A 53,278-nucleotide genomic window follows, 5' to 3' on the forward strand; every position below is an offset into this window, starting at 1 on the left:
GGGGACTGAAAATCATCATGAAGTTTGGGTGAGGTTCTAAACAGCCTTTCCTCTGCTCTCTTCCTACCTTCTCTCAAGTTCTTGCCCATGAATAAATACCAGGGTTTCGGGAGCAGGGCCTCCAAATATTTTGTTTTCCAGGACCTGTTGAATATCAAGGTGTTGGTAAGAAGCCATTGCCATGTGATGGCATGGACGGTGCAACACCTATTTTCCATCCTTCATTTCTCACTCATTTTCTGTGTGGCCTTGAGCAAACCACTCACCTCCTACATTAATTTCTTAATTCTCCATTTCAGGTTAATTTCTACTTGTAAAGAACAGAGATTATAATAATGAATGCTGTTTGTAAAACATGCAGAAATGCACACAGAGATGATCAGTGACTGCTGGACACCCACCTCTGCTGAACATGTGCCACGCTTTGGAGTGTTTCATTCATTCATTCTATTGCTGCTGCTTTTCTTTTGTGTGGGTTCATGATAATGCCACTGAGATGTTTTCTAGCTAGTTCTTGTAGTTCTCTGAAGAAAAACAACTGCCCATGGGCTTCAGAAGGAAAATGCACAGAGCCCTGCACTTTTAATGCAAGAGCCTCAGCCAAATGGGTACCTTAGAAAGAGGGCTATGTAAGAGCTAGATCAATCTATGAATGTGAAAAAGGAAAGGGAAAAAAAATAAAAATATTCCCCCACAGGTCTCTAATTTTTCTGGGATGGGGCCCAGGTTTCTATGAGCAAGGTCATATTTTTTGCTAATAAGGTTAAAAACAGTGTGAGTTTTTGCTAGCATTGCTGTGTCATTTGGGGAAGTGTTTTTTTTTCTCACGTTTCAGCTGACCTCCTGGAAGGAGTGCTTTCCATTGCTTTCCATCAGACAGTGTCACTTTAACTCTTCTTTAACATTTTAACATTCAATTAGATAATGCTTTTACCCAGACCAATCCACTAGAAGTGTCCACTAAGTGCTGCATAATTCAGGATCATTTGGTGCCTGTAATGATACAATTACTCTTCAAGGCTCATTTACTTTAAGGTCTTCAGGCTGTAAAGCGTGTGAGTGTGGTTAGTTGATTTTCAGGAATGCCTGCACTCTGGCAGGGCTGAAGAAGGAACCAAAAAGAAATGACTGCAAATTCAATGACATAGCAGCAACTTCATAGGCATTTCAACACAGAGATACCCACAGGCAAAGAAACTGTAATTGTTCAGGGGAAATGGGGCCTTGCCAACTCCAATGATTTTATCAGGAGCTTTGTCATTTCTAGAATGTCCTTAAAAGCCCAGCTGCTGGAGTCATCCCATTGTCAGAGAGTCTCGGTTTCATTTTAAATGAAAAGGAACATTTCCAGCCTCTTCCTTCCTTCCTTCCTTCCCTCCTTCCTTTCTTTGTTCCTTCCTTGTAGACACTTGTGCTTGGCAGTCCCTGGCCCGTGCACTTGCCTTGCAAAGAAGCAGGCAGCCTTCAGTGATTCCAGCATGGAGATCCAGCGGCTCCACCCTTGCCCTTTTTCTTTCTCTTCTCCCCATATTCTCCTGTGACTTTTAGTTCTCCAGCTTGCAGGGGCATTGCCAGCCCTAAGGATGTGTCCTAATAGGAATGCATGTAGCTTTTCTGGCCATGCCAACTACTTTTATGTTGTCTTTGGTTAATACCTGCTGGGGCATTCTGCTCTGTCCAGCACAACAAGGTCTTACAGTGTAGGTGACGGCAACATCAGGCCCGACTCTGTCCCATGTCCCTTCCAAATCTCTGTGCGGTGGCTTAGTCTGATGGGCATTGCCTCTCCCCTGTGTTTCCATCCAAGTTCACATCCACAGGGGCATTGCAGCTGCTGCCTGTGTCCCCCAACCTTGGCTGGCACCCAGGTGTCAGAGGATCATAGAATCATGGATTTGATGCAAAAAAAGCTACTGCAGTCCAGCACCTTTCCTGTGCTACCCTTGTGCCAGCAGGTCGGTGGGCATGGAGGGCTTTGCATAAAAGCCTTCTCTTCGGAAGCTGTGCCCTTCATGTGAAGACTAACTATGAACCCATTTGCTCTATCTCAGCGAATTCTCTCTCTGTCTCACTGCCTTAATGATTCTGCCAAATGTTTGGATTTGCAACACAGCAAAAAATATCTTACTGAAAACTAAGTCAAGTTTTCTGCAGAAAGCCCAGTGTTTTTCTGTCCAGCAACTGCATGCTAACTCCAGGAATAAAACAGCTGCTATCCTTGCATACTGACATCTGTCTTGGAATTTAAAGAGGAAATGAAATGAGGAAAGGAAACAAAAAATATTAAAGCATCATGTAGAAAACCATGTGAGAGGTATAGAGAAGCAGAAGTTCTCATTCAATGAGGCGTTACATGATTACTCAATAGGTCAGCAAATATTACAGGTGAAATTCTAGTTCCTCTGCAGTTAATTTTCAAGATTTGGAGGCTGGATCTTTCTCACAGAACGAACTTTGCACATGTATGTCATTTGGTTTAAAATGCTTAATCTGCCTTCATGCTGGAAAGCTGGGGAGGGACTTTTTATTAGGGAATGTAGAGATAGGACAAGAAGTAATGGCTTTAAACTAAAAGAGGGTAGATTTAGATTAGATATAAGGAATTAATTTACAAAGATGGTAGTGAGGCACTGGAACAGGTTGCCCAGAGAAGCTGTGGATGCCCCATCCCTGGAGGTGTTCAAGGCCAGGCTGGATGGGGCTATGAGCAACCTGGTCTAGTGGAAGGTGTCCCTGCCCATGGCAGGGAGTTGGAATTAGATGATTTTAAGATCCCTTCCAACCCACACCACTCTATAATTTTGTTTGTGGGAGAGGCTGGGGCTGATCCATGGCAAATCAGTGCCAGAAATGCAATCAGCCCTAAGCCAAGGCTGTCCCTAACGTACAAAGAGGTTTTGGTGAACCCCAGCCTGGCTTCTTGGATTCCTTCATTAGCCCTTTCAAAGACCCTTTTCCTGGGCTTTCTCTGAAAACAAGGACATCCTGATCTGTGTTGGTTACAGAGCTTAAGAGGGCATAGAGCTCTGCATTTCTCTCTCATTTCCATTGCTGTTTCTTAATTTCAGCCTTGTCACCTCTGACTGCTCTCCTGAGTGTGCAGTAGGGATTATAATAATCTACTCTCATCTACAAACCATGCTAATGCCTATTGATAAAAACAATTATAAGATGTTATTGCACTGCAGGTAGGGGAAGGATTTTCTGCTTTGGCACTCAAGATCTGCCTGGCCTCCTTTGCACACGTCAGGATGGGTGACTATGTTACAGTATTTCAGGATGGGAGCAAGGCTTCCTGATACTGTCAGTAATCATCTGTAATAATTACTTTAACTAGAGGAGCAGTCTGTAGTGTAGCATCCTTCTGAGAGTCATACTGGGATAAAACAATACATCACTGAATCCTTCCATGGCTATGCCTGAAGTTTCCCAAGTTACAATTCCATTTTTCTCAACTTTTTGCCCACTTGGCTATGATAACGTGTGTTTCCAGTTTTTATCGTGCATGTAGATAAACACAACATCTCCTCCTCTAAGATGCTGAGTCTCTTTCCTCTGTCTTTCAAGAACGTGGCTGGTTAGGAGCAGATTTGCTGAACAGGAGAAAAAATATTTGGAGAAGGAGAAGTGAATTTTCACACTGTTTCCAAGCTGAGATTGGAGCAGGGACAGAACTTTTGTGTAACAAGGTGATCTGTCAAGACCAGTGACAGGTGGGAACTGCATGGCTTAGGAGGCTGGGTAATGGGCTATGAATTTCCTCCACCACCAGGCTCCTGGTGTTTGGCAAGGCACTGGCCAGCAGTGAATGAATGTTATAGCTCTGACTGAGCTGTTCGACGGTTTCTGTGAAAATTAAAGGACTTTCTGCTGTTCTGTCAAGCCCTATTCCTCCTGTGGCTCCTAGCAAGTGTTTAGAGAACTAAGAGCTGTTTTGTCAAGGCTGTTGTTGTCCCATTAGAAATCTCTTTTCATCAGAAATAACTCTGATTAGACCTGCTGACACTGATACACATCTGTGACTTGAGCACACAGGTGTTTTCTCATCTGTTTGCTGCCAGATGAGGAAATGGATGACTGCTCAAATCAAAAGGACTGAAGAGATGGGCTGGATCTTAGAAAGCAGGAACTGTATGGGATAATGAGTCAAGATCTGAAGTGAATGGGAGTGCATTCACTCATGCAGATCAAACCTCGTCAGTGGTAGTTGTGAACATGGAGAATCATCCAAGTTTACAGCCAAGTCCCTGACTGTTCCTTCCCAGGAAATGGATGACCTCATTTGTTGATGGAAACCACCACACACTCTCATTATCGGTGCCTTATCAAAGTGTTGCTGTGCCACATCCTGGAAAAAATTGCACCCAAGATAGGGAACTTTCTAGCTGAAAGACCAGCTGGCTTTAAGCTCAGAAAAGGAGCCATATAGTAAGCATTTGCCATTCAGAAGAGCACTGGAGAGAGCTGGGCAGTATGTGTTTTTGGCAAGTTTGTAGAGTTCAACAGCAACAAGGCGTAAACCTCCCTGGATAAGGCTGAGGTCAGCTGGAGCTGACAAAGATGATGTAAGGCTGGCACAAAATGTGTCGTGGTGCCTGCGGGCAAGGAGTGTAATTATTGGTTTGACCTCAGGATAGGTGTCAGACAAGCTTGTGCTCAAACACCAGCTGGTTTCAAGAGGCTTGGGAAAGAAATGTTCAGAAGAGCCACTGATGAAAATCCGCAGGAGGGTGAGCTGTAGCTTCAGTGGATGGGAGAGCAGTTAACTGGATTTTACTGGTGGGACTGGTCTAGACGGACCTTTGCAGGAATGGTGATGGAAATCATTGGGAAAGAAGGAGGTGCTGAAAGAAGACAAGTTAGCTCTGGAGAGCTAAAGAGTATGCAGAGGTGGTGAGGATGGAGGGAGATGGCTGGCCAACACCTTCCCTGCGTGGGTGTTTGCTGGTGGTGCTGTTGCCCTGTGGTGCCACACTGCGTGAGGCAGGAGGAAACGGAAGGGGCACCCAACCTGCCTTGGAAAAGGCAGACGTGTGAGATGAAAAAAAGCCCCTCATATCTGGGATGGGCTGTGCTAGAGGGTTTTTTTCGGTGGTTGGGGGCTGGGGACTTTTGTGGGTTGGGGTGGGGGTGGCATGGGCGTGCTGTGAGGGTAGCATTGGTGTTTGGTGGTGTGTGTGTGTTTTTTCCCCGTTGTTCCCCTCACCCCCCCACCCCCCCCTTCACTCTGTTTCCGAGGTAAGTATACCCACTAATATCCCACAGGGGAAGAACAGGGTTTAGTGACTAAAGCCCTGTGAAAAGGGAGAGCCAGAAATAGAAAGACTGTAAATATAGAAGCCCCAGGCAGTGTCTTCCACTGCCTGGAAGAAGCTTTCCTTACGACAAAAGCTACCCTCTGACTGGCTCTCTGATGGCCCCAAGCAACCAGGGGTAAGTGAGCCCATCAGAGGTATTTTTTCTTTGGGGCACAGTAAAGATTTATTCATAAAAGCAGAAGCAGTAGGGAAGGTGGAGGTGGAGAAGGGGAAAAACAAAGAGAAGTTGCCTGAAGAAGAGAAGGCTCCGGGGAGATCTCACTGCAGCTTTTCAGTTCTTTAAAGAGTACTTATAGAAAAGATGGGGAGGAACTTTTTGCTAGGACAGATAATGACAGGACAAGGGGGAATGATTTTAATCTAAAAGAGGGAAGATTTAGGTTAGATGTTAGGAGGAAATTCTTCACTCAGAAGATGGTGAGGCACTGGCACAGGCTGCCCAGAGAAACTGTGGATGCCCCATCCCTGGAGGTGTTGAAGGCCAGGTTGGATGAGGCCCTGGGCAGTCTGGTCTAGTGGCTGACATCCCTGCCCGTGGCAGGGGGGTTGCAACTAAATGGCCTTTGAGGTCCTTTCCAACCCAAGCCATTCTGTGATTCTGTGACAGACTATTCCATTCTAAATCCATGAGCGAAAGGAATTATCTGGATGTGGTCCTGTGCAAACTGCTCCAGGTATTCCTGCTTGAGCAGGGTCTTGTACTAGATTACTTCCAGAGGTCCCTTTCAACCTCAGCCACACTGTGATCCTGTGAAATGAACATCTAATGAGTCTGGAAGATGCCCTACCTTTTTTGTATTGTACCTTTCTACAAAAATAATGCTTTAGGAAATGGATTTTCCTCTTAAAATTTATGCAGAATCTTTTTGGGTTGAGCCTTTCTTCCTCCTTGGGAGGGTGTTAGACTGGAGATGGTGTTTGTGTACCTAAGGCTAACTCCACCTTGGGAAAAAATCGCAGTAACAGCACAGCAGAGGTAGCAGACACTGAATTTAATTCTTTCATATTTCACCTGTTGGTCAGCTTACTCAGCTGTGCCCCTGATCTACTGTAAGTAGGACCCCATTTACTAGAAATACTCTTTAATTTTAGTTCTCAGTTAATTCAAGTATCAACTAAATTGCACAAGAAGAAAGTGCAAAGGCCAACACTCATTACTTGAAGAGGTGACTTAGGATTGATCAAGGTATATTTATACAACTGTGCACCATGAATGAGGCTACTGAGCTATTGCTGTTATCAGAACTGTAAGCAGGAAGCCTCAGGAAACCATCGGGTTATTTCAGATCTTAGAAGAGGAGCCAGGTAGGCAAGGGATTTATCACTGAACATGAAGGCTAGTTTGCCACAGGAAGCTGTGCTGGGGAGAGTTGGTCTTGTCCCAGTGCCAAATCCAACTGTCCTCTTAAAATCAGCTTTAGTAAAGATGTGATTGACTGTGAACGAGTGAAACAGTGTGTGTGTGTGTGTTTTGGGGGTGTGGGGAGGATGGGAGAAGGATCTCAAGCATTTTCCATCTGCAGAGTTGCAGAGTGAAGAGCTGATTGGGATAGTTTGTTTTCAAGACAAGCAGTGGGATCATTTCTAACACAGTGCTGGGGACGGTGTTGTTCAGTCAGTCATTGACTTGGCCTTTCCCAGTCTCACCAGTGATGCTGGTGGATCTGTGCTCTCAACACCTGGATGCTTCCGGGTGGGCTAAAAACCCCAAAGAACTACACACACCTCACTGAGAGGCCCCTGAGTGATGCTTACTCTGGCCCCTGATGATAAGCATGCCTTTTGTTAAAGACCACTTGCCCAAAGAAATACAGAGTAGGTGTCACTGGAAGTGTCACATTTTATCCTGCCATATGGATGTGCCATGCTGTCTGCACTGCCAGTGCTGCAAAACTCCTGCGGGGGTGTGAGCCAAGAACAGCACAACCTGTATCAGAAGGGATGGCAGGTAGTACAGAAAGCATTAGGGCAAGTTTTGTATTTTCTACACCATTGACACCAAGGTATTCATATGAGCAGTGAAGCATCTGTTAGAGTCTGCCTGACCTGCCAGATCCTCTTAAATGTCTCAAGAGCTGGCTATGACTGCTGATGGTGGCTGAAATGAAACAGCATGGTTAATGAACAAGAGAAAATCAAGGTGGTCTATCCCACCCCGTTGCCATCTGATCTTCCTTGGTTTTCTTCTCTGTTTTGTAGTAGCTCCGCTTGGGTGTTTAGGGAATGCAGCATACTGCAGCAGAATTACTACAGTCTGAGAATTTTAAGAGAACAGCAACATTGGAGGTTGGACTCGATGACCTTGAGGTCTCTTCCAACCTAGAAAATTCTGTGTGATTCTGTGATTTTATTTCTCTTTCTCTTTCCTATTTAAATCAGAACAAAGTTGTTCCTCCTTCCTCAAACCGCCAGACTGAAGTTCCAGTCTAGCTTGCTCCCACAAAACCACACTGACTTCAGTGTGTGAGCTGAATTTAACCTTTGGCCCTAAAAATCATGGTAAGCAAGATGCTACAGGCCGGTCAGTCTCTCCTCTGTGCCTGGCAAGGTCATGGAGCAGGTCCACCTGGAAACTCTATTGAGGCACATGAAAAACAGAGAGGTGATTAATGACACCCAATGTGGTTTCACTAAGGGGAAATCATGCCAGACAAATTTGGTGGCCTTCTACAGTGGGGTTACAGCACTGTAACATCTGACTGTACATCAAGAATTGGCTTGATGGTTGCACTCAAAGCATTACAGTCGATGTCTCAATGTCCACGTGGAGATCAGAGATGAGTAGAGTTCCCCAGGGACCAGTACTGGGAAAGAGTTTTGAAGTATCATGGTTTATAGCTGATAAAACTGAGATTTTGTTGGCCTGATTTTTCAGAGATGGTGAGCACATCTGGCTCTTGTCTGACTGCACTTGTAGTGTGGGTGTTTGCTGCTCAAGATAAGGACATGAACATGTTGGGCTTGGAGCCTGGACACCACTGCTCCTAAATGCACCTTGGAAACCTTGGCATGGTAGTTTAAAAGAGAGGCATAAAATTAAAGGTGGTAGAGTAGGCAGCTGTTTTCAGTCTTGCTCTCTGCTATGTTTTTACGCTTTCAAAGGACTGCGAAGTGCTGAGAATGAGGGACAAATACTGGATCTTTGGGGGACAAGCATTCAAATTATCCCCACACTGGCAGAGGACCTTCAGCAGTAATTGATCTTTGGGCATCTGGGTGAAGAAAATATGGACTCTATCAAAACCTGTAAGCTCCTTCTTTCATTGCAAGTTTGTCTGTAATGCTGGGTGGGACTGAAGTCTCCCTCCGCCACAGTTTTTTTGCATGACCACAGCCAAATTACTTGATTTCTATTCCTGCTGAATGCAATGACAAAATTCTCACTGTCTTCAACAGGATTGGGATTTCAGGTAGATAGTTAAAAATTAAGATATTTTTGATGCATCCTCATAGGAGCTGACAGCTGTTGTTGGACCCAAGGTCTGTACAAGCTTGTCTGTGACACTGGGCAGCAGCGAGTCGTTTGGGATAAGGGCGTGAGGAACAGAGCACACGTTAAATACTCACTTGAAATTATTTTTTCTATAATGTGCTTGCTACTATATTAGTAAACCTGTCATTTGAGTCATTCTGTTCTCTCTGTCCCTTCCTTTGGTTATCTCTTTGCTCCTGGTGAAAATTATTTGACATGCAGCAAGGCCAACTCAGTGTTTCAAGTCTCCTTGCCTATAAGTGCCTTCTAGCATTGTAAGCAGTGCTATCACGAGCTGGAGTGAAAAGCCCTCCCTGGGCTTTGAATCAGATGCTTTCAAAACAAGCTGCAAGTTCCCGGGAATATTTAAAGAAGCACAAGGGAGTTTTTTTTTTAGCTCTGCATTGACATTCCTGTGTTATCAACCTCCAGAGCTTGTTGCTTGCGTAGGAAGGAGAGCTATGACCAGTCCAGGCATGTGATGTTCCACTCACTTAATCCTGTCTCTTATCAGCACACAGGATGCTGCTGTCTCTTGTGAAGAGCTTTTCCATTGTCATTAGTAGCTTTTTTCTGCTCCCAAAGCTGCTTTGCATTTTATATATATATCCTGCCCCTTGCCCTCACTGAGGTACTCATCCATCCCAAACTACAGTAACTGCATTTTCTTTGAAATCCCCTTTTCCCTGGTTGCTCCCACAAGTCCAGCACAGGCTATTCCACCTTGCTACAGGGGATTTGAACAGTGTCCTTTGCCACCTAATGTATCCCACAGGCAGGCTCACCTCCACACTTACCCGTATAGTGTCCTTTAGAGAACATCTCTTGGTATGCGGGCAACCACTTCACCCTACTCAGAGGTGCTTTTATATTTTCAGTGACTAATGGAGACAAGAAAGCCTTTTGAAGTTCCCAGCAAAGTTTTAGCATCCTCTGAGGAAGTGACAGCAGAAAATATGTGTTCAATAGGATGTTTCTGACCAGGGAGAGTGGTGATGCATGGAGCAGATTCCATCATCTACATACACGTACTTCCTCAACACAATGGTGAGTGAAATCAAAGTACGTACAATAGGCAGGTATACAGTTATGGGTAGATGGGGACCTGTATTTTTACAGGATGTGCAATCCAGTGATGACTCTGAGGGGCAGAGTTTGCCTTGTGCGATGGGTGCATCTCATATGCTATGAAGGGCACTGCTGGGACGTGCAGTGAAGTTTGGAGAACCTGATCCCTGAAGGAGCCCTGTAGAGAGACTGAGGAACACAGCTAGGCAATAAAAAACAACTTCAATATTTAAGAGGTTAGATAAGCTGACAGAAATGTGGAATACGATTGTTTGCACACGGACACATATGCCAGGAAGAAAATTCTTTTCCAAAAATAGATGTTTACTTTATATTTATAGATTTTTGTTATTTCTTTTCCTCACAGACAGAGCAGAACATTTACATAAGGGGCAAGAAGAGATGATGAATAACCATTTCTTGTGCAGACCAAAATCCATCTGGGCGTAGCAGAGTACCAGAATTAGCCAGTATCATTTCACTGCCTGAAGTTCTTAACTAGCAGTAGACAATTTTCTAGAAGTTCAGAGTTGTTTTTTTCAAAGCATCTAAATGATAACAGGCCTGGATTATTCAGTCTGAAAAGTTTCACAGGACGCAAGCAAAGGCTTAGTTTGTGCTTGAGCTATAACCTATTCATTTCAGCTCCTGTTTCCATCCTCCTGATCACCTCCAAGCTCCTTGACCAGCTCCCACCTACATGTATAAGGCTGATTCTGAAGAGATAGGGCCATGCTGCAATTTTACAGAGGAAAGAACCAAGGCCTGCAGAAAGACTAAATCCTCACAGAGTGATTTGGGCACTTGATTTTTGCTGTCTGGTCAACTCCGCAAAGCCTTCCAGTAGACACCTGTGGATCTTTGCTTAAGGCACTGGCCCAAAATCATTCTGAAAACTTTGGGCAGAGCATGGTTCTGGTGATGCTACATTGCCAGGCCACTTCTGTGTGCTGCTCTGAGACCAAGGCACAGTCCTGTAGGAGACTTGCTTCCTTCTAGCACTGAACAGGGGCTTCTGCTAAAACAGGGCAGCTGTCAGGCACAAGGCTGCCTTCCTTCCCCTGGTAGCTCATGATGTCTCGTGCTGCCCTCACCTGTCTGGCAAAACACTAAAAAAATAAGCTCTCTGATTCTCTGCTCAAGTTTTGCTGTCACATTTCTTTGTGGGGAAAATCCTTGTGGTGTCCTGGGTGCCAGTGCGTGGGCTCAGAAGGTGAAGAAAGTGGAGAGGAGGCTAGTTGTAAAGAGAAGCCTTGCTCTCTGCAGTGCAAGTAAAAACTTCATCAGTTGCTGCTAATGGGAAGAGGATTGTGAGAGAAAGGGTGTGACTGTTTAATGGGTTTTGAAAATGTGTTCTTCAGCTTTGTATGCATATATTTTAATCTCACAGAGTGCAAAACTAAACTTTGAACACAAATAACTATCCACTTACACAACATCTTTGCTTACCAAGCTCCCGCAGCTTAAGCACTCCAGTCTTCTGGAGCAGAGGGCTGTCAATCACATCGAAACCATGACTCAGACATGTGAGCATGTCTCCACAATGCACTTTTTACACAGGATGCTCTGCACAAGGCATGTGACAGCAAACGCGGAGCAGCATCCTTGCTCCACGGTCTCAAAGACAAAGCAGGGTGCTGACCAGAGTAAGGAGATGTAGATCAGCAAAGGGGACAGGACAATGCCTTCCCATTTCTTTCCACTTGTCTGTGACTGGGCAGAGGGAAGAAAGGATGAGAGAAGGATTATTTATTTATTTATTTATTTATTTATTTATTTATTTATTTATTTTCTGTGGTTTCCTGGGGTTTATTTCATTTAGGTCTTCTTGAACCATGGGCAGAGTCCAGACAGTGAGCCCTTTCTCTGTTCTCTTGCAGCAGGAGTTGTTGGTCATCTGAGACAAACAATTTTAGCTTTCATGCATCCCTGCCACTGTTGTGATCAACAGTCCCAGCCAAGATGTTCTGGAGCTGAAGAGTTTTGAAGTGACAGCTCTCTCCTTGGCCGTCTGCCTAGATCAGAGACATATTCATGCTACGGGGAAAGTTATCTGGTCACAGCCAGGGCTTCACTTGTTCTGGTGACAAACAGGGGACTGTAGGGTCAAGGGTGTTCATTCTTTCCACTTGCACTTTGAGCATGCATGGTTAGAGATTAGTAGTGTGTCATCCTTTTCTTCATCCTGTTTTTGGCAGCCATGCTGTACACTAACGAGCCTGGACAAGTAGGTGATACTGGTGTGTTTGCCAAAAGTAACATTAGGTTGCAATAACATACTTTGACTCTAAAGGACCAATTCTGCTGAACTTGCTTGTCTTCTTGAGACACCAAGGTGGAAAGGTTTTCGGTTAACAGTAACTGACCTCCCCAGGGTAAGCCTAAGAGTTTTTTTTTTTTCCTGGGAAGCCAATTATAATGACAGACGGTCACCAGATGCAGTAGTTTTTAAGGCTATCAAAGCTGAAAGCCCACCAAGGGAATGAGCTTGTATTATTATTTTTTTTTCCCTTTGCTATCAGGCCTTCTTGAGCAGAGCATCTCCTCAGTTGTCCTCTTCTGTGAGAAGGAACTTTCGGGGTGGGGTATGTGGAAACTATTGAGTCAGTGGGAGACATGCAGTGGTGAATGTACACGTGTGTGTCTGTGAACAAACGCTTACTGAGATGCTAATGGATTCTGAGAAAGCTAGGGCTGGCCATCATGTCTCAATACAGCTCATGAAAGCAGGCTGCCTTACACTGATTCCATTCTCTGAGATGGAGATGTACAGCACTGAAATGTAATTTGTTATGCAATTTATCAAAGTAGTCCTCCTCCAGGGATTTTAGAGCCCTAGCAAGAAAATACAAAGAAAAAATAGGGACTAGCTTTCTTCAGTGAGATAAATAGTAAATTGCTTTCTGAACACCCTTGGGTGACTTTATTGAGAGTCCTATCTGACTTCAGAACACAGTAGTGTGTTTATGGAAAGGTTCATTTTTTAATCTTAACTGTGTGGAGAGGGGTGCTAAAATATTCTTGTTAGTGACCATGAAAAGACTATCTTTAAGTTCTCTGTTTTCAACAGCATCAGCTTTGGGTGCTGCTGTTGATCAGGTCTCTCCTGTCTTTCTCACAGAGACACACACACATCACATGTAAGGTTGTGTAAGTGGTGTACAGTCATATAAGTCAGGGAAGAAACACAGTCTAGCAGATTGGCCACTGGGTCCATATCTCATAGAACAAGGTTGAGCTATGTTGCATGTAGGTACCATTACTTTCTTCCCAATTGCTTTGAACTCAGCTGACATATTTCATGTCGATAGTTTCTACCTCCAGATATATTTTCTTATTTAGAGAAGTTCAGATATTGCTGAAAATAATAATATAACAATTGTGAAAACTCAGTGTTTTTCCCCAGTTTAAATTCTGGCAAACTTATTTTAGAGCAGCAGCTTTAATATTCATACTGCTGGAAATTATGAAATTTGGTGGGGCCTCATCTGTTTGCCAGTCTAGTACATCTAAGTTTTACTATGTTAAACATTTTTTTGGAGGAAAAAAAAAAAACAAACAAACAAACTAATTTGCATATGCTCCTATGGGTTTTACACAGAAGTTCCCATTTCTTAGAGAAGTTTTACATTCTCTAAGTAAGCCTAAAATAGAGATTGAATAAGACTTGGGCAGCTGTCAGGTCTGGATCCAAATACCTGAACTGGTGCCATGAAAGTTTTCTTCCTGTGCTGTTAGTATTCACTCTGTTACTGCTCAGACCATGGCAGAGATTAAACAAAAAGCCCTGAGAATATTAATAGATAGACCTACCTTAAAAGCAGAGCTCAAGTATGGTAAAATAAACAGAAGAGGGAGGGATATGAAATGAAATTTTCATTCAGTGAGTGATCACTATACAGAGTAGGAACTGAATGTGGGAGGGAGAAATAGTCTGTAATCATGTAATTGATAATTGTGTTCTCCTGCCTACACAACAAGTTAAGGAGCATGCTCCTGAGTGTTTCACGTTATAGCCTAGGCAAAGGAGTTGTCTTTCAGTGTGGGCTGCGATGAGTTACATGACATGCACATCCCCCAGATATGTGTACCATACATCCTCTTGAGGATGGAGTGGGAAGGGGAATCAGTTTACACAAACATCTCTCCTAGGATGGTCAAAATAGTAAAAGAAGACAGGTTTTTGTGCAAAAGAAAGTCATCTACAAATCTGATCCCTAGCTCTTCATTATAAACAGGGAGACAGAGCTAGAAATGAAATATAACTCCCTTGTTGAGTAAAGTTGGAATTGTTGCCCAATGGGGCTGTTTGAGGGCCAGGTACCACCAGAAATGGCAAATGGCAAGTGACACAACCAGCATCTTCTGCATTTAAAACTCTGTGTAACTGAGCGAGCTTTTCTCAGCAGTGGAAAGAGAGATACATGCCCTAGTCTTGTTTGTACCCACAACGCCACACCCATGTCCCTAACTTTTTATAGAAAGGCTTTTGATTCTCTGGGTATGTTTGGTTGTTGTTGTTGTGTTGTTGTTTGCTTGCTTTTCTTGTTGTTATTGTTGTTTTTCATCTGTGGGGATTTATTCCACCAGTTGGTCTAATCAGCTCCCAAAAGCGAGTGATCGTGGGAAGCTGTGCACTGAAAATAACTCATGAGAACCAGAAAGGAAAATGCTTGAGACATCCAGGCTACTAATAAAAGCACGTGTTGCAGAGCCCTGTTTAAGCTTGCCTTCATCAAGGACACAAGTAGCTCTCTGTTCACCTAGGCCACATTTCTTCCAAGTTAAGGGGAGGGATGCCTCAGGCTTTTGGTTCCTGGGGTGACTGGCAGCACTTCAGGCAGAAAACCTTCACAGCTGAAGGTCAGTTTGACTTTTAAGCCATCACCAGGCTTCCTACTTCTTAATAAAGTACTTACAGTATTGATTTCCAGTCTTTGCACTATGGAAACAATAAATGAGCTAGTTGTAAAGTTTTCTGTTGCATAGCTAACTTTGCATGTGTGGTGTGGCATTCCTGAAGCTTTTATTTTAATTTCTGCAGCCTGAAAAATGCATGCATGAGGTACATCTTCAGTGGAGAAGCACATTCACAGCCGTGCATTCTCCACCATGGTTTTAAAGATCAGAATGAACCGATTGCTGCAATTACATAAATACAGAAGGAGCTCCATTTACTGCCATCCACATCTTCCAGACAGAACACAGACCCCACCCTCTGCTTCCCCTGGTATTGTTCTAATGCCAAATCAGCAAACGTTCATGGAAACAGGATAGGCCTCAGCTATGAGCCAGCAATGTCATCTTGTGTTTCTTTATTTGTTTTTCAAGTGTGAAATATTGGAGTAGTACGGCATTTAAATTGCGTTGGTGAAGATAAGCGGACCGGACAGCTGTAGCTGGGCATATGCTGAGTGTGGGTTTGAGTTTTTAGTTTCTCTTCTTCAAACCCAGATCTATAATAAGATGTTTCCTGGCCTGTGTGTGAGTGTTTTTAATAGCTTTGTTTTTTCTTGCTGGACACTTCTGAATGTGGCTGTGCTAGCCAAGCCCTACACAGTAGCTACAGTGGATATTGTTTTACAGCTTTGAGCTGGGAGTACAGTAGGTGCCATAAACCTTCCTAGATGTCTGCTCTGTCAACAGACAAGTACATTAGCAACCCTTTTTTGCAAACTGAAGCAGTGTCAGAGGCAGAAGAAGGAAAGAGCTTTTCTTTGCAGGAGAAAAGCATACTTCTCCACAGCTGGGAGATGTCCACCACAATAAAATCTGTGCTTTTATTTTATCCACCTCTGTAGTTCTAAGAAGCAGAGGGATTGCTCCTTGATCACCTCCCTCCTGAGAACCAATCCCAGTTCCAGCCCTATCTGCCTCCCAGCTTTTCTCTGGGTGCTAGCAGATCCCATGGCTATGCAATAAATAGGAGCTGCCAGGATTGAAGGGTAGGAAGAGCTGGTAGGATGCCTCCCACAATTTCATGCATTTGTACTAGCAGATAGATCCCAGGCCTTGCCTGAAACCACTCTTCAGATGAGGTTTGTTGAGCCTGTACTGCTCGCTTCACCTCATAAACTGAGCTGATTCAGACAGATATTGGCTATTGTTGTCCTATGTAACAAAGGCAGCATGTCCAGAAAGTCATGCTGGGCATCAGCTGCTTTCTGTTGGCCAGGTTTCCACCTCATTGCAAGGGCTAGGCCATGGCCTGTGGATAAAGCAAGGCCTCAGAGTCTGAGTGAGTCATGTGTGGTGACCACTCCTTGCACTGGGCTTTAAAGTAGCTGCCAGCAGAAGCATCTTACTAAATGACCTACCATAGATATGTATTTGCTTAAAATCACCACTGCAGGTGTCATTTGGGTGATGAATCTCACCTTTCACTTAAACAAAACAAACAACCATGTACCCAGCCTCAGTAGCTTTGACCTTAAGTGGCTCGGAAGCTTGAAGGTGTATCCAAGACATGCTGTTATTTTAACTTACAACATTTATTTTAAAATGAGACTCATGTTTGGGAGAGGCCTGAATTACAGCCATCTCCAGGCTGGAGCCAGTTCCCATGTCCCAAGTAATTAATTTCTAAGCCTCATATATAAGACCTAAACTTGACATGAGTCAATGTCATAATGAGGCTTTTGTAAAAGGCAAACATCATACCAGGGATGTAGTCTACAATAAAAGAGCAAACCAGCCAGACCTACTGAGACTAAAAGAAGAGAAAGGTGAGGGAAGCATGTGCCCCCAGGATACATCAAGCCATCAGAGAGAGGGAGAGGATGGCCTCTCCTTGCTGTATACATTGAGCAGCACTGGCTGTGTTTTGGCTGTGGCCTCTGTATGCCCTGAACTGTGCCCCAGAGTCTGGTCCCTCACCTAGCCAGGCTGGGGAGGTGGCTGTGGCACCTATAGCACCGTCCAGATGAAGGGCTGGGGCTGTCTCCAACCTGCTGTTGGTACACAGCTGAGTCCCACTCCAGCCAGTCTGCATCTGGGGTGCTCCTGGGGACCCCAGAGATGGAAGGGGCCTGTAAACCTTGTGTTTTGGAGATGGACAGATAGAGGTCTTTGAAACAAAATCCAACGTACTGCACTTGGGAATGTTCAGGACACATACCTGTTGTTGTACTAAGATGCTTAGCTCCCACCTCCATGGGATGAAGTATGGGGACATCCCTGACTGAAGAGGGATAATGGAGCAGTGTTGGAGCATTAGCACCCACCCTGAGAAAGACTTCGGCAAGAAAACTATTTACTTCTTTTCAATGTCTATTCCTCATCTCAGGAACAGGAACATCACCATCATTCTGTATTGTGCATGTTAACAAATCTGAAGTAATCAGATGTTAAAATTTTAGGGCTAGGCCAGTTCCTCTGGTAGCTCTGAGTTGATAGCTCTGAGTGGAAAGAGTCAGAAATGGATTTAGGAAAAACTGAACATGAACATGGGCTCTCCCATGGGTTGAGAGGTAATTCAGTTTTGAGAGGGTGCTTTTCTCACTTCAGAAATTCTTCCTGTTCAAATGAAGATACAGCTGACTGCTTCCCTCCTATGTCAGCTTGTGCTTTCCCTTTTTCTTGGTTCCAGCTCTCAGGTGTGCATGGACAGCTCACACTGGCCCCCAATCAAGCCAACAGAATGAGACCATTGCACCTGTGAAAGTCTGCACACAAAACAGCTTATATAAAAATAATTAGCTTTTTGATTACTCCTGTTGCCACTGTGGAATCATCTTCTTTCAATGTGTTAATTACCATCTTCCCCCAGGGGACGTTTTAATTTTCCAGGAGGATGCAAAGCTTTGATTGCATGCCATGGAAGTGGAATGCAGAATGTAAACACGAAGAAACTGTTCCAGTGTCGACATCGGGTGAGACCAGAACTAGCTGGGGAAGTTACAGCAGGCACAAGGCAGAGCATTCTGTATAACATCTCAGCCTCCCGTTCCTTATGGGTGGTGGACATGGTCCTGAACCCTTCTCTGCTGGTCACAGGTTTGGTCAGCAGCTAGAGAGGAGAGCAAAAGGCTGCACAGAGCTTTCATCAACAGCTGGAGTTAGGCATTGAAATGTTCATGGCCCTATCCTGGCTTTCCCAGACTTGTGTCTTTTTTTGACTGCCTGCACTGAAAGAGATTTTTCTCCTGTCCTCAGAAGGAGGGGGGTTGATAGCAATACCATCCTCTGAAGCTGTGATGACAGAAAGGGTCACAAAGCGCTAAAGTGCATGGAGCAGTCTGTGCCAGGCAGCAATATGCTTTGGACATAGAGACGTTCTGTAAAATGGAGTGGTTGCCCAAGAAGGTATAATTAACTTGGCAGTCACATAGGAAGGAACATGTTTGTATGGATTATTTCCAATTTCTAGCAACACCTGATCACTTGCCTTAACCAGGTTTCTCAAACAGGGACTAATCAGCAGTTCCTTGGAAGCCCAATTCTCTCCAGGTCATGGCTTTACCTTTCTATCCATATTCCTTCTGCAGGAAGACACGTTAATTACTACCAGGAAAAGCTGGTGGGAGCAGGAAATCATTTTATTGCAGAGCATCGGTGACCTTTCATAATGTTTAATGAAGTCTCCTGTATCCTGGGAGGCAGGTAAGGACTGTGAGGATGCTGCAGGTGCACCTACCAACACCAGGTCCCCACAGCCCAGCCCCTCATCCCTGCTGTGGAGCACCAGTCATGCTCAAGTTTTACAGCAAAGAAACCCCTTCTGGAAACTTGATTTCCTCTCTCGTATGAAGTGATGGGGTGCAGTGACTTAGCTGGGGTGTGCTTCCCCATCCCTCACATCCTTCTGAGAGGAAGGGATGACCCTTCTCATCTTGTGACAAATCCCTGGAGGTGCTTCTTTGTTTCACTTCTGTACTCTTATCTGTGTATTAATCCTCTTCAGATAGCTGTAGGTTGGTGGCTTCTATATCACTGCAGTCTATAAGAATTTTTTGTTTGTTTTTTAAATAATTTGGACTGAACTGGGTCCTGTGCAGTCTATCATAAACGATTCACAGAGCACAAGCTTACAAGGCACTGTCAATCTGACCCTCTCCACATCTGAGGCCATGCAACCTCATCTCACCAACCCTGCACTTAGTCTGCAGGCTTGTATTTTTAGCTAAAACTTTTCCTCCAGGCAGCTCTCCAAGCTCACTTTGACCATCTCAACAGATGGAGACTCTGCTTTTTGTTTCCTTTGGCATTTGTCTTTAACTCCTAAGATTATTCTGCTTGTGTTATTTCTGACTCAGTTTGGCCAGCTTCAGTCTGAAACAAAAAGTTCTGCCTTTTTCTGACGGAGCCTTTTGGTGTCTAGAGTTATGCACTCGAACACCGTAATCAAATCCACCTTCCCAGTAATACATTGCTCTCAGGATGCTTCCCTACATATAATATATATATGCTCTGAAGCAACTTCTGTGGCCTGATTCTGCCCTCTTCTCATTTTTACAGTGTGACCATGGGCACCAACATGTTGTGTTTTAGCACCAGGTTAGAAACTCATATGAATGTGTGTGTAGGAATCTTGTTAACACTGTATGCTACAACATCTCTTGTGTTCATCTGCAATTACACTGGCTTTTTTTTTTTTTTTTTTTCCTTTTAAAAATCTTTTCCTGCTTTCCTCACAGTGGTCAATGCTGAGCCAGGGTGGTGAAGGGCAAGCACCACCAGTCTGAGACAGCATGGCAGAGCCTACATATCTGTGCTTGCTGTCATTTCCCTTGGGACTTTTCAGAGAACAGAAATCCCTATTCCCCAACTTGCCTGGTTTATTTTCATGCATCATTTAACATGCCATATAACATTTTATAGACCCATTTCTGTAACTCAATGTTGAGCTATTATTTAATGCAATGATACCCAACAGAGACCTTAGGACAGCTAATTGCATATAAAAACATGAGGGTAGTGAAGTGAGAGGAATCCACAAATGCTTTAAGTACCAAATTTTACCAATAATAATAATAATAATAATAATAACAATAATAATATTTTTTAGGCTTGATTCTGCTTGCAGTTCTACAGATACACATCAGCAGTAATGCTGATGAAATCTGTGGTGCGGTGCCAGTGCAAAACAGTATTATAATTAGGGCCCATATAATTAGTGTTTGCTTTAGGGAGAAGGGGAATGGCATGGAGCAAATCTTGCCTTCAAGCACACGGAGGACAAAGCAACTTAAGGTGAACCTGAGTGCTATTGGTAGTATGAATCACAAGAAGACAGAGGAGTTCAGCTTCTTGTCCCATGTAGACTTTCTGGCATGTCAGTCACCATCACATGAGGACAGCTTCACATGATGGCTGATGAGTATGTTTCCTGCCACTACTGAAGCCGCAGGAAAAATCTGATTGATCCAGGATTCCATGTCAGAGCTTAATTCTCTTCACATTTACTCATGTCTAGTGCTTAATAAAAGGTAGGTTCCAGTCAATTGGAAAACTTGCTTAGGAGCTTTATGCACTTTCTTAAGTGTTTAAAGTGCTTAAGCCCTTCCCTTCCCTTCCCTTCCCTTCCCTTCCCTTCCCTTCCCTTCCCTTCCCTTCCCTTCCCTTCCCTTCCCTTCCCTTCCCTTCCCTTCCCTTCCCTTCCCTTCCCTTCCCTTCCCATTTATATAGGCTTCCTAATAACAACATGTTTGGGTGATGTCTGGCTTTCTGGTCTGAGGAAATAATGGGAGGGAAGCATAAAGGTTTGGGAGCAGGTACAATGCTCTCAGATGCCTGGTTTGTGCAAAGTTGCAGAAAGTACTTCTCCTTGCATTGCAGGGCCTGACAAACCAGCACGACAATATAAGCTTACAGCAAGCTGTCCAACAATAGAAAATGCTGAGCTCCCTAAGTAATTAAAGGTTATGTAAGACGGTCGCATGGTTTGCAGGGATTATTAATTCAGTCAAATTTGCATTATAAAAAGGGAATTAGAATTCATCTGGCTTGCCATTCATCACTCTCCCTGTCTGGCACTGCAGCAGCGGGTGCAGCAGTGGCTGCTAGGACGAGGAGAGGCTGCTGGGTCCCAGGACTCCCTTGGGAGCCTGTGATAACATGGCTGTGTGATGAGCACCTTCCCTTTAGCCCCCAAAGAGCAGTGAGGTGGCACAGATCAAACTCGTCAGCCCTAAATGCTGAGCTGCTGAGATGTAGGGAGTGTGGCTGCAATTATTTCCTCGATTCTTCTGTCTTCACCATGAGGGAGCTTTTCAGGCAGCAGCAAAGCCAGTGCTTCTGAGGGAGCTGGAGATAAGAGTACGTTAGAGGATGAGCTGTGCCTTCTGTTTTCTCCATGGAAACTTGGTTGTCACTCAGCTGTTATAGCCAGTAAATCCAATTATGGCTGCAGACAGAAGTGTGGGAATAAAAAATAAAAATAGGTCAGGCTAGCATAAATGAAAATACAGCCAGATCCTTCAGAATTGTTGGAGTTATTTCTTTGTTCTTTGCAGTCCCAAGTGCAGATCATTTTTTGTGTTGTGGGTGCGCATTCTGCCTCTCTTGATCTGTGATATATTAAATGAGGGTAGCACTTAGCCATGATTAAGGTGCTCTTCACCAAACTGTTTCAGACCATAGTGCTGCTCAGAGTGCTGTCTGGAGCCAGGCACCCATGCAGTGGTCCTGCCCGCTGCTGCAGTGGCTCCTGGCCAGCTAAGAGCTGAATGAACCTGTCTGGAAATTGTGGAGGAAGCATCTGGAACCACTCATAACCTGATGTAGAAAACCCCAGTAGTACCAAGTCACAGGTGGATGTCTTCAACAACCTGCCCTGAACAGCCACCTGTGGCTTTCTTCCAGGGTTTTATAACTCTACAGGTAAGGTCCTCTCTATTGGGCTGGGAATTAAGATATTTTTTTGCAACTAAAAAGCCAACAGCCCTTTTCAACAAAACAAAAACAACCAAACAAAAACCCAAAACACACAAATTCGAACACATGATGAAAAGCCATTATGTATGGAGCAGAGGGCAGAACAGAAAATAACACCGAATCGCTGATGTAATGGCCCCACCAGGCTTCAGACTGCACCTGCCAGTGCATGGTGCCCTGACCAGTCATCAGCCTGGGGCTGCCTCCCTAGGGAATGAATGTGATTAAGCCATTAAAACCCATTGTTAATACCCTTGCACCCCAAATGGCCACTTTTTTCTGTGTCTGCCTGTCACCCCCTCACCAGGGCAGCTGGGTTTTGAGGCACATGGAGTGTGAGGTGATAGAGGATGCTGCGATGGGGAGGGGTTGCCCGGCTGAGCCTGGTGCATCTCTCACACTCCTCGGATGCTCAAGCTGTGATGATGAGGTTTGGGCAGGAGTGTGAGTGCTTGCCTGCGTTAAATAAGCTTCTCCCTTAGCTTCTGGGAACATGGCCTTAATTTCATGTGGGTTTCTGTTGGATGTCTAATGAACAGATGTCTAATGAACTTCTGATGAACTGGGGTTGGAAGCAGACAGGCAGTCCTATTGAATCAGCACTGCGTAAGGCTGGCCTCATTGATGAATAGTCAGACTGACTGCCTGAATCAGAGGCCTCTGCTTTTTCTCTCTTAATTGCATTTTCCAGAGTTCACAGGCCAGAGCAACTGGGGAAATTTGTGGTGGGTCAGAGTGGCTGCAGTTCAGAAAGAATTTCAGGCATCCTTCAAGTGACCTCCTCCTCCTCACGCACAACCACTGCTTTTAAAAGAAGCACTGATACTGGGGGACTGATAGAGCTGCCTTGCAGAAATTTTGCTCTCAAACCCCCAATTTGTAAATCTGCAGGCAGGGAGCGGCACACACACGAGGTGGTGAGAACAACACAGAAGAGCAGGGAGCCTGCTCAGGGTTAGGAGCCAAACCCTGGTGGCCCCAGTCTCTTGTTGGAGCACATGGCCCAGAGCCTACAGCAGTGATGAGACATTTTACAGCTGGTGCGGCAGCAGCTTCAGAGTTAGCCATGCTCCTGTGCCATTCAGCAGGGTTTGTAGTTAAGCTGGAGCCTCGTCAAGTCTTGCACAGCTTTGGGAGCAGATGGAACTTGCTCCCTTCACAGACTGACTGAAGGCAAGGGAAAAAAAAAAAAAAAGTCAAAACATAGAGCAGTTCTTTTTTGCTGACTAAGCTGGCCAGTGTAGCTGTCCTAGTAAACCTTAAGTAAACCAAGTAAAGCTGCATGGAAGGAATACATCTCAGCAGAGGGTTTGCCTGAATAAAGGCTGTAATACTTAGCTGAGAGTGCCCCAAATCCAAGCAGAACATCTCCTATCCTGAAAGGCACAGGGTGTCCCAGGTTGTCCCAAAATGAGCACATGGGTGTGCTAACACCAGGTAAAAAAATAGAGCCTTCGGAAGGGTGCGGAGCACTTTATGACTGTACTGGGAGGCAAATTCCTGGGTCTGTAACAGCCCTGTGGTGATCTCTCCATGAAGTATTTTTGATTTCCTGATGACAAGTGTCACAGGAGAAATGAGGTACTTCTAACTCTGCCTGAACAGAGGGCCTGAGAGTGTGTGTAACAGGGAGAGGAAGCCCTTGTGAAAAGCTCAGATCTCAGCATTTCTTCAGGGATTTGAAAAATGCACTTGGTTTCCAAGGCCCTTCCAACATCAAAAGGAGAGTGTACCTAAGCAGGATCCATCCTTCCTTCCTCCCTCCCTCTCTCCCGGTATGAGTATAGGAGGAATAAAACAAGTTTTTATTTATTTATTTATTTTTTATTTATTTTTTTTTTCTGCTCTTATCCACACTTCTATCCTCAGAAGTAGTAATTATTGAGTATGAGTTACTGGGAAATGACTGCACAAGACCAGCTGGTAGAATCATTTCTCCTGCATGAAAAGGAATTTATTACAAGGCAGCACTGTAGGAAAACTTCCATAGGCAAACATGGTAGATGATCTGGGATGATCTGGAGTATTTTTATGGGCTAGTAGAATGAAACCGATCCACAAGTATTATCATCATTAGGAGCATGAGCTGAAAAGGGAATAATTCCTATGAAACATGGGATATGTTTGTATTTGGCATGAATAAGTGCTATGAAGAATGAGGGAATGCCAGTCAGTCTCACCTCTGTCTCTGGAAAGGTATTGGAGCAGCTTGTTCTGGATGCCATCTCCAAGCAATTGGAAGAGAAGAAGGTTATGAGGAGTAGTCAGCATGGATTCACCAAGGGGAAGTCGTGCTCGATCAACTTCGTTGCCTTTTGTGATGGCATCACCAGCTGGGTAGATGGGGGGAGAGTGGTGGATGTCATCTACCTTGACTTTAGAAAGGCTTTCGATACTGTCTCCCATGACATCCTGATAGCAAAGCTGAGACAGTGTGGGATAGATGAGTGGACGGCAAGGTGGGTTGAGAACTGGCTGACTGGCCGAGCTCAGAGGGTGGTGATCGGTGGAGCAGAGTCTGGCTGGAGGCCTGTGACTAGCGGTGTTCCCCAGGGGTCGGTGCTGGGTCTGGTCTTGTTCAACATCTTCATCGACGACCTTGATGAGGGAAGTGTCTGCCCTCAGCAAGTATGCTGATGACACAAAGCTGGGAGGCGTGGCTGACACACCAGAAGGCTGTGTTGCCATTCAGCAAGACCTGGACCAGCTGGAGAGATGGGCAGGAAGAAACCAAATGAGATTTAATAAGAGCAAGTGTAGAGTCCTGCATGTGGGAAGGAACAACCCGAAGTATCAGAGCTCTGAGAAGAAGGATCTGGGGGTCCTGGTGGACGACAGGTTGACCATGAGCCAGCACTGTGCCCTTGTGGCCAAGAGGGCTAATGGGATCCTGGCGTGCATTAAAAAGAGCGTGGCCAGCAGGTCAAGGGAGGTGTTCCTCCCCCTCTACTCTGCCCTGGTCAGGCCTCACCTGGAGTACTGTGTCCAGTTATGGGATCCCCGGTACAAGAAAGACAGGGATCTCCTGGAAAGAGTCCAGCGGAGGGCCACAAAGATGATACAGGGCCTGGAGCATCTTCCCTATGAAGAAAGGCTGAGAGACCTTGGTCTGTTCAGCCTGGAGAAGAGAAGACTGAGAGGGGATCTCATCAATGTGTATAAACACCTGAAGGGTGGAGGACAGAAGGATGTAGCCAACCTCTTCTCAGTGGTTTGTGGGGATAGGACAAGGGGCAATGGCTGCAAGTTAGAGCACAGGAAGTTCCGCACTGACATGTGAAAGAACTTCTTCATGGTGAGGGTGACGGAGCATTGGAACAGGCTGCCTAGGGAGGTTGTGGAGTCTCCTTCTCTGGAGATATTCAAAGCCTGTCTAGACGCCTACCTGAGCAGCCTGCTCTGAGGAACCTGCTTTGGCAGGGGGGTTGGACCCGATGATCTTTTGAGGTCCATTCCAACCCCTACAGTTCTGTGATTGTGTGAACACCAGGGCAAGATGAGTACCCAGGTCCTGCCTCTGTGCATGGAAAAGAAAAAACACCTTCATTAGAGAGCTGGGGAGGAGGTACTGAGGAGTGTAAGGCAGACTTCTGAAAATGACATTTTGGAGAGTCCCCAGGGTTAATGAGAAAGCAATGTTAGGAGTCTGGATGGTTGTTGATAGGGTTATGATTAAGGACAAGCAGGCAGAATCTCCCATGATCTTCTACGTGCCAAAACAAACCTCTTTACCTCTGCACCTACACTACCTCATCTGTGAACAAGAGAAAAGGAAACACTGCTGAAAGGGAGCCTTGGGGGCTAAATCTGCAGTTTACAGGGAATTACTGCTTCAGAGGAGACTTGGGGGAAGAGATGGGGAGAGTTGGGGGGGGGGGGGGGGGAATCTGTGGTCTAGTGATTCCCCAAACCCCTTTTCTTAAGAAGAAATGATTCCCATACTATTTAATTACTCAGAGTCAGCAGAACTTGTGTTTGTAACTAAGGGCTTTTGAAATCCACTCGTAATTTCCTCCAAAGACAGTCATTAACAGAAGATGACAAGATCATGGAGGAGAAGGATAAGGTTTGCTAGAGGGCTTGTGGCAGTACGGAAGTTGTCCAGCAGTGCCTGCAAGGCCTGAGCCCGAAGGGACAGCCAGGCCAAAAACGTGTTTGTTTCCTCTCTCTATGCCTTTGATTGCAGGCCTGTATATCATATCTCTGCTGTTACTGCCCCAACAATCCCCCGAGGTGCTGCGTGGCTCTGCTCAGGCTGGGGCACACCGCCACACACTATATTTAGGCTGCAGAATTGCATTGTTAACTTGCTGCTCCTAATGAGCAGGCAAATTACTCGTTGCACAGAGCATGGGCTGTGGCTGCTTTTGACTGTCTCTGTGTCATGTGCTCAAGGGGAGGGGAAAGAAAAAAAAACACCTAGGCAAAATCTGTCTGAGCTTTACATAGAAAAATGGCACCTTTCATTTTTAATAAAAAGACTTCCAGGACCGTCTTCTACTTAAGCCCTGCGTGCTTCTGCCTTGAACTGCTTTGCATGGTATCTCGTTCAAGCAAAATGCTCTGCGTGACAAAATGGAAAAACTGGTTACCAATGATTCACAGATAGATCCTAAAAATATATGGCTATTGTTCCTTTCCTTATGACCCAGCTGGGATGAGTTGTTTTACAGAGGAAGCAGGAAGATAAACAAACAATTCCAATATGCAATGGTGGAGGCTGCAGTCCAACATTTTTCAGCTGTCTGAAATTTGACTACCAGATCCTCCTTTGCAGTTGGGTCCCTTCTCCAAGCAGGAGGGATGGGAAGAGCAGCTGAGGACACCTCTGTCACATGCAAGGCTGGGCTGCTGCAGGCTGGGAGGTGTTGGGCTGTGGTGCTTCTCACCAGGTCACTGAGTCAGCAATAGGTCGTTGGGGCTGGGAAAGTGATGCATTACAACCCTGGTTTGTGTGGAATGGCCTTGGCAGTGGGAAGCTTCTGTGGGTAGGAAATCTTGCTGCTGGTGGGATCACCAGACTGGCTGTGGCCATGTCACAGCACCTACAAGCCCATCAGTGCCACTTCTGGTGAGATGTTTTTGTGAAATCATCTCACCCATCCCAGCCTCCTCCTTCTGAAAAGACCACCATTAGCTTTAAGCAGCTACTGAAGAATGGTAAGGGAAGGACTGAGGACAGAAGCAGGACCTTTGTGTACCACCCCTGCCTGTGTCTGAAATGAGGGTGTGGTGATTTTTTCCTTGCTGAGCAGTTGAAATCCACCAAAACCACTCTCTCACTCCCCTTCTTAGAAGAAGAGGGGAAAAAAAAGGAAAAAGGAAAAAACAAACAAACAAACAAACAAACAAACTTACAGGCTGAGATAAGGATAAATTAGGTAGGTGTTCTGCCTGGGCATTGCTGAGCACCAGGACACATTATCTAGCATGCCCCTGAGAAGCTCTTACAGCTCACATTTTCTGTGTTAATGATAATATTCCTGCCTGGCACAAGCTGATCCAGACCCTCTCTTCTCACCCCCCAGCACAGCTGTGAGCCTGTGTAGCACTTCCTCCTTTTAACCCTTCTTTTGTGTGAAGGGAGGAAGCACAGCATTCATTAAGTTAAAAAATAAACAAGGTGTATTGCAGGCGACATGAACTCGCAGGCTTCAGGATATACAGACCATTGCTTGGGATCGGGAGAAAGCTCCTTCTATTAGCTGGTTGATCTACAAAAGCTCATTTCAGGTGTGTTTGAAGTTTGTTTGCTTGCTTGCTTGTTTGTTTACTGATACCATCTTCAACATACTGACCCTGTTCAGAGAGGAGGCTGGTCCTTCAATGTAGTTGCACACGCCTGTTTTTCCACACATTTCCTAAATCACAGTGAGAGATTTAGCACAGAGCTTCGCATGGCCTTGATTTGCCCCCTGACACTACATAAAATATGAAAAGTTACAGTGTAAGGCAGCACAGCTTCTCAGTAATCAGATCTTCAGCTGGTGTAAATCAGCACAGCTCCTTTGCTTTCAGCAGGGTTACACTTTCCAAGCCAGAAGGGGTGTGCCCCTTCACATGCAGAAAGTAGCTCTGAAACCTCTCTCTTAGTGTCAGGCATTGTGCAAGGACCCAGACGGCAATATTTAATTTTGTAGGCACTGTGCCCAGCTGCTGCTTTGCTTTCCTTGTGAGTTGGCTGTTCTCAGCAGACAGGGACAGGACAAGCAGGAGCAGCACATCTGTCTTAGGGCACGCAAGTGTCACTTTGCTCTAATTGAGGCTGTGCAATGGCAGGGAGGCACTGGGAGGAATTAAGCTGCCTGGTCTTGGTGCTTTTCCATTGACAGTCATTTGCCAGTTGGGAAGACAAAGCTAGTGATTATTTCGTGGTGGTAGAGAGAAGTCTGTGCAGGAACCTTGGACCCAAACACACCTGCAGCTCTGGGTACATCTGGGATCTGAGCCTTGAGCTGGAGTTTTCTCAGTGTTTCCTTATGGGTTCCTGTGTACTTCCCAGATGTTGTAAATGCAGCTCTTGAGCTTCATTTATACTGGTACGCTTAGGATGCCGTCTGCCAAGGAGTTGCCAGTGTAGCACCTGGTGTTTTGAAAGGAGCACAAGGAGTTTAGCAAATTTGTCCTTAATCCTTGATAAGCCTGAAGAGGGAGCACCGTGTGGGATGGTGCCCCTCTGGACCTTTTGCTCATAAATAGAGAAGGACTTGTGGGTGATATGAAGGTTGGAGGTTGTCTTGGACACTTGGCTGAGGCCAACTGTATGAGGTTCAACAAGGCCAAGTGCCGGCTCCCACACCTGAGGCACAACAACCCCAAGCAGATCTACAGGCTGGGGGAAGAGTAGCTGGAAAGCTGCCCAGCAGAAAGGGCCCTGAGGGTATTGGTTAATAGCTGTCTGAACATGAGTTGGCAGTGTGCTCAGGTGGCCAAGAAGGTCAACAGCATCCTGGCTTGTATAAGGAACAGTGAGGTCAGCAGGAGCAGAGAGGTGATTGTCCCCCTGTACTTTGCTCTGGTGAGGCCGCACCTCGAGTGCTGTGTTCAGTTTTGGGCCCCTCCCTACAAGAAGGACATCGAGGCCCTGGAGCATGTCCAGAGAAGGGCTACGAAGCTGGTGAAGAGTCTAGAGAGCAAGCCTTGTGAGGATCGGCTGAGGGAGCTGGGGTTGTTTAGCCTGGAGAAAAGAACGCTCAGGGGAGATCTTATTATACCAACTACCTTAAAGGAAGTTATAGTGAGGTAGGGATTGGGCTCTTCTCCCAAACACCAAGTGATAAGATGAGGGGAATTGCCCTCAAGTTGTGCCAGGAAAGGTTTAAGTTGGAGATTGGGAGAAATTTCTTCACTGAAAGGGTTGTGCAGCTTTGGAATAGGCTGCCCAGGGATGTAGTTCAGTCACCATCCCTGAAGGTCTCGAAACATGTAGGTGTAGAACTTAGTAGCATGGTTTAGTGGTGGACTTGTCAGAACTAGGTTAAAGGTTGGACTAGATGATCTTAGAGGTCTTTTCCAACATGAATGATTCTATGATTCTGTGTGGCCTGGTTTGAGATGGACCCAGCATTGGCCCATTTCTGGACCTTTTGAAATCTCAGCCTGGGTACTCAAAAACAGACAACCCAAATCCCAAGTTCTGCTAAAGTAATTTCACCTTTGCCCTGGGTTTACTTATGCATACAAGCTTTTACTGAGATGGCCACAATGGTCTAGTGTGGTCATCTGAGTAAGGGAAGTGGTGTAGGAAAATTGAAATGGAAAGGGGTACAGGCCCAGATGCTTGGGTAGAGAAGGGGAACTGCAGCATATTTCTGCATGTGCTGCAGAAAACTGTCCTGGCCCACGCTTGCTGGTGCTTAGTGCTCCCTCAGGGAGCCAGCCCCTGTTACTCTGGACTCACAGTTTGGAAATTCTGACTTTTGAGGCTGTTGAGGTTGGTTCAGTCTAATGAAAAGATAGAAGCCATTCAGGAAAAAAAAAATTGTTTAAGTGTTATGTGCAAAGTCAGGTTGTATGTCTTTGGGTACACTGATCTTTCTTTTATGCTGGCCCGTTTGTCAATAAGATTGAAGGAAAGTCCTCGTGTTATTTTGCTAGCCTCTTTTATGTGAAAGTTTAACAAATAAGCTACAGAGAGGCAACTGCTTCCTAAAGGAGGAACATCCCCTTTCTTAAGGTGTGTTCTTGGTCAGGTATCCCACTTTGCTATGTGGAATTTGGAAGGGGCATAGTAATAAAAATAATTAAATCAAATGAAGTCATGAATTATAGTCACCAACCAAGTATAGTCACCAGCCTTGTGCATAGGTCAAGGCAATTCCCAATCTGAATACAGGCTAGGTGATGAGTGGATTGAGAGCAGCCCTGAAGAGAAGGATCTGGAGGTGTTGGTGGATGAAAAACTGAACATGAGCCACCAATGTGCACCTGCAGCGCAGAAAGCCAACCGTATACTGGGCTGCATCAAAAGAAGCATCTGATGCTGATGCCTAGTGTTGACTTCCAGCTGTACAGCCAGTGAAGGGGCCAGTATGGACCTCACCCATGCCATGGAGTTGTGACCAGTGCCGCTCTAAAAAAGCCAGTCTTTGCAAAGCCTTGCTGTTGATTCCCTCCACTGCTCTAAAAATATAAGCTTATTATTAGGGTGAAAATATCCACTGTCCACTTTGCAGGGGCAGGATCTATTTCCAGTTGGACTTCAAGATATGGAGAGAGCCTGCCCACCTGGTGCTCGTGGGCAGCTATTAAGGACAACCATCAGTCTTCAGCTGGGGTGGCTGTGAGACATGAAAGTGAGTAGGAGATGGGAATGTGAGTGGTAAGTGATTTATCAAATGGACTTTGTTAATCTAAATGTGTCAAAGAAGTTTCCAGTGGAAAGAAGAAAGGGGAAAGGATGGGATCTTTTGTTTTTTGCTTTCTCTGTCTATGTGGTCTTCTGTGTGCAGCTGTGCTTGCACTGCTTGTGCCCTGAGCTGGGGGCCGGGAGACAGTCCAGACTGAAAGCCACGTCACTGTGGTTGGCTTGGTTCCTCTCCATCTGTCTTGGTGTAGCACAAGAGCACACACATCTGTCAGCAAGAACTGCAGTTAAAGCCTTACTGTCTTTTGGTGGCACAGAGGTATGGTATGGGACCTATTGGTGCTAGTAGGAAAGCATGTTCAACTCTGGGAGAAGCTCTGACCAAAGTACGTTAAGATGTTGCTGCCCACCCTGCTGGAGATGAAGCATCTGAGCTTCATTGACATCAGGTGAAGCAGATTAGTCCATACACTGATACTAGCTTAAAGCAGGAGGAGGTTTGTCTGCATGAAAAGGACAGACAGTGGAGGACAGAGGCTGAGGGGATGGTACCAGGTCTTTGTACACATACATTTTTGCAGCAGCATTTTTTTACGCTGCTTGCTTAAGAAATTATTGCATCTGGTTACCCATTGCTGAAATCCCCTAAAAATTTTGGTTCCTTTAGATCTTCTTATAGATCTGCAGTGTCATTATCTGCAAAGGATCCCAAGCAGTTTGAACCATATTCACGTAAATAGTCAAATTCTTTTATGACTGGGATTGGGCTAGCCTTCTTCATCTCAGCATGGTGATGTAGACAGCACTTTGGCAGCTCTAGACCCAGGACCTCAAGAAAAAGCCCTCATTGCTCTGTGCAGGCAGCAGACGTGTGGCAGGGATGCAGAGTTATGAGCACATTCAGATAGCCATGTCACAGCTGGCAGTGTGCTAACACATTTTGTGGCCTATATGCTTACTGGGACACTTTTCTTTCAGTCAAAAAACATTGCTTTTGAGGAGAACTGAAATATAAAGTAATGTTCAAGTGAGTGGACTTTAAGGTAAAGCTAAGACCTATGACTTTATGTGAGGTTTTCATCCTGTTCTTTCTCATTCATGAGACTATGAACCTAGAGAGAACTCTGACTGCAGGTGAAGTGTTCATCCTGTACCCACACTGCTGGCTGCTGCATCTCATCATGATATGTGTGTGGTTGACCACATAGCTCCTAGGTACAACTGCCCGTACAATCTCTAATGAAATTGTCCTTTCTTTAAGGTCCTTTCATCAAGAGCAGTCAATATCTTTCCTGAAGAAAACAGTGGGACATTTAAACAAAAGGATACAAAGGGGGCAAATGGGGCTTCGGTGAACTACCTACCTTCATGAAACACTACCAGGAGTATGAGACTGTTAATGGGAAAGGAGTGCTGTTTTTCACACACACAGGGCCTGCTGTATAAAACCAAGCAAGAGGAAAGTTCCACATATGAATGCATTTCTACTCACTTTAAAATATCCTGTGTGAGAGTCTTTTTATTGAGTGCATGCGATATTGAAGAGAAACATAGAATTTTTATGGTGTGGCATGCCACAGAGTGATTTCCCATATTCAAAACCCGCTAAACTGAGATATGCACCTGGATATACTGCTCCCAAATTCATTTTTGCTTAGAATCTAGGGCTTTGGTTTGCCCATTTTAGAGCAGCTTTTAAGATGGCCCATCTTAGGAGAGGAGATCCCTTCTTAAACTTCAGGGGTATTCACACCTGTTATTGTGTTGCTTTTGGTCCAGTCCTTGTTTCAGATCTCTCTGAACAGGATAGGTTCACCATTTTTTTTTGTCTCACATGAGAAGAAAAGCAGAAGTTTCTACACTGGGATGATTTTTTTCCTCCATCAGATTTAATTCTGCATAACACACATAACTGAAGTCAGACTTCTTCCCAGTGACAATTCAGATGTGCTGCCTCCCTCTCAGGAGCAGGTGGTCCACACTCCCCTTTCAGCACGTGGGGTGCCTCTGCATGGCCACTGCTGCTGCACAGGGACTGCAACAGCAGCTGTCCCTCCCTCTCTCCAACCCACTCCCACCTCTGCACGTCCATCTCCTCATCCTCCTGTGGTGTCCAGGAGGTGCGTGCAGGAGGGAGGCTGTGCGCCTTCTGTGATGGGCAGGAATGTGCACAGCTGACCTGTGCCAAAACGTGAGCTACCAGGGCCGAACAATTGCTTCAGAGTCACAAGGCTGCAAGAAATCAAGTGGTGCTGGTTCATTCCAGCCCAGTGCAACAATGTAGTATGAAACCAAGAAAGAGAATGAGCCACAGATTTGCAAAGGCTGGAGTCAATTTTTGTTGTACCCTTTGCAAATTCTTTCCCCATGCAGCAAAAAATAACCCAGCTCTTCCACTCCCCCTGATAAAATCCGATCATTTTTATAAGCAAATACCAAAAGCAAATCAAAATATTTTGGAGGTCCTGAAATGTTGATTCACTTCATGTTCCAGCCATAAAGGAAATAAAGGGCTAGAGATCAAAACTGTTTTCATGGTCTTGTCTAAAATGGGAAAAGAAATCATGGCAACTCAAACATGTTTAGATAAACTTTGTTTCCAGTTTGGGGGTTTATGCCTAGTTACCACATTACTTTATGTGTGTTAATTTCTGCCAGCATTAGGGGCAAAGTTGCTGGTTGTCTGGTGCTGGTTGGGAACAAAGCTATTTGTCAGTGTAGACACAGTCATTTACGTTTTAAGCCAGAATTGTATCAATGGGTTTCCAACAGGAGGAAAATTTGAATTGGATTAGTCTTCTGGATTCAGTGGCCATGCTGGAAGAGTTCAGCAAGAGGAAAGGGAGGGGAAGTAACATATTCCTCCTGAAAAGGCAGTTCAGTGAAATATAGAGTGAAGTTCAGCAGTGGTAAATAGAGCTAAATCGATTGAGTTTAGTTCATATCCTGAGAGCCATAAACAAACACAGGTGAAATTTTATGAGCTTTTAAAAAGAACTTTATGATCTTAGAGGGAGAAGGGGTATAATTTGAAACTAGTAATGGAAAAATAATGTAATATGGATTGTGGCAAACCTAGAGAAACATGTTAACCTACACAAGGATCATAAAACATAAGCAAGGAGAAGAAGCCTAGAGATCTACTTTATTCTTCTCCAGGACGCTGATCCAACCCTCTTTCTAGCTGTAGTACCTATTGAATTTGCTCTCTGGAGAGACCATAAGTCTAAAGGATTCATGTGCCAGTGCTGTAAAGGGAAAAAATAAAAAGGAGGACACAAGTCTATTAGTAAGCTCTGCTAGTTCTCCATCACTGCTCTCTCTGGTTTTCCTCCTGAGGGCTGGAGGCTGCTTCTCTGCTCACTGGATAGGAAGCAATGTACAACTAAAGATGCATGGTCTTGTCTGTTTGGTGTAAGAAGGGTGGCCTGCAGCATCACCTGAGACATTTGGCTACAAAATATGTTGTATCCAGAAGCTCTTATTTTATGCATAAATCGCAGCAGAGGAAGGATCTGAATTGTGGAGGCAGAAGTCATGCAAGCTCCCTCATGTAACTGGAATCTTAGCCAGATGCATTCAGATGTTCCCCTGACCACTGATTCCTCACTGGTTCCTGCTGAGCTTGCTGTGATTATTTCCTGCTCTGCACCATTTTTAAGCAGAGTTTATCAGGTACTTTGAGTCACAAATCAGACTGAGGAGTGTTTTGGGAAGATGAGATCAATCGTGGCTTAACTCAGTGACAGGCTGGTCACCTGTGCCATCAGCTCCTGTTCATCCAGAGCTCATGCAGAGAGAGGGCTCAGAACCACCCCTGATAATTGCCAACCTGACTGATCAGTTTTAAGAGGCAGCATTTTCACAAGTTTGAATAACCTTATATTATGGATGAGTGGGATGCTATGTCAGCAGGTTGATTCGATTTGATCAGGCCTTGCTTGCTCATGACAGCCCTTCCTTGGAGGAGTGCCATAAGGCAGGACATGCCCTAAGGAGTCACAAATCAAAGGAGATGTCTTTGTGACTAACCAACCCACTGTCATGCAAAACCAGATTACTAGGAATGAATCTTCAGTGGACAGCAACTCTTAGACTAGTAATTAGGGCAAAAGCCTATTGTTGAGCTCTTCTCACAGGCTAGAATTTATCCTAGAACAACGGGACCTGCCCAGCACTGCATGTGAGACAGTCTTCTGAAGTAAAGGCTTTATTCCAAATAAAACATTTGCCCCACATCGCTTATCAGATCTGGCTTTGGTAGAAAACTCATCAACAGGCTCTTCTTATGAGGCTAATGTATAAGCTTTGCTAATATCTAAGCTTTGTTGTGTTTGGGTGTATATATTTAAAGCTGCTCTTGTTAATGCACCAAGTATGTGTAAGCAATTAACAGGAGATTGTGTTTGAATACAGCTTTCAAAAAAGTCTCCAGAGAAGTTCTCGTTACTCAATGAGCAGCCCTTTCAGCTGTGAATAGTGACCTTGGCAGAAGGTCCTGGAGACCATGGAACTAATTGAAAAAGTTTTAATAAAGGCTAGTGCTTGGAAAAAAAAAAATATCTATATGACTAGTGCATTGTTCAGTGGTGACGGTATGTTTGGCAGATACCTATCCCATTACAAATTCAGATATTGAATTCATTGCAGAGCTGTGATTTTAGGGTAGATTTGATGACACACTAGAGAGTGGCAGCTTTAAAAAAAATCTTTTGATATATTCTGGAAGATGTTTTGCTGTTTGACAGAAGTGTAGGATCGCTTAATGGAACTGTGTTGTACTTCGCCAGATGCTTTCTTGGAATAACATTTTTCCATGGCATCATAGTTACAGAAGTGCTTGTGAGTGCATTCACAATCTCATGTGACCTGAATTAGTTTTCTTAATGAAGAAAATAGCCTTGAGTGTTGATTCAGTTTGCTGTTGTTCCTTCGGTCATATTTTGCTGTTTATGAATATGCTGAAAGATGCTCCCCATCCAGAAAATATTTGGAAACTGGCCAGGAAGGGACATACCCCTTGTGCTTCTTCACAGTGCTTTACTCACTGGGGCTACTTTTTATTTGCTTCTCCTTAGTAAGTTTCAGTTAGTCATCCAGGAAGCAGAACTGTGAACCTTAGTGTGAAACCAAAAAACAAATCCTTGGATGACTGTTGCCCGGTGAATATAATCCAAATCCCAACATATCTGCAACTAATAAGACTGTTAGGGTAACACTTCAGTTATTTGAGTTCCAGCAATTAGCTTACGCTGATGCTGAGGTGTAACCTGCTCTAGGCAGATGCGTGTTTGAATCATTTAAGTGTACTTTTTGGAGTAACACTTCTTGCCATTCTTTCTTGATGTTGATGTTATTGGTTTCCTGCCATTCTCTCTAAAGAGCAGAAGGATTGCACAAAGATGAGGGAGGTTTCAGCTTGGACCCCACTTCTACATGCTAACTTCAGCCTCTTTGAGCTTCAGTGGAGCTGGGCAACCCATCTTCCCACATCTTTGATTTCATTGTGTCTGAAAAATGGGGCTGTGGAGAAGTGTTACAGTGATAGCAACTTGCTGTGCAGGCATGGCTAAGAGTCAGTAAGTTCTTTGAGCTCCTTTCATAACATTATGGCAGTCCAAAGGGCTAGCATACAGAAATATAGCATGCAGGATGGCTTTCTGTCATGCGATCACATCTTATACCAGCAGGTAACAGAACTGTAGAATCATAGAATGGTTTGGATTGAAAGGCACCTTAAATATAATTCTACCCCTCATGCCATAGACAGGGACACCTTCCACTAGACCAGATTGCTCAAAGCCCCATCCAGCTGGGTTTAAACACCTCCAGGGATGGTGCATCCACAGTTTCTCTGGGCAACCTAGTCCAGTGCCTCACCACCCTCTGATTGAAGAATTTCTTCCATATATCTTCCTGGAACCTTTTCTTCTCCAGGCTGAACAACCCCAACTCACTCAGCCTGTCTTCACAGGCTGCTCCAGCTCTCTGATCATCTTTTCGATAAATGATGTGTGTTATCAGGTGCTAATTTGCTCAAAATTAACAGCATACTTGCTGATAATAAAGATTTAAAAGAGTAGCTGCCTCCATGCCCCAACTTCTCTTTCTCTGAGAGTATAATGAAGAGACCATAGTATCACCTACCTTTGTAAGGCAGTGATTAAGCAGTCTAACATCTATTCAGAAATCCTGGTCTACATAATTATAAAGCTGTGTCTTGTTTGGACCATGATCCACAGGAACTTTGAGCTACTGTATGTGCCTTGAGGTTTTAAACAAAGCTTATTGAAGTCTTTAGGGTTCTTTGTACTGATTTGGATGGGTTTTAGCAAGTTTAGGTGTTTAGGTAAATAGGCATGAGTAGAAAGGTATTTTAAAAGTTCATTTTGTCATCAACAGAAAAAACACTCTGCAGATGTTCAAAATGCACAATTCCACAATTCAAATGGTTTCTTTTTTTTTCTTTTTTTTTTTTTTTTCTGTTTGAAAAGAGGAAACACTTTTAAAAAAGAAAAAAAAAAAAGAAAAAAAAAAAAAAAAGAAGAAGCTTTGTGGGTTCTATCAACCTCAAGCAAAGTTTTCCTCACTTTCCCATCCTCTGACTGAAAACTGCCTTTTTTTTTTTTTTTTTTTATTATTTAGCCTTTTACAGCAAAATGATGTGTACAGTTATCACAGTGCAGGAAGATTTACTCCTAAGAGTATAAAAGCCTGAAAACATGGGTTAGACTGGAAGCCAGTACATAGCCAGCCAGGAACCAGCCTTCTCCTACAGTGTGCTTTCAAAGCCATTCTCTGGTTCTGTTTTTATGCTCATTTATTTTAATGTTTTCTTCAAACAACACCTATGGGCAAAAGAGGATCTGAGATATCCTGTCCGAACACCTGTGACGTTTGGGTCTGGCAGAAAATCACAGTGCTGGCATTGGCTCTTTGTGTGATGGATGAGATCATGATCAGATTGGAGCTGTTTTCAGGGCTCTGGATCTGAGCCTGGAACTGAACTTTACCTTTTAAGAAAGCCCAGCTCTCCCCTGCCTTCCCACCCAGCACCAGGCAGTGGAAGGAACGAGGCAATGGGGACAAAACAGCACACTGCACAATGAAGAGTGTTAATATGAGTAATTATTGCAGTATGTCAGTGCACTATTTTAAGATTGCTCACTGCATGCCAAAGAGTGCTCTGGGCAGGGTTTTCATTACAAAATCCTGCCAAAGCACTTCCTGAGGGGATCGTGATAAATATAGATAGCAGAGAGCCAGTCTGAATCCATTGCAGTGAATAGCAGCAGCACACATGCCTTAGGGTCCACAAGGCTCATAAACCAGAAGACATTGGAGTTGGCCAAGGCCCCGGAATACCCCCGAATAATTTGGCTGACTCTAGTCAGGGATTTTCAGGTAGCTTTTTGGTATGGTGTAGTAGACACGCTGGAGAGTCAACTCCCAGTTATCCCTACCAGAGCTGCGTGGGTCACTTTTATTTCTGGCCCATAATTAATTGTGAAGGATCCCTGTGAAATATTTAAGGCCAGCTTCTTTTCTCTTTTGTTACATGGCTTCATTTTTGACCATCTGTATAACATTGCCCTTTGCATTGTGTCATTGCAGAAAAATAAAGGACAAAAGAAAATTATCCAGCTTTTTTTAAACTCTCTCTTTATAGCTGAATGATTCCCAGTTGCACATGTACATGAAAAACACTGCCACTCATTTTGCAAGCAGCTTTATTTTCTCTTCTCAGGCAGCAGGGCTGCTAGAAGTGCCTAAGCCAGCTGTTGTATTTGCAGCGTTGTTTAGGGTTTGAACTGCTCATCTCCCAAGGCTCCTATTCTGGTAGTGCAAAGAAATGACTGTGTTGAAGTATGTGCATGTGGGGGTCTGGGCAAGGCCCCCTCTCCCAGACCAGTCAGCCTGGTGGCCCCAACGCTGCTGCAGTGGAGACCCCAGTGAGCTAGTGACCCTAAGTGTGCAGCAACGGCTGCGATGGCTTTGGCCTCTCTGAGAACACCACCAGCACTTCTGAAGTAAAAAGTCACATCTGATGGGATGGATATGTGTTTCATAAAGGCTGTTTCACTGCCAGCCCTGCTGGGCAACAGCTGCAGAGCTGGGAGGTTTTCATGTCCAAGAGACCATGCACTGGTGCGAGGAGGGAACAGAGACACAATGGACTATGCTTCTCCTCCCTGAAAACCTGGGGTCCCTCCTTCTGGCTGTCTCTGGGGGCTAGGTTAACTCATTTCTCTGTGTTGTTGTCAGCTGTGGGCAATTGCCAGAGTGTGAAATAGGTGCCCTCTGTGCTTACTCAGGTTTCTGTCCCACCTTAGTACTAGCAAGTCCTCTGCTGAACCCTCTCCTGCTCAAGGCCTGGTGACCAAAGCTGTTTTGGGTCTGGAACTGCTGCCCTGGCATACTGTGAGTTTCTGTGGGTATGTCCTAGTAGAACAGAGGGTGTACAGCACAGGGAGGCTGGATAAGGTTTGTTGTAATGCCATGCTAGCCAGCTCAGTGTACTCCAGCACAGTAGGAGTCTGTCTTCAGGAGGTCTTAAGCAATTCTGAAGTTGAATTCTGAATGTTGATTTACTTTGAAATTTTTTCATCTTTGTCAGACACTCGTATGGAAGAGAGGCCTTGAGTCTTCTCCCTAACCTGTCACTTCATCATGGGATGACTTCATCCCCTCTCCCAGCAGACACCAAGGAATTTGCCCAGCACATGCAGTTAGGAGCAGCAGGGAAAGCTGATGAAGAGGGCTCATTCCTACTGCAAGCCAGAAGCCCTGTCGTTCCAGGGACCCCTTTCTCTAATATTCCCTTGTTATATTTTCCCTTACACTGTCATTACCCGTGATGTCCTGGCTTCCAAAGTCATCTGAGAGAGTTCTAGGTCAGGCCTTGTGGGCTCTTTTCTGCCATCTACCTTCCTCTGATCTCTTGTACTAGTTTCGTGCTGTGTTTCATCACCTCCACACTGTGCAGGTCTCTCCCTGGGGCATAGGAGGGTAGTGGAAACGTGGTGGCAAGTTAAAGCTTCCCACAGCTTCCAATAAATGTAGAGTGCACTTTGTGTGTTTTTCCAGGTAATACCTGTGTGTTTTGCAAATAATACTGCCGTGAGGGGTCTAAATGTTTGAGGAGAAGTAACATCAGCTCAGTGAAAGGGATGATGGTGAATCAGCAGGAAATGTTCTTTGGTGTGGATATCTAATAGACCCCATGACTGTGGGAGGAAAGACACAGACTTTGTGATCTTTTTTCAGTTTGTTGTTGTTGTTTTGTTCTTGTTTTTAAGGGGTAAGACTGTTCTAAATTCAGAAACTTCAGTACTAGGTAAAGGGTGTGGGCATGTGTGTAGATACTGATTTACTGATTCTTATTATTTATTTTATTATTCATGACAAGAAACCTGGATGAAAGTCAAAGCCCATTCTCTTAGGTCCTGTGCAACATGTAGGAAAGAGGCTTGTCTTGAACAAACAAACAGAAACCAACACAGCTCTGCCTCGTTAAGCCAGGAGAGATGCTAATTTGCTCATAAGCCTGTTAAAGGGAAATTGCAGACAAGGTATTTTAGTATTAAGCCTGAGCAAAAATGCAGGAAAGGGTGTTCCAGTAGGTGATGATGCTTCTTTGCAGCACCTGCATTGATTTGGTTGTAAAGTATAGTAAGCAAATTTGCAGCAGGGAAAATGACTACTCCAGAAGTTTTGTTCTCTGCAGAGAATTCTCCGCACCTGTCAGGAGAGCTGGATCACTTGACTGCTGCCTAACCTATTTAATCATCTGTTTTTGTGAGTGCTGAGAGCTGGAAAACAGGAATAACAACATGTTTAGAGGCCTGATCCTTTCTCATGACCCACAAGGACTTTCCACCACTCATTCCAAAATGAGAGTTGCAGGTAGCGGAAGTGGAAAAAGTTATGAGGAAAGACAGCTGTGGAGGTTTGGTTTGGACATGTAACCTGAGCTAAAAACAATAATTATTTCCACTTTCCACCCTCATTGTCCCAGACAGCAAACTGAACTCTGGCTACGTGTAAAGACATGCTTTTGACATACTTCTCTGCAAAGTACGTAAGACAACATACATGTAAAGCGAAAATTTGGGGTTTCTTCTTTTTTTCACCCTAACTCTCTCCTCTTCTTTTAACTCCCTTCTAATCTCCAGTATGTGCCCTGAATTCTCTGCACCATGCTGCAAAGGAGCTAGCACAGATTCCCTCCAGGCTGAGCAATTCCTATCCAGCTGACCACATGTTTGACAAGATCCCACAGCAGTTATTTAAGCAAAATGTCCGGTGAATCTGTCAGTGTGGGAGTTAGTGCAGACAAATCTGAACCTGGTCTGAGAGATCAGGGTCCATTTGCCCAGTCATTGTGACCTCTGGGCACTGACACTGGACCAGGTGCAATCTCTCATCTCTCTCCATTATGCCGACACAAAGCCAAGCACTGCATGAGAGCATCCCCAAAGTTGTGTAGCTCATGCTGCTGAGGAGAGCTAGTGCGAAACCCCATGCATGTCCAGTTTAATCAAGACCATTATCATTTGAGAGTGTTGGCAACCAAGAGCCAGACTGAATTCCCAGGAAAATCATGCCAGTTACTTGTTGTGGATCCCTGGCCAAGATGTGTAACTTCTCAGTGCTTTAGTTTCCCCATCTGTAAAACTTGGGTAAAAATCCTGTGATGGTGCCTGACAGAAAGGTATACAAGTCCATTTCAACCCTGCTGCCCCAACAAGACAAAAAAACAAACAAACAAAAAAAACAGTTCAGTAACCTACACGTATAGTGCATTTCAAGTGTTGGTCAATATTTGTAAACCTAAAATAACATCTTAAACACCATGTACCTGCTATGCAGTTTTACCTCTATTTTTTTTTTCTCATTTACAACTCTAGAATTTTTTCCTTCCCTTTTCTTTTCTTCTTTTCTCCCTTTTCGGCTAGTATTCATAGATAAGATGTAGGAAGGGCAGAGCAGCAGAGCATGTGAATAATTTTAATTCTTCATGCCCTGAGGTGATCCATGTGAAGTCCACATATAAGCGCTGGTTTCCCAAAACCCTGGAGAAATTTAGAGTCTAGTCTGCTGCTTAACTCTTAGGACTCCGGAATCACCTAAATAGGAGGCTGATTGAGGAATTACTTCTCTAAGAAAAATCCCCTCTGCAGTCAACTTTCAGACCAGGGTCTGTGGTGGCTAACTTTTATCCCTTTCATATCTCACTTCATAAAATCGGTGTCAAAAGTCAGACTGATGACCAAACCCAAGATGCACCTACAGCTCCTGTCCTGTCCCAAAGGCTTCACTTCTTTTGATCTCTGGGACATCAGGCTGACTATTGTCCATGTGCTGCTTTTTTCCCTCTAGCAACAGAAGATGGTGAGTGCTTTCTTAAGCACAGCAGTGGTAAAGGTCAAAGTCAAAGCAGATCTGGCTTTGCTTGAAGTGAAAGCAGGGGTAAGGGGCTGGGTTCCTCACTGGGACATGAGGGAATGGCTGCACAGAATAGCTTTACATCCTGGATGTCTTTGGCAGTCCAAACAGCACAATTGTTCGGCTCTGTGGGTATCACTGCTACATGGGAACTCCAAAGGCCACCCTTGTAGGCAGACAGACATCTTCCCAGTCATTAGGTAACTAATACTGCTTAGCACCCTTTTGAGACTGGGATAAGGATGCAACCACAAACACATATAATCTCAGGTACACAACCACACAAAATTTGACAAAGGAGAGATTCTGTCAGAAAATCATTCAATGGTTTCAACCTGCAAGCCTGAAGCTAAGTGCTTACCCCTGTATGTCAGGAGTCTGTAGTCAACCAGCAGCCTGTTTGAGAAGCCCTGAGTATCCATTATTTTTGCTGTCTTCTGTAGGAGCTAAAGGTCCATAAAATTAATCTAAAAAGCAAGGACTAAGGGAACCATGTTTGTTTGCTTGTGTGTTTTCCCCTGCCATTATCTATCATGACTGTCTGTAGAGCACTGACCTTTTGTTACTGGACATGATGTAGCTGGTTCATGATGTGATAGTTTTGAGACATAAGGGCTCCTTGCCTCATGCCAGGGAGAAGGTCCTAGGGCCATTTTCTCCTAAGACCTTATGGGAAAAAAAAGAACTCTATGTCACCTTATCCAGAAATAGAGGTTTTGGCTTTGAGGTATGAGGTGATATCATATCCCCTGCTATGGAAAGTGCACGTTCAGTGACTAGTGTGCAGGGCTGCTGCACACCCTGCTCATCCTATAGGCAACTGCACGAGTGTTGTGACTGGGGTTTGTACACGTGGAGAGAGGACAAGGCTCGCTGCCTGGGGGTGCAAATGTTTGGGACTGGCATCCAGCGTGTTCCCATCACAGCCTGGCAGGCTGCTTCAGCTGCAGACATGCATTGATTACAGAAGCCAAAGGCTTCATCTTTCCTTAAGGGGGTTTGGCAGAAAAGTCTACAATGTTTTTTCCAGTCAGCTACACAATAAGTTTTCATGGTACTGTCAACCTGCTTTATCAGTGTCTTGTATAGCGATGTGCAATGGGGCGAGCTTGGCATCAGGTGCATTTTCAGATTTTCTGTGCTTTTCCATTCTGTTGATAGGGTATCCTAGCCTTTCATCCCTCTGCCCTGAGCTCTGTCTTCTGCAGTCTGGCCCTTGCCTAATCAAGTGAGACAGCTCTCCTGTTGTTACTGTTGAAGCTGCAATAAACAGCATATCCATTTCTCCATTTATCTGCTTTTTGAAATCCAGCCTGTAATGCCAGCAATAATTACTCCATTTCTATATTTGGATATCATCAGCACCTCATGAATATCAAATTGTACTGTTATTATCTCTGCACAATATGGGCCAGTCTCCTATCAGTGTAAACATGTATAACTGTGAATATCAGTAGGACTGTCAGAGATCCCAGAATAGACAAGGCTAAACAGGAGTCTGCCATTGTTTGTTTACTGGGGAAGGCAGGGAGAGAAGCAAAGAAGCCAGCTGGAGTTCTGATAGCACAGAACCCATCCAGCATTGCTGTGGGTACACACAGCACTCTACTTGTTGGGACCATTAGGAGCAAGTGCAGAGTTCTCTGAGCACAGCACCATGTTAAAATCCTTGGCATTGGGGTTAAAATCCTGGGTCTTCTGCAAAAACATCTCAGCTCACAGCAAATTCCTTTGAACACTTACTTGGGCTTTGTTGTTAGACTTTCTCATTGCCCAGGAGATGGTGATGTTTCAAGCTCCAGTCTGACCAGGGCTGATCTAAAAACTTCTTTGTCAAACATCTGAAGCTCAGTGGATTTGGCTGCCTCCTAGGGGACCTCCTCCCCTCTGAATCTCCAGTTGAGGAGACTCTCAGGGGACAGTCTCTCCTCATCATCATCTTTCAGAGCTGTCAGAATACTTCAGCAGCTCATGGCATGGTTTGCCAAGGCTTGCTTGCTTTGATGCAGACCCTGGTCTGGAGGTGAGCCCATCCACATGCACTGCTTTCCATCCAGGTCCGTACCTCCACACCACAAAGATATTACAGTCATTAATAATTGCATGCTTAATGGAATTACATTTTCTTTCTTATTTTTCCCCGGAATTACTGCTCTAGGGTATTTACTTTGTGAATCTGTTGCCACCTTGGCATGGCTAGGCAGGTCCACTTCATGGTGGTATGGTAAGCACAGCTCTTGATCTGCTGCACCAGTGGTACCTCTGCACAAACAAAGCACCATGAAGTCTCCCCAGCCTGCAGACAGGTCTTGGTACCTAACTGTTTATACACACAAAAAAAAGTTTTATAAAGTGAAGGAGCTAAAATGCAAGTAAGGGAAAAGCGTAGCTGGTTCACCGCTGGCACTTGGAAGGAGCCAGGCATGAGAGCGACTGCACGACCCAGGGAGGGTGGGCAGGTGAGCCATGGGGCTGGTGGGACAGAGGGACACAAAGAAAATGGTAAAACCTTGTGAGAACAGTTGATTCAGTGAGGTTGCAGGTTGTGTTATTCCACAGTATTTTACCTCTAGGTATTGGCATACACACAGCCAAGTACGTGTTCGAGTCAAAGCCCTTAAGGAACACCAAAACCAGCCCCTAACATCTTGTTGTCTGCTCCAGATAGATAGAAAAGTCTTAGTAAGTAAAGCTGGCTTCTTATCAATTCCTCGTCCCTGAAACGGCTGTATTACACCCACCCAATGGTTTCTGTCCTAATTTCTAGAATCAGCCCTCTTTTCAAAGAAGCCTCTGCCAAAAGAGGACATGACTAAGCAAAAGAGGAAGCTTAACTGCAGCAAAATGTGAGTGAAACAGAAAATAATCACCGAGTAAACTTGTACTCGTCCGTTCAGCAGGGAAACAAATCTAGATCAGTCTCCGCAGCCTTGGAATGATCTCTCTGGCTCTAGCACAGCTGGCCCAGAGACACAACCAGCATTCAAAACAACAGTTAAGGACCCCAGGGCAGTGCATGGCACCTATCATTTGCATCTGTTTCGCAGGGGGCTGTCTCCTTCCTAGAGAAGAACTGTTGTATGTGTGTTTATACTGCAAGGGAGCTGTCTATGTTTGGTTTGGAAAAGCTATGCTTGCTTAACAAAACCTGAATTTATCCCTGTAATCCTTCCCTGCATCTCCATGGCCAGATTGGAGCAGCCTGTGGAAAAAATTCCTGTCTATTTTCAGAAATAGATAAAAGCATTCAGATTACGGAGCGCAAATCTCAGCTCAAAATGACTGGAAAAATCCATTCAGTGTCTCTGTCACTGACCCCCGTGATCTCTCCAAGTAATGAATTTCAGTTGCTTTTCCCCTGTGCTGCTTCCTTCTCCTGCACCACCAGTGCTGCTCCTGGAACAGACCCCAGTCCCAGCATCTGCAGAATGTCAGCCCTGCATCCAGCTGCTTATCCCATGGGGATGTGAAAGAGGGATGTGAAAGAGCAGAGTTTGTGGAAATTACTATTGATCTCCCTGTTTAAGGCTGTTAGTAGTGAGGTCTTTTTATGCCAGTGGACACACAGCTCACAGATTTCAGGACAGCACTAGCATGCCAAGGAAGAAGTGCTCTCTGCCACAAAAATAAAACCGCCTGGAATCTGTTTCTTTGTACACACTCATCTCAGAGCCATGCTCTGCGCTTGAAGTTGGCTCTGATGCTGGTCCCTTCCCCCTTGGGAGCTCCTAAAGCAAATGAGCCTTTAGCATCACTTATTAGTTCATGAGATTGAAGATTCAGCAGAGAAGATCACTGCTCATTTAAAGGGATTGTGTGTTTGAGGAAGTCCCTGAGGCTCGATGAATTCTGCTCAGGGTGGATTAGATGCCCTGTTAGCAAGCAAAATATTAAATGCAAGTGCAGTGAGCTTACATTTCACTCATTTTTCACTTACGGCTTACAGAGTGAGTCTTCGTAATTAATACCAAGGAAGAGGGCATTCAGCTGAACTACAGCTTTTGAAAGATTAACCTTGATAGGATTTTATTTTATTTTATTTTAGACCTTTGTTTTCCTTTCTGTAGTGATCAGACCAGACCCAGGATGCTGATCCCTTTGTGCTGTGCTCAACAAAGCATCTAGCAGAAATCCTGCAGCCCTCCACTGGGATTCACCCAGCTGCTGAGCACCACACCTACATCTCTTCTGACAAAAACAGGCCAGATCCTGGAAGGTTCTGAGTAACCTGTTTTGGAGCTGAGGTGCTTCAAGATGTCTTTCCATCTGTTTCAGGCTATGGAAGCTAAATGAGCAGTTTGTTGCAAAATGAGACAGTTGGAGAGACCACCTGCTCTGGTGGTGAGTATGTGATTCTAGATGAGATGACAACTTCTGATTGTTGCTCTTAGTCCTGCTAACCAACAAGGGTTTGGGACAATCAGCTCATTTCACTAAGAAACACAGAAATATATCCAATTTGCAATGCCTGGGTTAATTTTTATCTACTGTGGATACAGAAATACAGATCCACATCCTTCTTGCGTTAGGGGATCCAGACCTGGATGCAGCACTCCAAGTGGGGCCTCATGAGGGCAGAGTGGAGGGGAACAGTCACCTCCATGACATACTGCCCACTCCTCTGTTGATGCAGCTGGCCTTCAGGGCTGCAAGCACACACTGCTGGCTTGTGTTGAGCTTTTTGTCCACCAGAAAACCCAAGTCCTTCTCTGCAGGGCTGCTCTTAATGAGTTCTTCTCCCAGTCTGTACCCATGTCCAGGATTGCCCCAGCCCAGGTGCAGCACCTTGTACATGGACTTGTTAAACCTCATTAAGTTCACATGGGCCCAATTCTCAAGCTTGTCCAGGTCCCTTTGATGTTATACCTTCCTTCTTTTGTATCAACTGCACCACTCAGCTTGGTGTCATCAGCAAACTGGCTGAGAGTGCACTTGATCTGATTGCCTATGTTGTTGATAAAGATATTAAATAATACTAGTCCCAAGACAGACCCCTGAAGGACACCACTTGTCACCAGCCTCTGCTTGGACATAGAGCCATTGACCACCACTCTCTGGGTGCAACCTTCAAGCCAATTCCTTATCTGCTGAATGGCCTACCCTTCAAAACCATCTCTCTCCAATTTGGAGATCAAGGTATCACATGGGACCTTGTCAAAGGCCTTACAGAAGTCCAGATAGGTGACATGGCTTGGTCTTCTTTTGTCAACTATGATGCAGTCACTCCATCTTAGAAGGTCACCAGATTGGTCATGCACAATTTGCCCTTGGTGAAGCCATGGTGGCTGTCTCAAATCACCTCCTTGTCTTGCATGTGCCTTGACGTTGCTTCCAGGAGGATCTTTTCCATGATCTTGCCAGGCACAGAAGGCTCACTGGTAGCTGAAGCAAGGAATATAATGCCATTACTTAAGATAATATGTACACAAATAGGAATACCACAGGAAAGGCCATTATTGTCTCTAAAGGTTAATTAATCTTAATAACCCTTAGAATTGTCATGAAAAGATACATATTGATTCAAGGTTACTGGTTCTGCATATGTAGAACATGGGCTGAGTGCATAAGCCTGAACTATATATATAAATATGCAGTTGTTCATTAGAAACAGAAAACAAACTGCAGTTTGTAAAAATAATAATAATAATAATTTTAAGGATCTTCAGAAAATCTGGAGGTGTTTCTGTTACGATGATAAGTCTAAGAATTATAACTCCAAGTAAAAACCTAACCTATCGAGAGAAATTAAACGTGGAAATTCAACTCTGACCCATTTGGAAGACAAAATAAGTCTGTGATATCCTGTTCATTCACCAGGGAGCCATACTTACTATTCAATTTTTGCAGTTAGCCAGAATACAGGTATTTATATATTCTGTATGATCCAAGTGCTTAAAATTCTTTGGACTGCTGACATCAGCTGAGATGAATGAAGGAAATTCATAGGATCAGTGTGATTCAGGATCTTCCTGCAGTGTGTAATGACCGCAGGAATATCTCCTATTTACATAACTCTCTTTTTCATTCCAAGAGTTCCTGGGGCATTAAGCAAACCCTTCAAAAGAGAGATCACTGCAACTACCACCACTGAGCTCCCCTGCTGTGAGCTAACAGCTACTCAACAGGAAACAACTACACTGCACAGGCAGCATGTAGGGCCACTTGGATGGGTGCCTTCTGGAGAAAAAAAAAAAAAAAAAAAAAGGGGGGGGGGAGGTGGAGGGTGGGAGGAGAGAGAGAGAAAAGAACAGAGCTAAAAGAAAATGTTTCAACACTGCTGGGGAAGATGAGCCCTGCTCCTCACTGAAACTGCCCAGACAGCCTCTCTCGCCTCTGCTCACTTCACAAGAGGCATTGGGCAGCCAGGGGAGTGGTTGGCCGTGCTACCCAAATTCTGACCAGTGCTCTGCACAGCTCTGCTGTAACACCCACTAGTCTACACAGCTCTTCTTGGTCATCAGTGCTGTGTAGGGGAGGGAAAGATGAGCAAATCTGCCTGGAGAGCTGCCCATGGGCAATTCCTGTTGCCTCTGCTACTATTTGGACCGTATCCCCAGTCTATCTCTGTCTTTTCCATGTAGTTTCCTTCCTTGGTCCTGACTATGATCCCGCTTCTTTGTGTTCTGGAGTCAAGGTGTTATATTGTTTTAGTGGAGGATTTAAGGAAATGAGAAAGACCCTCCCTTTTCTTCTGGGAAAGATAGTTTGCAAGCATCTCAGGAGGATCCTCTTAGGTTTTCTGAATAGGTTTCTAGGTTTAGGATGGGCACAAAGTGTAAGTTAGTTAGGCAAAAGACTGTCATGTGAAAAACCTGGAAAATATCCAAATCCTTCAAACTCAGCATTTTCCACTCACACCTTCCAAATAATTTCTAACTCCACATCTTCATCCCTAAGAGTAATGTGTAGGTTTGAGCTTAGCTGAATGCAGCAAAGAATCTACATAAGTGGTGTAAATCCATCTTTTTATCATCCTTTATCAAGAGGGACCAAGGGGGGTATATTAAATCAAATATTTTCTCTGTTCTTAACCACCTGACAGAAAGGTCACACTAATTACATCAGATGCATTTTCTCAAATTTCCCTGCTTCTATTATGAGTGTGAGGCTTATCTAAGAGGAACTATTCTGACCGCTAGCAAACACAGCCTGTCTTATCCATGTCTCAGTCCCCAAATTAACCAGGTGACGAGGAGAGCCTCATGGGATACAAGTCACGGTGACAGAAACGGGCAGGTCATGGCTTTTTACAATTTTTACAAGCATGGCAGAAATGATCCAATTCTATTACTGCAGAGCTCTGTCCACGTATGCAGGGGCTGGGAGCACTGAGTTGACAGGCACTGTGCCAGTAGACACTGCTCAAGACTACATGGCATGGACCTTGGCTTAGTAGGACCAATGAATGTCTTTTTTTTATCCTGTGTGAATGACCCTCTGCCTTTCCTCTAATGCTTAGTTTCCTCTAATGCTTAGTAGACATGTTTTGGAGTTGCCATTGTGAAAATCGAAGGAGTGGTGAAGCAGACATTGGCTTGGTCAGGAGATACGGGAAGAGAAATGAAGAACAGGTGGGAAAGAAGCCATGTTCATCACACTGCAGATGAGCCTTCATATTCTCTGACAAATGTGTGTCCCTCTAGCAAATACCACAGTATTGCTAGTCATCATCTCAAACCCTGCAGTATCATTAATACAAACTGGAGTGTTTGGCTTTTCACTACTTTTCCTTGTTTAGTATTCTGTACTTATTTTCTTAAGTGTGCCTCAAAAATTGGAGATGATAAAACACAGGCCAGCCTTTGGTGGAAAGGATGGTGCGAGGATACTCTTGGAAAGCAGCCGGGTTTAATTTTTATCTCTACTCAAAATAAATTTGCCCAGAGGTGGAATTGGTAAAAGCAGTTTTTGGTAGAAAAGAAAATCGTTGTCATACTTGAAAATGGGAAGCACAACAAAAAGACACAGTTAAAAAGGGAGAAAAGTAAAATGCCATTAGATCTTATTCTTTCAAGATGAGGCTCAGGCGTGAAACTGCAATGTGCGACAGAACTCTGCCACCAGATGGTTACATAGATTGGAAATGAGCAACAGGGAAGAAATATGGTGCTTTCTTACATGATGCAATAAGATGTTGTGCTTCCTGGCCACATATAAAATTAATTTATAACAGAAGCAAACCAAAAATGCCTGAGGGTAACGCTAGCCACAGAACATCAGAGCTTTTTTTTTCTTTCTTTCTCTCCAGCATTAAATAATGGGACTGACATTTTTCTTAAAACAACCTCGGAATGGGTGGTTGGAGAAAAAGATCAAAGATCCATAGGCTGCATCAGGAAAAAGTACGTGTGTAATCTGATCTCATATGCACTAATATACACATATGTCCTCTGTCACATGTACTAGGGTAACTCTTAAGGTTGTTTTTTTTGCAACAGACCTCTACAATGGTGACATTACTAAATTAGTATTATTACAATGAATAATTGTATCATTTTCTCTGATTCTAGTTGTTCTCACTCATTTTCTTCTAATGCATGGCGGTGGTATCCATCACTGGAGTGACTGGAAACATTTCACGTGTTTTATGGTGTATAGTTTTAATGTTCTCTGAGCAAAGGAGACAAGTAAACTTTTTGACCCTGAAAGTAAGGGACAGATGTGGAAAATATTTAAGCTCTGGGCTCTATCAAGGCCACAGTAACCTATTAAAAAACAAACAAACAAACAAAAACCCTCCCACTGAATTCATTAAGCTTTATCTTAAGCTGAAAAGACCAGAGCAATCAGAGCTGCCTATCATTGAAAAGAATGGGAAAGATGCATAATCAATCTTGCAATGCATTTTTAGTAGTAAATTGGCTTGACCCAAGAGCTGTGTGTCTCAGAGGACTGAATGACAGTGCTGAGTGGTAGGTGATGAAGGTCTGTGGAGGCAGGACAGACTCAGGTGATGGTTACAATAGTGCAAATCTCCCTTTCTGCAGAAACACTAGACCATCTGAAGCAGGAGAAACCACCACTGGGGAGTAGGTTGAGAGACCTGGGTGATCTTAATGCCTCAGTTAGGTCTCTTTGTCTTAGTGTCAGCTCCTCCCCAGCGCTGCACATATGCTTTCCTAACCACAATACTATTTGAAGCCTCCACCTTGGTTAACATTTCATCATTCACACTCTGAGAATTATCATTTCCTCTAGACGTGCTGACAAAACTCATTGTTTATTGCTCACAGCACGTCAGAACTGATGATTTTGCTTTGGACTGCAAGATGTTGAAAAGCCACATGCTTTTCCTGCAGCCAGCCCAATTCCCTCCACGCCGGCCTCTGTTGCTGTGGTTGCTCTCACCCAGAATGCCAGATCCTGTCCCCTACAAGTTAGAGCAGGTGAGAAAAGCTGCTTGAAGCAGTGATGGGTTTCATATCTTCAGCATCAAATCCACAGAATCATGGAATTCCTTCTGATAGCCAGATACACAGCCTCTCTAGCAAAGCTGGCCGAGTCTTTTCCACCTTGCTTGCCTCCTAGTCTGTGGATAAGTCTGTCAGAGGAGGGAGCCAGGGAGGATGATCTAGATGTGTCCTGTAAGTGCCCACCATTCACTACCCCAGCAGTGCCTCCTACACCACAGGGACATTACTGGGGTCTCTCCCTGGCAGCAATACTACTCTGGGAGTATTATAACTGCTCTGGGGATTATAACTGGGAGGAGGCCCAAATACAGCACCCGAGTGTTGGCTTTGCTCTGCCCCTCCAAACAACAAACAGGATGATTAGAGTGGGAAGTGGGAAAATGGTGTAGTCCTGTGCTCTCAACCTCTCCAACAAGAAATGGGAGTAGCACCTGGCTGATCAGCAGCCTGTTATCATGCCACAATCATGAATGATTGCTAAATGTTGCAGCCAGAGAAATGCAGATCATTATTAATTACTGCATTTCATATGACAGGACATATATTTCTCCATAAGTCACTGGCATCTAAGCTAACACAGGTAAGGCAAAGCTATTCCTGCAGATCTGTATGTTGCCCATGGCTGCATGGCTGAGCTCTCATTTCAGTCCAGGAAATGGAAGAGCTGAGTTTTTGATGAAAGCTCAATTTCTGTGTTGCAGGGCAAGTAGTGAGCAACATAATCTGATCTACGAAACTATGAGCTATGAAGACTGTGGGCAGGAGCGTGCTACTGGCAGTACTGTCCTTCCTCACTCCCCACCTCACTGTCTTGCTTTACTGCCTCAGCCTGGCAAGCCCCTGTAGACGTGAGCTGCGTTGCACAGCTTGTTATCCCAAATTTTGTTTGCATCATGCTGGATCTGTCCAGGTGGTTAAGCAAAAGGCATCTTTTTGTTGTTGTTGTTGTTTTTACCAGGCAATTGCTATGTCTTTTATTAGGCCTTTGCTTTTCCCATGAGGAATAATCTCTGGAAACTTGGATAGGATCCTTTGGCTCGCATTAGAAAAAGGTAATAAAATCTTGGGAACCCAAAATGCTTCACTGTTGTTTTCACCAAACATCTTTTCCCATTTTGAAATGTGCTTCTCTGTTCTAATTTGTTTCATTATTTAGGGAAAACTTCTTCCTAACCTGCCAGTTTTCCTTCTTTCCAGCAGACCTGTGCCCTCCAAGAGCCCCACAGACCTTAACTCTGCATTCCACCACACTTCTGACTCTCTGTAGAGCTACAAGGAAGTCGATTCTTTCCTCATTGCTCTGGCTTCTCCATCTGTCACTTTACGACATAATATTTACTTACCTTTTCAAAGCACTTTAAATCTCCATAGGAATGCATTATAAAAGTTCATTAGAGTTATTACTGTTCTCCATTGTGTAATGCTGAAAAATGGCTTATGCAAGCCTGGCTCCTCTGTTGCCTCTCTGACCCCATCCACTGTCTGGGTGCTGCTGCCTCCTCTGGGGACAGCAGTAATGCTCCCTTGGTTTCCCAGTCTCTCAGATCCTACTCAGTCTGAGATAGGATAGGATCCTACTGAGCCCGAGAGAGGGACAACTGTCTAGTCTCCTCCATGTTGGTTCAGAGACAGGCAGATCTGGATTCAAAGGCTGCTGCTTTTCTTTCTGCACTGCTGTTGAACATGCCTGCATTTGAGTTCCAATATATGTTTTCACGGGCTCCAGTACGACCTGCATGATCTCAAAGCTCCTTTTGTGTGGTGGGAAGGCTGAAGACCCTGCTGAGAAAGACTTTGCCGAATGTTGATGTGCTGCTGACTCTGACCTGTTTTCTCTGCCACAGCGTTTTTCTATTTAGTACATAGTTACATTTTTTTT

At 44.6% G+C, this 53,278-nt stretch overlaps 1 long non-coding RNA gene across 1 annotated transcript; it reads left to right on the top strand.

Moving 5' to 3' along the window:
* The first annotated feature begins 38,851 nt into the window (after nucleotides 1–38,851).
* LOC311434995 lies at nucleotides 38,852–52,917 on the top strand. Its single transcript, XR_014691868.1, has 5 exons — nucleotides 38,852–38,959; nucleotides 46,054–46,327; nucleotides 52,101–52,247; nucleotides 52,381–52,451; nucleotides 52,597–52,917. It is a non-coding gene; the product is annotated as an uncharacterized lncRNA (long non-coding RNA).
* Nucleotides 52,918–53,278: the final 361 nt, after the last annotated feature.

The sequence above is a fragment of the Aythya ferina genome, assembly GCF_964211825.1.
Source record: "Aythya ferina genome assembly, chromosome: 3".
In the NCBI taxonomy this organism is placed as follows: domain Eukaryota; kingdom Metazoa; phylum Chordata; class Aves; order Anseriformes; family Anatidae; genus Aythya; species Aythya ferina.